This window comes from Scardinius erythrophthalmus (genome assembly GCF_964197995.2).
Source record: "Scardinius erythrophthalmus genome assembly, chromosome: 15".
NCBI lineage: Eukaryota > Metazoa > Chordata > Actinopteri > Cypriniformes > Leuciscidae > Scardinius > Scardinius erythrophthalmus.
The window spans coordinates 9723863-9795951 of record NC_138235.1 but is presented as its reverse complement, the minus strand read 5'-3'; the positions used below and the strand labels follow the sequence as shown (position 1 = coordinate 9795951).

Genomic DNA, 72089 nt, shown 5'->3' with positions numbered 1-72089 from the left:
TTACGGCAGTGATGTGTGCACCCGCAAAAATCCTCATCATAACTTTGTGCCCAATCATCAGCTCAATTTCAAATCCAGCACCATATCCCACCTCGTGTATCGATAGACCGGGAACACAGCCGCGCTTCAGTTGTGCACTACACCTCTATTGCTCCTTTTATCTCTGCCTTTTTCACCCTTGATTTGTTTTGTTTTGTTATTTTTATTTAACGCTTCCTGCTTACTCTCTCAGTTGGCACTTGTTTTGGTCATGTGATGTTGCGGTGCATTTCTTGTCACTCAGTAGCTCTACTTTATCAAGGACAAAAAAAAAAAAAAAAGGTGTTTAACCAGAGAAATCCATTCAGTATCAATGTTTGTTAACTTTAAAATAACCACGCAGCGTGAACTGTGAAAGTTTAGCAGAGACTTCACCCTGGAATTGAATTGAGTAAGTTGGAACTTCTCAAACTTGAACAAATGAAAAAAAAAAAAAAAAAAAAAATTACACTGGACGTAAATAGTATATATTTTGAATTGTGAAACTATAGATCTATGTAAGACTTTTCCAGTTGAATGGGGTTTAAGTTGTGAATTTGTATCAGAACTTCTAGTTGCTGTTAAGTCCCTATATTGAGTCCTCTGACAGGAAATGCCTTGTGGGTTTACCCCGAAGAAGTCAGCCTACGCTGTTCAAAGATGCTGCTGTTGAAAGTAAAACCAGGAGAGGGCACTCCTGGCTTCAACATGTTTTGCAAGAACCATGAATCTCTTCTTGGCAAAGTTAATGCACATACTGTATGATTATGTCTGTGTATATATTTTTTTTTCCTCTGTCCAGGTTTCTTTTACATTATTGTAACCTGTTAATATTTTAATTGATTTGAAATGGAGAATAATTTAATATTTTGCTACACTGACTGTCATCAGAAATGGTTTAAAGTTTGAGTTTTTTTTTTTTTTTTTTTTTTTTTTGTTGTTAATTCATTGTACATTAAATATATGATGGTGTGTACACATACCATGACAAACTTAAGTGTTACTACTGGGTGAATGTCACAAAGGATTGTATGGGTCATATTTCACCCCAAAATCCAAATAAGACATTATATTATGCTTCAAGGAAAATAAAATTATCATTATTGCACTGAAAAAATACAGCATTGAAAATCATCCTTTTTGGTCTAGAATGATTTTTCCTGAACTCAGTACAACAAATGCTACCGCATTCTTACAGTAGGACTTTACAAGTGTTGATTTCACTTATGGTTGAGAATTATGGTCATGGTTATGAGAATTAGAATTTATTTCAGAGTGTATTTTAGGGGCAATTGTACTTGATTGTTAAGAAAATAATGCCACAAAGAAATGGGCTAGCATAGGCTTCATTTTCTTTATGCAGAATATTATTTCTTGCAGTTTTTTATAATTATTTATTTTTTATTCTGGAGTAAAATATGACTTGGACATGTTTTTGTGAAATTCACCCTAATAAGAGATTTTTAGTCATTGTATTAGCACAATTTTCGAAAGTTGGCCTGATTTATATTATTCAATGAAGGTAACACTAATTAAATGATGTGTATATACATATGTACACACACTGGCTGACCAAAAAAAAAAAAAAAAAAAAGTTGCTGTTTGGATTTAAATAGGCAAATGCGTAAGAGTCTATGATTAAATCATTTTTGCAGTGATTATTATGTTATATGCTAATTGACGGAGTGTGTAGCTTTTCCTTTCTTAAACAGCCATGTAGGAATGTGGCCATATTCCAGGATGACAATGGCAAGATTCATCAGGCTCAAACTGTGTAAGAATGGTTGGGAGGGAGCATGAAGAATCATTTACACACATGAATCGGCTCCAGATCAGAGTCCAGATCTTAAACTCACTGAAAGTCTGTGCTGGAGGAAACCTTACAGAGTGCTGGACTCTTGCATTGACAATACAAGATCTTGACAAAAAAATGATGTTATAAATGTTGTGATATTATTCCATCAATATGGCCATGCTGTGTTTTCTACATGGTTGTTTAAGAAATGAAAAGCTACACACTCCATCAATTAGGGTTAGAAGAACTGTTGCCAAACATATAACATGCTAGAAACATAATAATCACTGCAATAATGATCCAATCATAAACTCTTAAAGGGATAGTTCACTTTGAAATTAATTTTTGATATGTTTTAGCTTACCTCAAGGGCATCCAAGATGTAGGTGTCTTTGTTTCCGCAGTAGTTTCAATTTTGATATTTTTAGGTCAAACCGTTCTTGTCTGTCAGTCATATAATGCAGGTCGATGGTCACTGTCTCAAAACACAAGCACAGAGTCCAAATTAAACAATTCCCCATCGTCCAAATGAAACAATTCCCCATCGTAAGTACACATTACGACAGATGTCGCCTTCGCTACTGCAGTTCATTGGAACGAAACCGTAGCCAAGCGACATCTATGTATATATCTATACCCGCCCGCGCCGTCAGATCATTTGGACGTGTGCTGTTTTCAAGAGATAACAACGATATAAATACTGTTCGTTTTCTCACACAAACCGCTCGTTTCGTGTCTTAGGCCATCAATGTGTACTTACGATGGGGAATTTTTTAATTTGGACGATGGGGAATTGTTTTAATTTGGACTTTGTGCATGCTCTTTGAGACAGTGACCATCGACCTGCATGAAATGACTGACAGACAAGAACGGTTTGACCTAAAAATATCCAAATTGAAACTACTGCGGAAACAAAGACACCTACATCTTGGATGCCCTTGAGCTAAGCTAAAACATACCAAAATTTATTTTCAAAGTGAACTATCCCTTTAAGCATTTGCCTATTTAAATCCAAACAGCGAATATTTTTTCTTTATTTTTTGGCAGGGCAGTGTATATATATTTGCTATATATATATATATGAAGAGTTCAGATGCAAAAGCCTCTAAGTGCCATCTGAAATTTTCTTCTAGAATGATCATTTTTATCAAGCTTGTATATTTAAGTTCAGTAATTTCACTTAAATGGCAATGAAAATTACCTATGAATGGCCATTTAAGTGAAATTACTGAACTTAAATATACAAGCTTGATAAAAATGATCATTCTAGAAGAAAATTTCAGATGGCACTTAGAGGCTTTTGCATCTGAACTCTTCATATATATATATATATATATATATATATATATATATATATATATATATATATATATATATATATTTTTTTTTTTTTCTTTTTTTTTTTTTTTCTTGTACAAACAGAACAAAGTCAGTATATCATTCTGGATACATATCTTTTAATTTCAGAGACCTTTCAGCCTGCTCTCCTTGCTGCCTTAGGTAACCTGAAGGCTGCACACAATGCAGGACTTGATGCTTAATGTCTGTACGCAGCATAAAGCGAGGGCAAAAAAAGAAAAGAAAAAAAACTCATCAGGGAAACAGAATCTAGCACAAGACATGAAGATGGCACGTTCTGACAAAGCAACTTCAGTATGTGTTTTTGATTTAGTGAAACGAGTGTTAGTGGATGCGGCTCATCCTCTAGCCTTTGTCTCCTGTTGAACGAAACTCTGCTTCCTCCTTAAAATCCTGCAGTTCAAAACAGCAGTCAAGAATTTTGTGATTGGATTTTCCACCCAAATGACAGCATGATTAACCAGTCAAACTGCAACGTGCCAAACACCCACAGGCTGTGTAGGTAAAACCGTACCTTTAACTGCTTATCTGCACAGTAACTGAGCCATTTGAAAGTGTTTTAACCTTTGGGGGATGGATGACACTTTCTCTCACACACGTCATCTTAACCTGGTAATCTGTTTGTGTGGTTATTTCACTGGAGATGAACTAATGGTGAATTGACCCTGACACACACACACACACAGAGAGAGACACGTACTCTTCTGCTCCTCGTGTTCCTGCTGTTCATCAAGCATTAGTCAGATCTCTCTCTGGCGTGGTGGGGCGAAGTGGCTGGGTGGGTCAGGGGGGTTGTCAGTAAAAGTATAATCCTATAATTATATAAATTAATTAAAGCGATGATTTTATAAAATAATTTCAAAAATAAAATTCTACAAAAAAGCACTGCCTTTGGTGTTTGGGTTTTGGATATAAACGAGCTTAAACGGGATTTTTCAGTAAATAAGTGGCTTCAGTGGAAAACTGTTAAACACAATTGTTTGCTACAACAACATTGAACCATATTGTACTGTGTGTACAATTGCTCAACAATTTACTCTGGCTTTTGTGTGAAGGACTGTTTAGGCTGTAATGTTTTAAAAGGGATGGTTCTTAGTAAAATCAGCCTAGGGTCGTTTGCACCTAGCCTGACGTCGTCATGCTCAGATTCTAGTCAGAATAGACCTTTCTCACAACTTCCGTATTTGTGACCGGAAATACGCAATCGTCATGGTAATCTACTTCCTCCGCAGTCAAGGCAACATAAACAAATGGTGCAAGCAACTAGCAAGAGCTATTGACACGCTAATGATGTGTCATTTTAGTTAACAGTTCAGTAACAGTTAGCCTCGCTCTCTACTTACCTTGATGTTTATGGACAAATTCCCTGTGGAAATTTTTAACCCTTTATTTCGTTTTTTCTTTTTGGTGACGGAATTCCTCCACGAGTCGTCACATCAGCAAATGTAATATTTGGCAAATCCGTTAATGAAGTTGTGTAGACTCTTTGATCCATTTTAGACTTGCCCGGGTTTATGTTTTTCTGGTGTGTTGACGCTTGACAGGAACTCCGCTTCCACAACGATTACGTATTTCCGGTTATTGTGAGAAAGATCTATGTGAGTCTGACACTGCTCTATCGGGCTGTGATTATGGGGGGTGTTTCAACCGAACCAGGAAATAAAATGCCTCTGCACTCAATTGGATAGACCTACAACCAATCAGAGCAACAGAGTAAGTGACGTATGTTCTACATTCATGTTTCCGATCGACAAATGCCTTGATCGCGGTCGATATCTTCTATAACAGACGCGATGGTGGGATCTACACATGATGTTATATAAACAAAGTTCGGGAGGAGCACGTTCAAATAATCAATCCAACCAACTTGTCATCAAACAATTACCATGTCTAATTAATTAGCTTGTCTTGTCAATTAGCTACCATGTCTACCCTGTCAGCATGAGAGGAAGCATATATTTATTCACTCTGTCAACTCTCCTAACATTCCTTGACAGTTTTCAGCATCCCTCCACTCACTCTCGGCTTGTCCGTCCACAGCCTGGAACACGGGGGGAGTACTCTGGGTTCGGGCCGAATACCGAGCCCGGATCCTCTCCTCGGACAGCACGCCAAATATGCATTTATTCTACCTGACTTATTTGTAAGTGTGAACTCGTGAAATCTCAATTCTCCAGTGGCAGTCATCTTTGTTGTAAACGAATTCAACCCAAGCGCTCTTTGGTGACGTGGATGATTACATTACTGTTGATCATCTGTCCATCATCGTATAAAGCCCGCCCCTGACAATCTGATTGGTCCGAACAACTTTTGTTCGGGCATAATAGCTCCTCAACGGATCAAGTCCAGACCGAACTTCCCGAGCTAAAGATTTTGTGGGCGGGACTAAGTTCGGCTGGCATCCAGGCTAGTTTGCACCATGACCTCGAGTCAAACACCCCCCAGAGGCCTTTTTTCCCTTGGTTGAACATTATTAAAGTTAGAGCTTATTTAGAGATATCAGCCGAATGGCTTAGTGCAGGCGCTAATGGATCCAAGGCTGTATCTCGTAAATTACCACACTAATAATGCCCAGAATGGTACCAAACTTCTACAGTAGTACAAATAGGTTCTGTACTCAAAACGAGGCATTGGAAAGTTTGTAAGTACATCAGGAGTTTATTTAAATAGCACTTGCCTGATGGCTCATGCTACCGCTAACCCGGACACCGACGTCACTTCAGTTTGGGAAAAGCACGTAAAAGTCCTGGCAGAAAGCGATGCATAAGGATGTAGTGTAACTAGGTTGATTTTACTCCGAACCACCCCTATAAAAGCCTCTTACAAAGACTAGTGAAACAAAGGCATTTATATTCAAATTTCAAATCTAAACAAAAATGTGCACATTTATAGCTGAAAGGGTCTTAGATTTATTACATAATTTATCGTCCTTGATGGGAAGTTTGGATCTTTGAATCTCGTTCAGCAAAATGAACAAATCTTTATTTTATTTTTTTGCAAGTCATTTTGTTCATTTTAGCAGAATATAATTGAAATGTTACACATTAATAGCCAAATTCAGCAACACATAAACTTACGCAAATTGTTGATCACATTTAGAATAAGAAGAAAACTATAATGAAACCAAGGCCAATTTATGAGAAACAGAAATTATTAGTTGCTTTGCTGAGACTTCAGGCTATGGAGTCTGTTTGTTTAGCTCACCTCCCGATTTGAGTCGTTCGTTCTTTTGTCACATCACATGAAGCTCTGCAGTCTGTACTGGAAACTGAAATGATTAGTTCACCACCCGAGACTTCAGGTCTGAGTCGTCCGTTCATTACGAGCTATGGAAAAGATAACTATCATGACAGAAATTCACAAATGTATAAATTGTTAGAAATTTGAGACCATAAATGCATCACGTAATTGTAAGAGTAAAAAACAACAACAAAAAACCACTTGTTTGTAAGGAAGGTTGGAAATGATTTAACTAATTTCTGTATCCAATATGGCTGTCATGTCACGTGACAAAAGAACGACTAACTCAGGAGGTAAACTAGTCATTTCTGTTTCCTGTAGAGAACCTATGGGATGTTGTGCATACGAGGTCAACACAAAATTAACAAATCACTGATGCTGTGTACGAAATCGCCCCCATAGACCCTCATTCACTATTCCCTACATTACTCCACTAATATACTGCCCTGAAAAGGCAAAAGACCCTAACTCGCTAGAGTGGGAAACTGAGAAAAATGACTTTAAAGTTTCTGTTTCGTCCAGACAAAAGTATTATAGGTAGGACTCCCAAAAATTGATAACTAGTTGATATACTGAAGAAATGTTTGGATGCAAAAAATCTTGAGCTAAAAATTGACCTTTGACCCTTGTTTGGCAGTTACTGTACGCTGCCTTTGTATCAATAAGGAGTTGTGCAAAGGCAAAAGGCAGTAACTGACATACAGTATAATCAATATGAAGTGTTAAGGGCCACCAAACTGCTCAAGATGCACAGTCAACGAACTCAACTTGGATTACTACTTTATTAATTCTGAGATAACATAGACAGAGTCGACTGAAAAAAAGTTGGAATTACTTTTACCATTCTGCAAGAAGGAAATCTGGCTCAAACACGTATGGATTGTTGTGGTTAGGCTACTGCACATGTCGTGCATTGCCATGGATTATATCGGATTGCATGGAAAGGTAGGATGCCTGTGTATTTACTGTGTATTGTACTTGACGACGTAGATGTGACATGAGCAACCTGTCTGTCTTCTAGTAGCTGTGCCAAGAGAAATCTGAATAATTCCCTTCCGAAACTTGCAGAGACCATGAATCCATAAATAATGGACACATGGAGTCTTTAAATGCCTCAGATGTAAAGTTATTCGCTGTCAAAGTAAAGTCAAGTCAAGTCATCTTCATTTATATAGCGCTTTTAACAATGTAGATTGTTTAAAAGCAGCTTTACAGAGATAAACGTATAATTTAAGGTAACAGAGATTGTTTTGGCTTTATAGCGGTTCTTTAGTAAAGTTATTTTCCAGCTAAAGTTAGTTTTGATTGATTCGCTTCCGTCGCAACGATCATTTGTTATTAAATTAGGGGCCGCTAAGACGACACCATTCTCTCTACACAGACTTTAAACACGAACCTGTGAGAAACGCTGATGGCGGTCACATGCACATTTAGAATTGGTTCTATAGTTATGTGCGTTTGAATATATGTGCACAGGTTTGGAATTCCCTACAAACCAAGCCTAAACAAAGTACTGGCGTTTCCTTATAATTTTTGATACAGAATTTTATTTTGTCACTTCGAGGTAGGAACGCGAAACGAATTTCCCAACAACGCTTTATCTGTAGAGTGGTAGTGGGATCCTCCATAGGGAGAGACTAGTTGGCACTTCAGCACTGCGTTGTCATCGGGTCCAGGCGAAGGTCCTTCATCAGATCTGGATCCGGCCTGGATCCGGCAGGCTGCGGGAAAACCTCTGGATAAACAAAGACACTAAAATTAGCGTAGATGCTATTCTTCTTATGATGTAACGAGTACATCAGGATTTATGGGAAGTTTTCCCGGTTCCAGCTGACCTAATCTATGCAGCATAACATTGAATTATAGAAGTCTATAATGTATTATGTGAATGCTAGGTCAAAGAGATGTGTCTTTAGTCTAGCTTTGAACTGACAGAGTGTGTCTGCTTCCCGGACAATGGTAGGAAGACTGTTCCAGAGTTTTGGTGCTAAATAGGAGAAGGATCTCCCGCCAGCAGTCGATTTTGATATTCTAGGCATTATTAACTGGCCGGAATTTTGAGATTGCAATAGACGTGACGGACTATAATGCGTTAAGAGCTCGCTCAAGTACTGCGGAGCTAAACCATTTAGTGCTTTGTAAGTGATCAGCAATATTTTAAAATTTATAAATTTATTTATAAAAGTATACATTTAAGTGTACTATAAATGTAACAGTAGTAAACTTTAAGTACACAACAAGGTTTCTCATTTGTAACGCATCTGTAATAGAAGTGAACTTATAAGCATACTAGTAGTTTACTGTTTTAATACAAGTTGTACATTTTTTAGTTTATGAAAGTACACACTGAAATGTTCTCTCAGTAAACTATAGTTTAGTTTACACTCCAAGTATACTTGTAAGTTTTCTTTAAGTGAACATAACATTATACTTATAGTTTACTATTTACGTATTATTTTTGCACTTGCAGTATATCCTATGTTCAAATTTAGATATTATTTTTTTATATATACTTGAAAAATACCTTTAAATGTACTTTAATTTTAAAAACATTTTATTAGCTTCATGCATCCTTTTTTATCAACACTTTAATGTCGGTAAGTTTCATAAAGAAAGGCAACATTTTAAACAAAAAAGATGAGAAAATCACATTTTTGTCAAAGACTACGCCTTGATCAGATTCAGAATGATGATCAAAACACAGATGGAGTATATCTGAACTGATAAGCTTCACAGTCGTTTTCTCTTCATGGGTTCGACATTTCATTTGGAAACATTAGCAGTTTTGATTTACAAGCTGTTTAATGTTTGATGATCACATTATTTTACATTTGAGTGAGCAATCTTCTATCACTTGTTTCAGCTTCTTCTTCTTCTCCTGTGTTTTGATCCGGAGATTCTGTACTAGAAGATGTTTCATAGCACCCCCTTCCGTATAAAAGTGAAAACATGGATAGCTGGAAAATTCAGTCAATGGTGGGGAAAGAGTAAAGTAGAATTGAAGTAAATTCCTATGTACTTTACCAGTGGACTAGCCTACACAAAAACAGAATTAGAAACAGTTAGAAACATATCTGTTTTATATCAATATGCAATATTTTTCCAACAATGTAAGTTTCATAAGACTGTATATGAAAAACTATGTAAAAACAAGTATATTTAACAGGCTACTCAATCAAAAAAAAGTTAACATAACTACAAGCCAAGTATACTTTGAATACTTAAAGGTAGGGTAGGTAGGATTTTTCTAAAAAAAGAGAAAAAAACATTCCAAATTTGTTTAAACTGTCTTTATATACCAATACATAATTAAAATGTCAGTGTCTGTAGACCTCTCACGACTGTTGTACGACAGCTAATTATTTCCATTCACTCCACCCCCTCCCTTCTGAGCTACTTCCAAAGCCACACCCCCAAAACACATGAACGCGCGAAACACATGAAACGCTCAGGCTTACCTGAGACGAGTGGACAGGAAGGAGAGCAGTGCATGCAGTGACATCATGTCAGAAACACATGTAATAAAATACCTAACTTTATCACTATAAATAGAAACAAATAAGATTTCTTTTAGTACTCACTATCAAGCTAGCATATCGATACTGGTAAAGTTTAAAATATACTTTGTTTGATTCGGTAACAAGCTATATTTATAGGTAACGAGCTATATTTATAAGGCAAAGCTAAAAACAGGATGCATTGATACACGTTTTTCCATTACCATCAGTTACACTGTGATGAAGGTGAATTTCGTGCAAGATGCATAACATATACGGTGTTTTGCATGTAAGAGTTTACATGATGAAAACATTGTTGACTCTGATGAGGACTATACTCCAGGGAGACAAGTACCGCTCGATTTTTATACTCTCTTTTTCAGAGCACTTACATTTTAATTATGTATTGGTATATAAAGACAGTTTAAACCAATTTGAAAAAAGGTTTTTTATAAAAATCCTACCTACCCTACCTTTAATTATACTTTTAAGTATATCTCGATCAAAAGATTGAGAATAAGTACAGGCCAAATATACTTGGACTTTTCTCTCAGTATAAGTCAAGTACACTTAAGTGTAATTTGAAGTATATTTCTGAGAAGTACATAAAGTATATTCCTGAGAAGTATATTGTGATGGCCCCTGTGTGATTGTTAATCATCTTTGTTCTGTTGAGGTGATTGCTGATTGGGTGCACCTGGAACCTGTGAGCCAGTGGAGATAAAGCTCCACTTGGTCTAACTACTCGAGAATTCCCTTCTCTGCAATCCAGACGTCAACCATGGCCTGATCACTCCAACTGCCATCTCTTGTTTTGGGTTTACTTATGTTATAGAGACTTACCATCTGCATTTAAATAGTTATGTTTGGTGACTCTTTTGTTAAATAAATCACTTTTGATTATTTATTCTGCCTCATTCCCTCTTTTGTCATGACCCTTGAGCCAGGTTGTGACAATATAAAATGTAGATGTAAATAACCCTCAGTTATTTTATTTAGTTTTGGGTATTAATATATAATTCTGATATTATCGTTGTTACGTGCCACATGCACGAACATCGAGAGCGACACCCGTTAAAATGGATGACGCCCGGAGTTCAATCTCCTGCTCCCGTAAACACAACGGCACACAGCCAAGATATCAAGAAAAGTGGTTTATTTGTTTACAAAGGGGTCTTTGCTGTTCTTTAAAAAAAGTATATCACTGAGAGGTTTTTCAGTCGGCCAAAATAACAAACAAAAAGGGAGTCTCTAACTAAGTTTTAAACCCTCTTACCTGGAATTAAAACTATAAATAAAATACATTGTTCTTACCTCCCTTACTGACCAGTAAACAGGAGAAAATAATGTTAAAGAAAAAGGGCCTCTTGTCTCTCTCAGGTTTTTTTTTACAAAGATAAGAGGAGTAAGCTAAATACAATTACCGGCCTATACCGCTACAACAGTTAAAGCTCCTCTATAGGAAAGTTCACATGAGCTGGGACGCAGCGCAGCTCTCACTGATGAACAGACAGCACGAATCTCACTCTAGATTTACAACTCGTTTTGGGCAGCAGTCGTACACACACGCTCTACCATGGAAGCAGGAGGGTGAACTCGACGAAGAGACGGTTCACACTGCTTTTATACACACGCTGACACGCTGAGTGGCTTCAGCCGCACCCACTTAGCAGCTGCACCTGTTGCACTCAAATGAGCGGGGAGAGAGAGAAGAACACAACAAGAAACATGCATACACTCACATGTGATACAACAATTATTAAACAACATTTACGTTCTGACACGTAACACTCCTCCCCTCCCCAAAAGATTAATGACTACAGCACATTGATCTCTTAGCTTATTCGATATGTTCAGCACCGTGCACTCTGGACAGCGCATCGGCGATCAGGTTCTCACTACCGCGTTTATGGACGATCTCCAAATTAAACTCCTGTATTGCGAGGGACCAACGCATTAAGCGCTGGTTAGCATTGTACATGCGGTTGAGAAAAACTAACGGATTATGGTCCGTATAAACTTTAATAGGGAACGTTGAGCCACCCAGATAAACCTCGAAATGTTTCAATGCCATCAATAACGCCAGAGCTTCCTTTTCAATAGTGCTATATTTGTACTGACAGTGATTAAACTTTTTCGAGAAATAACACACCAGTCTTTTGATGTTCACATCAGATGTCTGCAAAAGGACAGCTCCCGCGCCTACCATACTCGCGTCAACCTCAAGTTGAAAAGGGCGATTAAAGTCAGGGGCGGTCAGGACTGGAGCATTACATAACAGATCTTTTGTTCCCGAAAAAGCACGTTCACAAGTAGAGGTCCAGTTAAAACTTTGTGACGGTCGGAGAAGGTCTGTTAGGGGTGCAACAAGAGTGGCAAAATTTCGACAAAACCCCCGGTAATACCCAGCCATTCCGATGAACCGGCGTAATTCACGTTTTTTTGTGGGTGTAGGAAATTCAGTTATCGCTACAACTTTGGCATCTATAGGGCAGACTTGACCTTGACCTACACGTTTCCCCAGATAGGTGACATAGGCTTTGGCAAACTCGCATCTTGTCAGGTTCACGGTTAGTGATGCACCAGCTAGTCGAGAGAATACTTCACCTAAAGTTTCAACATGTTCTTCCCACGTGGAAGAATACACAACAATATCATCAAGATATGCAGTGCAGTTTTGTACATCACGTAATACTAACTGCATTAAGCGTTGGAACGTTGACGGGGCGTTCCGCATTCCGAACGGCATCACAGAATATTGACAGAAATAGTCAGGTGTCACAAACGCCGAAATTTCCGCAGCGCGTGGAGTAAGGGGTACCTGCCAGTAACCTTTTAAAAGGTCTAGCTTCGAAACGAACTTTGCAGGTCCGACTCTATCGATGCAATCATCGATTCTTGGTAACGGAAAACAGTCAGGTTTTGTAATGGAGTTAACTTTTCGAAAGTCAGTACAGAATCGAAATGATGAATCGGCTTTCGGCACCAACAGGCAGGGAGAACTCCACGCGCTCTGACTAGGTTCTGCTAAACCGTTACGTAACATGTACTCGACCTCAGTTTTTTATGATACCACGTTTAAGAGGGTTCACCCTGTACGGGTGTTGTTTAACCGGAGCCGCATCTCCAACGTCGATGTCATGGAACAACACATTAGTGCGAGATGGAACATCAGAGAAAATACTGGGAAAGTTGTTAATCAATTTTATAATACTTTCTCTCTGATAATCTGACAAGTGACCAAGAAAGGTTTGCAAATTGTTGAGCACATTAGAGTTTTGCAAGCTTTCTCCCAGCGCTGGAATATTTCCTACAACCTCATCTTCATTGTTCCAGAGAACAGGAGCCATCAACGACACGCTCCTAACGGACTCTTCAGGCTGATCTCTCGCATAATAAGGCTTTAGCATATTAATGTGACACATTGTGATTGTGAACGCGTCACCACACAGGCTGGAAATAGATGAGGAGAGACAGCCAGCGAGGCTGAATCTCTTGAGGGGCACTCGGACACTAACGGGAAAGGAAAAACATTTCCTCCTGCCAGATCATTTCCCAGGATGAAATTTACACCTTCAACTGGTAGTTTAGCACACACACCCACATTTACTAAACCGGTGACCAGCTCGGACTTCAGGAACAGAGAATGCACAGGGACTTTAATACACCCCAGTTCAAGTCCACGAACTAATATATCCGTCCCCGTATAAACGTATGCGTGGACAATGGCAGTACATTCTCGCGAATAAATGAGTGGGTGGCGCCCGTGTCTCGCAAGATGGAAATTGGTAGTGACGTAGTGTTTGGAGAAAAAGAAACTGACCCGCTCATCAGAAATGGTTTAAACAATTCCGTTTCAGGTGGAAACGCATCAGCTACTCCTATCTGCGGTTCAAGAACTAAATGAGCAACGCTTTTCGTCTTAGCAGCCACACTCTTCTGTTTCCATGCCTTACAGTCTGCAATTAAATGACTGGGATCAAGACAGAAGAAACATACACGTTTAGATTCGTCCTTAAACGTACTTCTCGTGGGTGCGCTCGCACGGGAATCAGACACTAGGGAACGCACCCTCGCGACATTTCTCTCCATAGGCCTATATGTTCTAGCGTTTTGATCGGGCGGGGCGTGGAAAAAACAGTACGGTGTGTTACACGTACTCATCAGCAAACACTGCAGCCTCGGACAAACTAGAAACCTTCTGTTCATTCAGGTGTAATACTAAACTTTCAGGGAGACAGCCTTTGAAATCTTCCAGTAACATTAATTCCTGGAGGCCCTCAAACGTTGTAACTTCAGACGCAGCACACCACTTCTCTAACACTGTTTTTTTTATCATGAGCAAACTCTACAAAGGTTTGTCTGGCCGTTTTAGTATGATTTCTGAACTTCTGCCTGTATGCTTCGGCACGAGCTCATATGCTCTAAGAACAGCAGTTTTTACCTTATCATAATCGAGAGAGTCTTCAATGGGCAAGGCAGAGCAAACCTCTTGTGCTTTGCCCACGAAGCTGCTTTGCAACATCACTGCCCACATATCCCTAGGCCAACTCAGCTTCCCAGCTACCCTCTCAAAAGCTGTAAAATAGGCATCTACTTCCGACTCTCTAAATTGAGGAACAAGCTTCATGTAACGGGTTGGATCAAACTGACCAATCCCGTGCGGTTCACCAACAGGAGGCGGTGCACGCTCGGCCTGCTTATTTAAACGCATTAACTCAAGTTCACGTATACACAGCATACGCGACTCGTTTTCTTCACGCTTAATTTGTAATTCTAATTCTTTTAACCTCACTGCGACTGCAGGATCAAACTCATGTGCAGGAGGTTCAACAGACTTCCCGGCTACGATACCAAGAGATATCATCTCGGACAAGATTACATTCTTGATATCAGCCTTTAATGCCGAAGACGAAATGAATATTTTAAAACTCTCTGCAATTTGCAGCAATTCCTTCTTATTAAAGTCATCCAACTGCTCTACAGACGGAGACTTAATAAAGGCTTCGACCTCACCTTCCATATTTCCTCCCACAACAAAAAAAAGTTTGATATCCGACTAGTTAAGAAAAAAAAATAACAGAGTTTTACTCACCGACTCTGGCGTTTCCCCCTTGTTTCGCGATCGAAGAATTATGATTTTTTTATAGACGAGCCCCCATTATGTTACGTGCCACATGCACGAACATCGAGAGCGACACCCGTTAAAATGGATGACGCCCGGAGTTCCGAATATGCAGTAAGTCAAAGTCTAAAGGTTGAATCATGCCCAGTGACACTTAGGCTCACTACCATGGTTGGAAGAGATTCGTTGATATCAAGTGAAAGAGTTTCCGGTCTTCGAGTCAGAGGTTTTAATTATACGGTAATTCTAGAACTCCCCCTGCATACACTAAGGAATGTATCCCTGTGGATCGTGCTCACATCCCTACCTGTGAGACTGCCAGGTGTTGGAAACATCTTGCTCCTCTGGCAGACAGAATTCCCCTGCTTCAAGACTGTGAGGTTGGTCTATTATTAGGATATAATTGTCCCAGAGCTTTAGCACCCAGAGAAGTGATTCTTGGAGCTGACAATGAGCCATATGCTGTTCGCACGGATCTCGGATGGAGCATAGTGGGCCCTTCCTTGACACATTATGAGTCACAAAGCGGTGTTAGCATGTGTCACAGAGTATCTATTAAGGAGATTCCTTCTGTTACGCCAGCTGACGTTATCAAAGTGCTGAAATCAGATTTCAAGGATACTAAAGAAAACTCAGGAGTGGTGTCTCAAGAGGACATTATGTTCTTGAATAAACTGGAAGAAAACATCAAAATGAACGAAGACAGCCATTTGGAAATGCCCCTTCCATTCAAGAAGAGACCCTATCTTCCAGATAATGAGCCTCTTGCTGTCATGAGACTTCAACATCTAAAGCGGAGATTAATTAAGGACCAGGAATACAGAGAGCATTATGTGAAGTTCATGGAAGACATAATAGAGAATGGTGATGCAGAGAGAGTCATTGATGAAGGAAAGAAAGGAGAAAAATGGTACATCCCTCATCACGGGGTGTATCACTCAAAGAAGCCAGGGAAATTACGCGTAGTCTTCGACTGCTCTGCCAGATACAAGGGGTCCAGCTTGAACGATCATCTACTTACAGGCCCTGACCTGATGAACAGCCTGACTGGCATTCTTTTGCGATTCAGACGGTATCCAGTGGCCTTGATGTGTGATATTGAGAGGATGTTTCACCAGTTTCATGCGAAGCAGATCGAGATTACTTACGATTTCTATGGTGGAAAAATGGAGATTTCGACTCACAGCCTCAAACATTCCGCATGAGAGTACATCTATTTGATGCCTCATCGTCCCCTGGATGCGCTAATTACGGACTGAAACATCTTGCAAGAGAAGGTGAACATCTGTACCCCCTAGGTTCACAATTCATTATGCGAGATTTCTACATGGATGATGGAGTCTCCAGTGTTGAATGTGTAGAGAAGACCATCCAGTCGGCACGAGAAGCTCACCAGGTTTGCGCACTAGGAGGTTTAAGATTGCTTAAATTTGTGTCCAACAACAAGGCAGTTTTGGAGAGCATACCACCCTCTGAGTGTGCTGTGGATGTTACAGCTATCGATCTGTCCCTCACTGACCAGCCTTTGGAAAGAGCCTTGGGCATTTATTGGCAACTGGAACATGATAACTTCAGATTCCGTGTCAACCTAAGGGACCAGCCAGCAACCCGTAAAGGCATACTGTCTATAGTGGCCTCATTGTTCGACCCCCTAGGGTTTCTTGCACCATTCTTGCTCAAAGGAAAGGCTGTTCTGCAAGAAATGTGCAGAAATGGCATGGGCTGGGATGATCCTTTACCTGATAGTTTGCGACCAAGGTGGGAGCATTGGAAGGCCGATCTTGAAAACCTAGAGAAGATCAAGGTGCCTTGTTGTATTGTTCCTGCTGGATTCCAGAGAATCGCAAAGAGAGAAATTCATCACTTCTCGGACGCCAGCACAAGAGGATATGGCCAGTGCTCATACCTTAGGCTCGAGAACGAACAAGGTGATGTCCATTGTGCTTTGCTCATGGCAAAATCTAGAGTAGCCCCACTTAAGGTCACAACAATCCCTCGGTTAGAGTTGACCGCTGCGGTTGTGTCAGTTGCAGTGAATGATATGTTAAAGGAAGAAATGAACCTTGCAGATGCAGAGGCATATTTCTGGACTGACTCTCAAGTGGTGTTAGGCTTTATAAACAACGAAGCTCGCCGCTTCCACACGTTCGTTGCAAATCGAGTTCAGATAATGCATCACAGTACAACTCCTCAACAGTGGCGATACATTCCCTCAGATGAAAATCCAGCTGACTATGCATCACGAGGTATGAGTGTCAATGATCTTGTCACTTCCAGCTGGTTCAGAGGACCGAATGTCTTGTGGGAAAGACAAATGGCTCCCCCTGTGGATGTTAACACACAACTTCCAATTGGAGACCCAGAGGTCAAGAAGGCTCAGTCACTGAACACGCAAACGGTACAGTATTCTTGCTTATCTAACCGTCTCACAAAGTTCTCCTCATGGTCCAAAGTCATCCAAGCAGTTGCACGTCTACTTCGTCGAGTCAGGAAGGACAAGTCTAGTGACCACAGTTCAGTGGCTGAACGTGAGGATGCTAAGTGCATTATCATCAAAGACTTACAGAGTCAGATGTATGCAGAAGAGATAGCCTTACTCTGTAAGGGCAAGCAACTCCCACGCAACAACAGGCAATGCAATCTAGACGCCTTTGTCGACTATGACGGATTGCTCAAGGTGGGAGGACGGCTTTGTAATTCTTCTGTCCCTAACTCAATTAAATATCCAGTAATAATTCCAAAGGAACACCATCTTACAAAACTTCTGATCACTGATTGTCATGAAAAAACGGAACATCAAGGAAAAGGCTTAACTATAAATGAGATCAGATCAAGAGGATTTTGGATAACAGGAGTAAACAGGACTGTAGCCTCCTTTGTACGTCGGTGTGTGAGATGTCGTAAGCTTCGCAGACCCACAGAAGAGCAAAAAATGGCCAACCTGCCCTCAGAGCGTATAGATCCATCCCCTCCATTCACTTACTGCGGAATGGATGTTTTTGGTTCATTCATCACCAGACAAGGCTGTAAATCATACAAGAGGTATGGACTTCTCTTTACCTGTTTCTGTTGCAGAGCCGTCCATGTTGAGATGCTGGATGACATGTCCACGGACGCCTTTATTAACGGCCTGCGTTGTTTCATCGCTATTAGAGGTGCAGTTTGTCAAATAAAGTGCGACCAAGGCAGTAATTTCATTGGAGCTAAGAATGAGTTTGCTAAGGCCATGAAAGAGATTGACACCAATCATCTGGTAGCGTTCTTAGCAGAAAAACAATGTGACTTTGTCTTCAACGCACCCCATTCAAGTCACACAGGAGGAGTTTGGGAGAGACAGATTAGAACTGTGAGAAGTGTTCTTCATGCCACTCTGTCCTTATCTTCTGGAAGACTTGATGATTCTTCCCTTCTGACCTTCTTCTATGAGGCTATGGCCATTGTAAATAGCCGACCGCTCACAGTAGACAATCTGAATGACCCTAAAAGTCTTGAGCCCTTTACCCCAAATCACCTGCTCACTTTGAAAACTACCCAAGCTTTACCACCCCCTGGCAAATTTGTTAGAGAAGACGTATATGCTCGCAAGAGATGGCGTCATGTCCAATACTTAGCGGAGCAATTTTGGGGCCGTTGGCAGAAGGAGTATGTGTCTAACATTGCAACCAGACAATGCTGGCTTACACCAAGAAGGAACATGCAAGTTGGAGATATAGTCTTAGAGAAGGCAGACGATCTGCCCAGGAATGAGTGGCGCTTGGCAGAAGTTGAGACTGTAGTTGGCAAGGATGGCTTGGTAAGAAGAGTGAAGATACGTTTTGGAGACAGAAAACTGGGGAAGGATGGTAGACGTCTGAACAAATCTTCAATAGTTGATCGCCCAGTGCAGAAGCTGGTCCTGCTGCTAGAGGCAGCCTGAACTTCCTGACATATCCTTTGATTTATACAGTTCATAGTAGAATGTTTCAGTTTTCTTTTACCTCTAGCCTTAAACATGGGTAATTTATTTTAAAAATCATTCATGCTTAAAATTTGAGATTTGTAGTGTAAGGACTGATTTTCCTGCTAAAACAAAACGCACCCTGCAATAAAGCCATAAAACGCACCCTGGACAGCAGATAGCAAAGACAGAGCACAGAACCTTGTCCTGCCCAAACTTTTCTCATTGTCCCTTTGTTTGACTTCAACTCATCCCCCCTCTCCTCCCTCAAGGCACTGAAAGTTCATGAAGAATGTCTATTTAACACATATGGTGTTTCTTGTGAATATGTTGTTTTTCCTTTTCATGTTTGGTATCATTTTAAGGGTCTCAGTGCGATTGGTAAAATGGTCTTAATTTCATTGCAGTCATTGGGTTAATGAAAAAGATTGAGAACTTAGGAGAATCATGTATCTCTCAGGCTGATATCTCTTCGTGATATCTCAAGAAACCAGGTGCTACCCCCCTGGGGTACATGGATTGGCCCAACCAACTCTAAACAACATTTGTATAACCCCTGTTGTTCTGGTCTGGTATTTAAGGCAAGGGAATAGAATACACTTTGGGGACTCTTTTACCAGGATCATCCCCCACAGTAATGTTTCAGTGCTTTCTGGTTGGAAAGCCCTGGCACATTACTGTGTCTTTGTCAGGAGAACATTGCTTACTTTTAGAGTCATCTTTGAGTAAATGATGTCATGTATTTTCTGAATTGGCTTTTAATCATTTACTTCTGTAATTGGCATGATACATTTTTACCTGACAAATAAATGTTACATCTTGATTTATTCTGAAGTATTCTGAAATCATTATTTTTAATATATTAAGGAGGCTGGTGCTACCGCAAATCTTAGTTAAGGTAGGTCAAACTTAAGGCGCATGTATGAACGGAGCAGTAGGCACGTCATCTGAAGACCTTGTGATTTCTGTCTATCACTGGTTCAGCAAGTTGTATGGAAGTGGCTAAATAAAACTACACTCTCTAGTTCGAGTGAGCAGTAGGCAACCGACTTTAGGGGTATTAGCAAACCCTACATCCTCTGACTGAAATCAGAATTAACTGGTTTGTGTCCGTGAGAAACACGATTTGGCCGACGTGATCTCTAAGCGGCATTCGGGTCCATAATGAATTAATAACTGAAAGTATGGGATACTCAGAGTAATCAAAGATCTAAATTAATTCATAATCAATATTTATGATTATTTTCTAATCAGAAATACGATCTAAATTTGATTATCATTTGAAATTGGAGTCAGATTACGCATAGAGCTAAAGTTGGATTCCGTCGTTGGGCCAATGGATGGTCCTTACAGTAGTCACTCATGATTTGGTGGGAGTGTAAATAACCCTCAGTTATTTTATTTAGTTTTGGGTATTAATATATTATTCTGATATTATCGTAATAACTATATTTATTAATATTAGTATAATATTCGTAATATTGTGTTTATTATATTTTGGAAGTTTCCTTTGCACTCTTAGTTATTTAACCTATAGAGACCTTTATTTTGAAAGGCGGCTTACCGGAAAGGCGAACAGATCGCTTGCGCACAGATGGCTGACAGACGGAGACACGGAACCATGCGGTCACGGATTCACGGATCTGAATTCTAGTTTTAAGGTCACCTTTAAGTGAATTTAGGCATCTAGTCGCGGTTTTATTTTATTTTATTTTATTTTATTTTATTTTTATTTTTGTGTCTGTAGTTTAGCACCTGGTTGGAAAGGAGTACAAGCTCTTACGGTGTTGTGAAGGTGTTCTGATGGCATTGTGAAGGCATTACGGACAATAAACCGACAACATCAGTGAGAGAGCGAATTTCTTTTACTCAACCGGACTGCTACAGTAGACTGAAAGTATACATTCTTATTTTTAGTTTAAAAGAAGTATACTAATTGAGCACTTGAATAAACTTCTTTTTCGTAAGGGTGAACACCTTAACTCAACTTCAGTGTGCCGAGACAAAGGCTAAGAAAGCCGTAACAACTGTTGTGGCGTTCTACTGTGTTTTCTCTTATGGTTTTGGAAGTTACAGTTGTCATAGCCCTTCATTTTCTCGTAACTCATTAAAACAATCAAATTGACTCACGATATTTATTCACATGATAAAGGAGATCTCAAATACCCCAAAAATGACATTAACTCATTTTCGACCAAACATGATGTTACGGCGCTTTGCCTTAATAGGGCAGTATAGTCCACTTGAAGGAGTAAATGAAAACGAGTGAGTGAATTCGGACACTGAGTGCACTGGAAGGGCTGCTGCTTTTGCATAGGGTGTGCTTTAATAACCATTTGAAACCTAGCAAACTTGCAGCTCCAGTAGTAATGATTTATCTTGAACTCTGTCATGGAAACTAGCATGTATATACCTTTTAGTAATCAAGTTAAGTCACCTTCATTTATATGTTTATTTTTTTAACAATATGGATTGTTTCAAAGCTATGGAAGCTTGTTTCCGCTACAAAATAAAAAAAATAAAAGATAATTACGACTTTTTATCTCACAATTGCGAGTTTACATCATTTCTCAGAATTGCGAGATATAAAGTCAGAATTGCGTGAAATAAAGTCAGAATTCTGAGATATAAAGTCAGAATTGCGTGATATAAAGTCAGAATTCTGAGATATAAAGTCAGAATTGCGAGATATAAAGTCGCAATTGCGTCTTATAAAGTCAGAATTATGACTTTTTTTCTCGCAATTGCGACTTTATATCACGCAATTCTGACTTTATATCTCAGAATTCTGACTTTATATCACGCAATTCTGACTTTATATCTCAGAATTCTGACTTTATATCACGCAATTCTGACTTTCTAACACATAATTGCGAGTTTATATCTCGCAATTCTGACATCTTTTCTCAGAATTGTGAGATATAAAGTCCAATTCTAAGGGGGGGAAAAAAGACGGACTTTTTTTTTTTTTTTTACCTCAGAATAGTTTATATCTCACAATTCTGACTTTATAACACGCAATTCTGACTTTATATCTCAGAATTCTGACTTTATAACACGCAATTGCGACTTTATATCATGCAATTCTGACTTTATATCTCCCAATTGCGTGATATAAAGTCAGAATTCTGAGATATAAAGTCAGAATGCTGAGATATAAAGTCAGAATTGCGTGATATAAAGTCGCAATTGCGAGAAAAAAAGTCAGAATTCTGACTTTATAACACGCAATTCTGACTTTATATCTCAGAATTCTGACTTTATAACACGCAATTGCGACTTTTAAACACGAGATGTAAACTCGCAATTGTGAGATAAAAAGTCGCAATTATCTTTTAAAATGTTTTATTCAGTGGCGGAAACAAGCTTCCATACAAAGCAGCTTTACAGTGATAATAGGAAATTACCGTAACAGATTGTTTAGGCTTTACAACAGCTCTAGGATAAAGTTATTGTCCAGCTAAAATTAGTTTTGATTGATTGATTCACTTCCGTTGCGAAGATCATTAGTTATTAACATTATTGGTTAACACGACACCGTTCTAACAGGAAAATCCTTAAAGGAGAACTCCGGTCAATTTTAACATTGAGCTCATTTTTTAAAAAAGGTAAATTTGGAGTGCTGTCAATACAGAGAACAACGACAAAAATCGGTGTTGCCTACACCGTGTTATCCTCTTTTTAAAATTTGCACCCTGTTGACTTCAATGGGGCAAGTTTTAAACCTGCTTTTAGCCTCTTAACATCCTTGATGTGTCATTACAAGTGCCCAGCCATGTGAGTGATTCCTTCAGAGTGATCAAGGGTGAATCTGACTGCAGTAGATGTGAAAGATATTAATAAAAATGATGTTATTTCAGCCAGCGCACATACCTGTATTTACATCCTGTTTTCGGTCGAAGTCCATAGTAATCGATTGTCGAGTTCACACGCATAGGTTTAGTCACCTATGATCACGCGCGTGAACTCGACAATCGATTACAATCGATTATCGACATCTTCTGGTCAGACGCACGACTCTCACGGTGCATTATGGGTATTCTCTATAGAGTACATCGGTTGTACACTTGTTATCGTAGTGCATAGTGTAATTGAATGAGTGCATTTGATAACTTCCACAATGGTTTCAGACACCTCTACAAATGGCTGTCCCCTCAAATAGTGTACTATTTAAGGGTATAGGGGGTGATTTCGCACACAGCCAGAGACAACTCGTTCCAGAGTCATATTAAAAATTCATTCAAAATGTTCATGATCGGCCCATCACTATCATATACACAACATTGTTTCTTAAACACTACTGAAATCCCTTTCATGCAGATGTACGACAATAGCTACGTTTCTATCTAAAGTTGCGAATTTAACTTTGTAAAATTTGAATATCGCAGAAAACATTTGCAAATAAAGCACTGAGCCGAAGAGAAGAAAATTGTCAGTTCCTGATAAACTGGTGTTAAATATCACTTAGAAAAGTGAAAGTTGCTGCAGTAGGAGAAAACACTTTATATAAACATTTTGTATAATGATTTCATATATAAATAGGGTTGGGTATCGTTTGCTTTTTTTTTTTTTTTTTTTGCCTAAACATTGCCTGAACCGATACTTTTTGCCTAAACGTTGCCTGCCGAAAAAAAAGATTCACACAAAGATGCTGGATGACATTAAAAACGTTTTTTTTTTTTTTTGAAAACAAAAATTCTTTAAATTTAAAAATATGTTAAAAGCTGGCCGTTGGCTAAACAGCTGATGCATATGGCACACTTAATTGGAAACACTTCAGGATTTTCTAAGTCGTCATCTGATTGATTGAATTCTACAGGATGTCCCGGAGGATATGCGTTATATACAGGATGTGTCACATTCTTTAATGGTCCACCGTCGTGTTTACAGCTGTGACAATGAACGCTTACCAGGATCAACTAAACGCGGGATTTTCAAAAGTATGTGAAGTTTGCGCCTCCAATGTTGCAGTAAACTTGCACAATGACCTTGAATAAATAATTTGTTAGATGCACGGGCTGCACGATTAATCGAAATGAAACCACACGCGATTTGGCTTGTCAGTGAAGCACGGCTTTGTGATCGGTTGTAACTGCTGCTCCATCTGAAAGCCAGAGGGCGCTCTTGAGCAGACACTTTCAAATATGCCCCAAAGAAGTAGATTGCGGGACGTCATTCCAGGAAATTTAAACGCTTTGATTGATTTATTAAATGTTGTCTTTTGTTGCACAAGAGATTCATAAATGATTGAGATGCGACAAAGTCAATCAAAAACCACAGCCAATCAGAACAGCATGTGGGCGGGCTCAGGCGGCACCAGATATTAATCTTGACGACACTCGCAAGGAAACGGGTAAGTACATAATCAAATTCACAAATGTTACAACATTTAAACATTATTAAAAATAGGCCTACACACTGAGTTACTAAATCAATCTTTGTCATAGAATACACTTTGATTTCAAGATCTGAGGTGAATTATCCATTGATGCTTTTAGTATGGCTACAAAGCTGGGAGCACTAAATGATATTCAGAATCACATTGCACGTGTTTAACATTAAATAAAGCACATAAACACATACCTGAGTTTATCATTGCCATACTTTGTGTTTTTGTTCCAGCCGCGATGCTCAGAAAAATAAAAAAAGTTTCTTAAGGCCCTTGCACACTGAGTCTGAAATTCGCATCCGAAATTTTCGCACGTTAAAAAATAAATACAACCTCACGTAATGTCAATTATGCTTGCACACTGCCTCCGAAACTTTCGTCTGAAATAAAAAAAATTCGGATCGGGTTCGATTTTCTGCATTTTTCGCATCCATTTTGAGAGGTTTTTTGACCATTCTGAGCCACCGTACAAGCGCACGACAAAATCCAGAATGGCGTTTGACAAGTTGATACACTTAGTATCAATTACTCAATTACTTACAGAGAGGCTTTAAAAGCTGCTAGATCTGCTTATTTTTCAACTCTATTAGAAGAAAATAAACATAATCCTAGGTATTTATTTGAAACGGTGGCTAAACTAACGGAAAATAAAGCTTCAAGCACCGAAGTTTCCAAGCAACACAGCAGTAATGACTTTATGAACTTCTTCACTTATAAGATTGATAATATCAGGGACAAAATTATAACTATGCAACCGTCTATTACAGTATCGCATCAGGCAGTGCATTGTAGTCTCCCTGAGGAAAAATTTGATTTGTTCGTTGTTATAGAAGAGGAAGAATTTACTAAACTCATTAAATCATCTAAATCTACAACATGTATGTTAGACCCTATACCGACTAAGCTACTGAAAGAGATGCTTCCAGAGGTCATAGATCCTCTTCTTAATATCATTAATTCGTCTTTGTCTCTAGGATACGTACCAAAAAACTTTAAGCTGGCTATGATTAAACCGCTTGTTAAAAAAACGCAACTTGATCCTTCAGAATTAGTCAATTACAGGCCGATCTCGAATCTACCTTTTCTGTCAAAGATATTAGAAAAGGCAGTATCCTCACAACTGTGTTCCTTTCTTGAAAGAAATGATATCTGCGAGGATTTCCAGTCAGGATTTAGACCGTACCATAGTACCGAAACAGCTCTCGTTAGAGTCACAAATGATTTGCTCTTATCATCCGATCGTGGTTGTATCTCTCTATTAGTGTTACTCGATCTTAGTGCTGCATTTGACACCATCGACCACAACGTTCTTTTAAATAGACTCGAACATTATGTTGGCATTACGGGAAATGCACTAGCATGGTTTAAATCATACTTATCTGACCGTTATCAATTTGTAGCAGTAAATGATGAGATGTCTCATCGATCACAAGTTCAGTATGGCGTACCACAAGGCTCAGTACTAGGACCGCTGCTGTTCACTCTGTACATGCTACCATTAGGAGATATCATTAGGAAACATGGCATTAGCTTTCACTGTTATGCCGATGATACTCAGCTCTATATTTCTTCAAAACCTAACGAAACTTATCAATTCACAAAATTAACGGAATGCATAGCGGATATAAAAAATTGGATGACTTGTAATTTCCTACTTCTAAATTCTGAAAAAACAGAGTTTCTAATTATTGGACAAAAAGCTTCCTCACGTAATAATCTAGAATACTGTCTAACACTTGATGGCTGCTCTGTTAAGTCTTCGTCGTCGGTTAGGAACCTGGGTGTGCTCTTTGATACCAATCTTTCATTTGAAAGTCACGTGTCTAGTATCTGTAAAACTGCATTTTTCCATCTTAAAAATATATCTAAATTACGTCATATGCTCTCATTGACAAATGCGGAACAATTGGTTCATGCGTTCATGACCTCAAGGCTAGATTATTGTAATGCTCTACTGGGTGGTTGTCCTGCACGCTTAATAAACAAACTACAGCTAGTTCAAAACGCAGCAGCTCAAGTTCTTACCAGAACCAGGAAGTATGACCATATTAGCCCAGTTCTGTCAAAACTGCATTGGCTCCCTATTAAACATCGCATCAATTTTAAAATATTGCTGATTACTTACAAAGCACTAAATGGTTTAGCTCTGCAGTACTTGAGCGAGCTCTTAACGCATTATAGTCCTTCACGTCTATTATGATCTCAAAATTCCGGCCAGTTGATAATACCTAGAATATCAAAATCGACTGCTGGCGGTAGATCCTTTTCCTATTTAGCACCAAAACTCTGGAACAGTCTTCCTACCATTGTCCGGGAAGCAGACACACTCTGTCAGTTCAAAGCCAGATTAAAGACACATCTCTTTGACCTAGCTTTCACATAATACATTATAGACTTCTATAATTTAATGTTAGGCTGCATATAGTAGGTCAGCCGGAACCGGGAACACTTCCCAAAAATCTTGATGTACTCGTTACATCATGAGAAGAATGGCATCTACGCTAATTTTAGTGTCTGTGTTTATCCCGAGGTTTTCCTGCAGCCTGCCGGATCCAGGCCGTATCCAGATCTGACGAAGGACCTTCGCCTGGACCGATGACAACGCAGTGCTGAAGTGCCAACTAGTCTCTCCCTATGGAGGATCCCACTACCACTATACAGATAAGGCGTTGTCGGGAAAATTCGTCTCACGGTCCTACCCCAAAGCAACAAATAAAATATAATTCCTTATCAAAATTTATAAGGAAAGACAAGTATTTTGTTTAGGCTTGGCTTGTAGGGAATTCCAAACCTGCGTATATTCAAACGCACATAACTATAGAACCCATTCTTAATGCGCATGTGAACGCCATCAGCGTTTCTCACAGGTTCGCGTTTAAAGTCTGTGTAGAGAGAATGGTGTCGTCTTAGCGGCCCCTAATTTAATAACAAATGATCATTGCGACAGAAGCAAATCAATCAAAACTAACTTTAGATGGAAATAACTTAACTCTGCTATAAAGCCAAAACAATCTCTGTTACCTTAAATTATACGCTTATCTCTGTAAAGCTGCTTTGAAACAATCTACATTGTTAAAAGCGCTATATAAATGAAGATGACTTGACTTGACTTGACTTCGTCTCGCAGCACAAAGCACTGTATGAAAAACAAAGTGCGGATTACAAAGACACTGAATATAAAGACAGATTGTGGCAGATGATTGCTGAACAGCTTGGGAAAGAGGATGGTAGGTACTGATTTCAAAACAAAGGGTGTACGAAAGTGTATACAGTATTGTGTTCAAGTTAGTTAAACAATAGCTCTTTTGCTAATGTCATTCATTCATTCTTAGTGAATAGTGATAACATAGTCCCAACCAGTGTTTATTAATTCAGTTGCTAGCATACTTGGACTTTTAATAGAATGCATGCAATGCTCTGGTCACCTAAATGACTGCAATAATGTATATAATAATATATTTATTATGTTATAATATATGATATTAGATATTATGAATAAATGACTGTAATACATATAACAATAATGTACCTTTTTTACATGATGTTAGTTGAAGCAGTGAAGAAAATGTGGCGAAACCTGCGGAACTTTATGTCCACTATAGGAAGAAGGACAGGGCAGAAGTGGACAGGGGGCCAGCAAAAAAAAAAAAAAAAAAGAAGTGGATCCATATGGATTCAATGTCCTTCTTGCAAAATTCTTTGGCAAGGAGAAGGTAATGTTAGCCTATCCTGAAATGCACCACAGAAAGATTGCAGAGTGCAGTGTAGCCTATCATTTCATAACTCAGATAGCCTACTTTCAACAGGTCAGATGGTAATATCCAGGTAGATGATGATGATTATGATGATGAGGATGAGGAGGAGGAGAATGGAATAGGGGAAGATGATAGAACGCAGACAGAGAAGGAGAGTGACAGTGTAGTGATGGAGACAGAGAGATTACGGGGCTAAAAGCAAGAAGATGCAGGCAGAGAGTGAGGACAACCTAGACAGGTACTGTCAATGGAGAGAAGCAAGAGATGAAAGGAGAGAGGAGGAGAGTGACAGCAGCGTCAGGGCTGGCAGGACCTGCAAACTGATGAGGTGTCCACCTTTCTCTCCAGCTTGGCCCCCTGCATGAGGAGACTCGCCCCAGAGAAATGGTCCTATCTAAAAATTAAAATGCAGGAATTGATTCATGATGTTTCCTTTGGAGGGCTTTTTACAACCATTTAAGAGTACCAGTTTTAAAGTAATTATTATTACTAATGCATTATTCCAGTTTAACTGGGGCTTAAGGGGTTCATCTAAAATTCCAGATTAAATTATTATTATTATTTGATATGCATAGGCCTATGCAGATATGTTCTTCTGGGCAGCCAGTTCTTTTGAATGCAGAATAAACAAGAAATGAGTCATTCAACTGTTTTTAGTTGTTTTTCTTTATATGTTTAATCTATAAATATTGTATAACAATACTACAATAATACACACATTAATACAACAAAAACTACAATAATACAAAAATGAATACATATTGTATGTAGCCTACAAAAAATAAATGTATAAACTATATACAGTATCATGTTGTACAGAGTATAATGTATTAATAACAATTTGTGGTTCAGTGTTGTATTGAATGTAATAATAACAATAAAATAATAGTTTTAGTAATAATATTAACTGATTGTATATATTTGGTTGTGTTTACAAGATATAACAGCTAACAACTGCACTGCATACACAAATCCAACTCAGCCATTATGCACGACTATACAGTGTGATTGACTGTGAGTCCACTGCACACACGGTCATACTGCCATGGTCCCTCGCCAGCAGGTGAGACCAAATATTTTTTGAATGTGTCTCTAATGTGGAGAGCCTCTTCAGGTGCGCGGTTGCCCCATGGCCTGTGAAACTCCTGTAGACAGGCGTTGCCAGCATCGTCAACATCAAAGCTGTCACCCTGGCTGGCTTGTCCCACTACTTCATGGCGCAGGTAGTTGCATAAGATGCAGGTTGCCTTGATGATGCTGTCTGACAGGTCAGGGTTCACCTCCATTGGCCTTTTGTAAACCCTGAATCTTGCCAAAAGGCCGAATGCATTTTCTGAGATGCGACGCGCTCTTGACAGGCGGAGATTGAAATTGCGCAAATATTGCTTCATGGGAAAGGCCTCGTCTGCCACGATAACATGGCTGACCTTCCCCAATTCAGGCGCAGATGGGAGCTCCACTGGGGGTGGAACATTCAGGGTCCGACGCTGGAGGGCCCATCCCAGCGCAGAATCTGCAAAAATGCCTCCATCGCTGGTCCCACCATAGCTCCCCACATCGATGGCCAGGAAACGGTAATCAGCATCTACTAATGCGAGGATGACAATGGAAAAGGTGCCTTTATAATAAAAAAAAAAGGGAACCTGTGTTTGCAGGGGCCACAATCTTGACATGATTGATCGAGAGCGCCAATACAATTAGGGAAGTTCCACCTCTCATTGAACCTCCTCGCCGTGTGTTTCCAGATGTCCTCTGTTGCAGTTGGCATGTAAGTGTGCTTGAGCTGCAGCCAGATTTGGTCACAGGTCTCCCGTACAGTCTTCCCTACAGTACTGATGCCCAACCTAAAACTGCTGGCGATGAATGAGTGAATGAGTCCCCAGTGCTCAGATACCTAAAATTATACATATATTATTATAGCACACAAAATAATGGTGTTGTGTTTTGTTGTAATTTGTCACGGGTGACAAGAGACAGGCGGAACCATTCTTCATGGAGGATGTTTCCCCGCCGGAGTAGTTCCTGTGTGACACCTGGCCAGTTCTGGTTGCCCATGAGCTATGTTCAGACGCGGGGATTAAATGAAGAAATGTGTATCAGGTGTGCGATGAGAGGGTGGCGGTCGGTGATTGGGACATGTAGCAGGAAGGTGGCTTATAAAAGGACACTTTGGGGTGAAGGAGAGTAGTAGTATGCTGCGGGAGAAATCAGTGTGTGAGAGAGAGAGAGAGAGAGAGAGCAAAGTTCTGAAGAAGCCGCAAAGTTCTGGTTCCATCTATCAGACGCGCAGACAGAGAGTTACCATCACTGCGCTCTCAGACACAGGGCAGGACACCCCGAGAGCGACCCCATGACACATTTAGTGGAAAAACACAAACTTAATCCAACAATTCAGTTCAGACACGCAAAAGTAAAAGAAATAGGGAACATAACGAAAGAAGAATACATACAAGACTGGCAGATAAAGGTCACACAAATAAATAAATTAAAATACTTCCACAAAATAAAGTCTGATTATAAATTGGCCCCATACCTGACCGATATCAGTAATTATGGTCAGAGAAAGCTCCTGACGAGGTATCGCATTAGTGACCACAGTCTGTGTGTGGAGACGGGCCGACACAAGCCGAGCTGGAGAGCCCGAGAGCTCAGACTGTGTCCACACTGCACTGATGGAGTCGTAGAGGACGAGCTGCACTTCCTCACCCAGTGCAGCAAATATAAACACATCAGAGACACTTATTTCACACTAATAGCTCAGATTTTACCCCAATTCCAACAAGCGAGCCTCATAGACAAACTGTCTTATATTCTGGGAGAGAAAGAAGAGTGTGTTCTCCTGGCAGCGCAGTATGTGTCTTCCTGCCATCATACGAGGGACAAGGGCTGAACCCTCTTTTACATTAAACTGCTCTCTGTACTTTTTTTTTTTTTTTTTTTTTTTTTTTTTCATTGTGATATATTTCTGCATAAAATTTTTATTTATTTTTTTATTTTTTATTATTATTGTTCACTTTTATGTATCAACATGTACGTATCTTTGTATATGTCTATTGCTTTGGCAATATTGTGCTATTTTACACAGTCATGCCAATAAAGCTCATTTGAATTGAAAATTGAATTGAGAGAGAGAGAGAGAGAGAGAGAGAGAGAGAGAGAGAGAGAGATAGAGATAGAGAGAGAGAGAGAGACTTTGACTTTTAAAACTCTTTTAATCTAACAACTAATTTAAACACATTCTTTACAATTCACCAACTAAACAATAACTCTCCAAACTCATCTCTTATCACAAGAGCACTTTTCACACTCCACCTCGCATCAAAAGAGTGCATGTTATTTGTTAATTTGCAGTATGCATGTTCCATAACAACCCGGCATTCTACAAGAGTTTTAAACATTCCAAGCAAATCAGCATCTTCTCCATCATTCTTACATGTATGGGATTTTAAAATAGACAGTTTTGCCTGTCCCACTAGAAAATTACCAAGTGTACATTGTACTTTCCATTCTTTCCTATACTTCACACCAAAAATGAACATATTTTTTGTAAACATAAAACCAAGCTTAGTAAATATTTTATCCAACAACTCAAACAAAGGAATTAATCTTGAACAATCACAAAAAAAATGAAAAACAGTATCAAGAATATTGCAAAAAGGGCATGCAGATAAAACCATCTCATTAAATTTTGATACAAAACTATTAGTTGCCACAGCACAATGGAGTACTCTCCACTGGAGGTCCCCAGACCTCTTAGGAATAGGGGGCTTATACAAACACCTCCATGATGGAGTTATTTCCGAAGAAATTGATAGATGTTCTCTCCATTTTGTATCAACACGTCTCTTCAATTGAGTAGAAAACAAGGATTTTACACACATACAATATAATATCTTTTTGTCAACATTATGAAACAATACATCTTCAAATCTTTTCAATAAAGTATCATTTAAATCTTCATCCAGATCAAACATTATGTTAACTCGAAGATCTGGAAAAGTCATAGGCCTTTCATCATTCTCAATAAAATTGTTTACATAAGTCAAGAAAGACTGAGGAAAAGATTTTTTAAGATCTCCAATTATCCCTTCAACACACCTTTCTGATCGAAGCCCAACTCTATTAGCTATAGATTTAGCCGTATACCATTGACCCTTTGAAAAATCAATTAAATCTTTTACAGTAGCTATTCCTGAGTTTAAAAACTTGTCAATTACTGAACTCAGAATGGAAAAATTCCTTTTAAAGAAAGGATTAAAAAACAATGGTTCTAAAACACCATAATGTTTATCATCATCTCTCAATTTTTTAAACATTTGCCAGGCCTTTAATACAGTTACATAAAAGTTAGAAGAACAAACACTTGGATTTGGATTTTGAATAGATTTTTCAATTAGGAATAACTGCTTAGTTAATCCAACACCCCCAACACTTTGTAAAACAGACAAACCTACTGCAATCCAGGGTATTTTATCTGAACAATATAATAGCCTTTGTAATGTTTGAAACCTCATTGTCCTAACTCTTGCCTCCAGATTTATAAGTCCTTGACCACCTTCTACAACTGGGAGATACAAAACTCCAGGAGGAAGCCAATGATAACCATCCCAAAAAAATTTAACAAAGACTTTTTGAATACTAGTCAATAACCCTTCAGGGGGATTCAACACTGTAAATCTGTGCCACAACATTGAGGCTGCCAGATTATTAACGATTAAACATCTCCCTCTAAAAGATAACCTCGGGAGAATCCATCTCCACTTCTGTAATTTACCCACTATTTTATCAAGTAATCCTTCCCAATTGTTTTTCATGTAAGTATCAGATCCTAAATATACCCCAAGAACTTTAAAACCATCTTTGATCCATTCACATTGTTGTGGAATTTGAGGAGGATCTATATCCCTCCACTCACCTAACAGAAGGGATGTACATTTATCCCAATTGATTCTAGCAGATGTAGCTTTTTGAAAAGTTTTCAAACTAGAAGTCAAAGCAGCCATATCATCAATGTTCCTTATGAAAACAGTTATATCATCAGCATAAGCTGTAAGTTTTACAGGTGGGATCTCTGGAAAACCAGGAATACAAAATCCATACAATCGTTTCCTCAAATGTGACAACAAAGGCTCAATAGCAATTGAATATAATAGTCCTGAAAGAGGGCATCCTTGTCGTATACCTCTTGTTACTGCAAAAGGTCTGGTTAAACAACCATTAATCTTAAGCATACTAGATGTTTCACTATAAAGCAGTTTAATACAAGAGACAAATTGTGGTCCAAAGCCAAAGGCCTTCAGGGTCTTTAGTAAATAAAAGTGATCCACTCTGTCAAAAGCTTTTTCTTGATCTAAAGATAAGAGTCCAATATCAATTTGATGTTTTTTTGCAACTGCAATAATGTCTCTTAGCAAAAACAAGTTGTCGAAAATTGTCCGCTCAGGGATACAGTATGACTGATCTTCATGAATAATTGTTGTCATACATTTCTTCAACTTATTAGTTATGGCTTTTGACAGTATCTTAAAATCAGTGCACAACAACGACACAGGGCGCCAATTCTTCAAAAGTCCAAGATCTCCTTTCTTAGGGATTAATGTCAACACTGCCCTCTGACAGCTTAGGGGTAAAACACCTTGATTAAAGGACTCCAAAAAAACCCCATACAAATCATGTCCAATCACATTCCAAAAGCTTTTAAAAAACTCAGCAGAGAGACCATCCACACCAGAAGATTTGCCACTGTTCAGCTCTTGCACAGCACTTGAAAGCTCATCAAAAGTCAAGAATTCTTCCAATTCCATCTTTTCTTCTTTAGGCAACTGTGGAAGATCTAGAAGAAGTTCTTCAACTGCCACTTCATCACAAAATTCGGACTGATAAAGTTTTTCATAAAAAGAAATAGCAGAAACTATAATTTCTCGTTGATTGGTTATTTCATTTCCATTAGGAAGTTTCAGTTTGTGAAAAAATTTCTGCTCTTTAGATTTTTTCTCCAGTCCGAAAAAAAAGGCAGTTGGGGCATCCATTTCATTGCACTTCGCATATCTTGTTCTGACAAGTGTCTCCTTCTCCTGCTCTTCCAATAAATCCTTCAAAAGACCTTTGTTCTCTTTAATGATTTCCCCTCCTCCCTGATTGCGGAGGCTTTGTTGAAGAATTTCTTGCTCTATCATTTTCATCTTCACTTTCAAGTTCTCAGTATTATTTGCTGTGTATTGTTGACAAAAAACCTTTATCTGGACTTTTCCCAGATCCCACCATTGACTTAGAGATGAATAACTACCTCTCTCTTCTCTCCAAGACTTCCACAAAAGACCAAAAGAGTGCACAAAGATGTGATCTTGAAGTAATGTATTATTAAAGTGCCACTGTGACTTATAGGATTTAGGTGACAAGACAGACATAGACATAGAAATATAATGATGATCTGATATAGATGTAGGGGAGATACGATTACTAAAAAATCTTCCTTTATTGCATTCCTCAATATAAAAACGATCCAATCTGGCAGCAGAAACCTTATTTGAATTAATTTTCAGCCAAGTATATTGTTTAACTTGAGGATAAACATCCCTCCACAAATCTACAAGACTATGTCTATTAATTAAAGATTTAAGAACATCTGTTGAACCAAAATGAGGTTCTTTATGATTCCTATCCAATTTATAATCTACCGTACAATTAAAATCACCACCTATAACAACAATCTTATCATCTGAACACTTCAACAATTCTTCAGAAAGTTTCAGAAAAAAATCACAGCGCTCACTTCCTATATTAGGAGCATAGATATTATAAAAAGAAAAACTATTATTGCCTATTATTATATCAGCTCTAAGAAGGCGTCCTGGTATTATTTCTAAGAAAACTGGATTATCTTTAACACGCTTTGAGAATAAAAACGCAACACCAGCACTCACGTTCGTACCATGACTAAGACTAATATTGCCCTCCCATTCATTTATCCAATCTATCTCATTACAGGCATCAGTATGAGTCTCTTGCAACAAAATTACATCTGCTTTTTTAAGTTGTAAATACTTAAATAAAGTCACTCTCTTTCGTACATCCCTACATCCATTTATATTTAAGGATCCGATATTAAAGGATACCATCAGGATGAAAAAAGAGAAAATGAATAAATGCCAATATAGATGTAATTTCATATACATAATAGACTACCTCTTTAAGGACTTTTCTTTACTCTTTTTCTGACAGCACTTACAAACTTTTTTAAACGATAACGCTTAGGCTGATCTAGTTCCTCAAGTGTTGCTTTCTTCATAGCCATAGCAGAGGAATCAATAAAAAGCTTCAAATCAGGAAAATACGTTTCAATCTTTGGTTTTCTCTGGTTTTTTGTAGCATTCAAGAATTCATCCAGCTGTTCCAAACTATAATACCGGACCCTCTTTAATCGCCCAACAGTGCTTTCCTGAGAATTGAATTCATCCAATTCATCAGTGATTAAGTCTGAACACTCACTATCCAGATCACTGTCAACATCCTGTGATATTGGTTCAGCATCATTTTGGGACATATCCCTATTTGATGCCTGCACCTCATCCAAGACATCCCTCACTTTAGACCCATCTTGTTCTCCAGATTGTTCTGCCTCCTCCACAATCTCTACAGGGTCATTCGTTTCTCTCTGTCTAGCATCAGGAATGATCGCATCCATTTCTATAATCTCAACATTACCACCCTGAGGCAACTGTTCTCTCATTTCAGTAGACGCGTCAATTTCCGCATTCAAATCAACTGCAGCAGCGCTTTCTGTAGTCGGTTTGACCAATTCATTATTCCCCAAAACAATTGAATCTTGCACTGAACCATTCTTTGTGCTTTGAGCCTCTTTAACCACAGGACAACCTGTTTTAATATGGCCATATTTTCCGCAAACAAAGCATTTCATAGTCTCAGTAGTGATAAAGATTGTATAGTCCTTACCAAACACTGTCAATTTAACAGACACATCAAGCATTTCAAACTCAGCGCTTAATATCATCAGAGCCTGACGTCTGAAAGACATGACATGTTTCAACTCCGGATTTTTCAGTCCTAGAGGAATCATTCTAATCTGTCCAACCAATTTTCCATAACGAGCTAAAATAGACTCGAGCGCTTTATCAGAAATAAACGGAGGTACGTTTGACAACATCACTCTTTTAGAAAGACTAGACAAAGGTAAAATTGGAACAAATACGTCCTGAACAGTCAAACCACACTCCACCAATTGACTAACCATTTCGATTTCTTTCAGAAAAACGACAATTGCTTTATTCATTCTTGAAGCGGACATTATGTTTTGTGCACCTATTTCTTGACCAATAGCGACCAAAACACTCTCAATAGACACTGACTCATCTGACGGCATGCACTTACACGCGTGCCGCGCAGACAAACAGGAAAAACCATCGGAATTTGAGCCCATCTTTATCAGATAAACTGACAAAAATGGCCACTATAACACCTTCTCCTCTAACTTACAGCAATATTTCAAAGTAAATAAATAAATAATAAACTCAGAAAGGAAAAGTTAGACTCACTCAACAACTCCACACACTCCTTGCTCACGCGCTCCCCACAATCACGCCGCACATGCGCACAGAGAGAGAGAGAGAGAGAGAGAGAGAGGGGAGGAAGTGCGGCAGAAACGGATTTTCGCAGGCTGTGGATTGGAGATAAAATCTTCTCTGCAATAGAGGATTCATGGGGGACGAAGAACGGGGGTGCACCTGTATTTTTGGAACAAGTTAAGTACCACGTTTACCTTCTATACTGCTCCTTGAAGCTTGTTGTTCCCACATGGATATGATGATTGGATGATCGCTGGTTGGAAGTTAAACACTGTGAAGTTCTAAATTCTCAACGCCAGTGGGCTTGTTGTTGTCCATCTCTCAAGCTGTCTCTAAATCACAATCTCCTCGAAGCTGAATATTCTGTTTTTGCCTTGCACCCGTTTGATGATTGTTTGCCTCCAATCAACGTTATGATGTTTTAACTTCTCGACGCCAGTATATTTGTTGTTGTCTATCGTCCACGCTGTTTTGAGTCATAATCTCTCTGAAGTGGAACATCCTGTTTCTGCCTGTATGCACCAGAACGATGATTGTTTGCTTGGAACTAACCTCCTGATGTTTTGATCTCTCGAACCAGTCATGTTTGCTGTTGTTCACTCTTCATGTCGTCTCTGAGTTGGAAGGTATCGAGGAAGAGGATACCGCCCTTGCATCCAGTGCTGTCTGTTGACAACTGTATCCCCGGCTGCCCTCGAGTCATCTTTACATCAAAGACGAGGAACCCGGTCGGAGCCACGAGCAAAGGCCCTAGTTCACTGTGAGTGTGTGGATTGCAGTGCTTATGGTGGATATTTGCACGTGTGAAATTCTTTGAAGTGTATTGCTGAATACACGAGTGTGGGGAGTAAAAGTCCCGCCGGTGTTCGTGCCTTCGACCTGCTGTACCGCCTACCTTGGGGGGCATCGGGTTTTACTAACCACTGTTTGAGTGTATTATACAGAGCTGTGAGTTATTCTTCCCTTGCTGTCCTGGCCTGCCTGGAAGAAGAGTCATTACCTGCACCATTGTCTGGTCTGGAGCTGATTCGTTAACGACGCGAGTAATTTCTCCCCTGTTATCCGGTCCTGCCTTGAAGAGGAGCCGTTACCTGTATACTCACCTTTGTCCGGCCTGGAGTTGATTCGTTAACGACGTGAGGCATTTCTCCCCTGTTATCCGGTCCTGCCTTGAAGAGGAGCCGTTACCTGCATACTTACCATTATCTGGCCTGGAGCCATTCTGTTGAAAACGTGAGTTGTTTCGCCCTTGCTTTCCTGGCCTGCCTGGAAGAAGAGTCATTACCTGCATTCTCACCATTGTCTGGCCTGGAGCTGATTTGTTAACGACGTGAGCCATTTCTCCCCTGCTATCCGGCCCTGCCCTGAAGAGGAGCCGATACCTGTATACTCACCTTTGTCCGGCCTGGAGTTGATTCGTTAACGACGTGAGCCATTTCTCCCCTGCTATCCGGTCCTGCCTTGAAGAGGAGCCATATCTGCATACTTACCATTATCTGGCCTGGAGCCAGTCTGTTGAAACCGTGAGCTATTTCTCCCCTGCTATCCGGTCCTGCCTTGAAGAGGAGCCATATCTGCATACTTACCATTATCTGGCCTGGAGCCATTCTGTTGAAAACATGAGTCGTTTCTTCCCTCCTTTCTTGGCCTGGAGCCAATCTGTTGAAAACGTGAGCCATTTCTTCTCTGCCATCCGGTCCTGTCCTGAATAGGAGCCGTTACCTGTATTCTCACCATTGTCTGGGTTGGAGCTGATTAGTTAACAATGTGAGACTATAATGCGTTAAGAGCTCGCTCAAGTACTGCGGAGCTAAACCATTCAGTGCTTTGTAAGTGATCAGCAATATTTTAAAATTTATGCGATGTTTAATAGGGAGCCAATGCAGTTTTGACAGAACCGGGCTAATATGGTCATACTTCCTGGTTCTGGTAAGAACTCGAGCTGCTGCGTTTTGAACCAGCTGTAGTTTGTTTATTAAGCATGCAGGGCAACCACCCAGTAGGGCATTACAATAATCTAGCCTTGAGGTCATGAACGCATGAACTAATTGTTCCGCATTTGTCAATGAGAGCATATGGCGTAATTTAGATATATTTTTAAGATGGAAAAATGCAGTTTTACAGATACTAGACACGTGACTTTCAAATGAAAGATTGGTATCAAAGAGCACACCCAGGTTCCTAACCAACGACGAAGACTTAACAGAGCAGCCATCAAGTGTTAGACAGTATTCTAGGTTATTACATGAGGAAGTTTTTTGTCCAATAATTAGAACTCTGTTTTTTCAGAATTTAGAAGTAGGAAATTACGAGTCATCCAATTTTTTATATCCGCTATGCATTCCGTTAATTTTGTGAATTTATAAGTTTCGTTAGGTAAAACTCCTCGTAAAGACAAACTTAGTACCTTCTATCTGCTTGTCTTGTCTTTGGTGTGCTCTGTTAACTCCTCGAGGTGGTGCAGCTCACAGGGGCGGTGCGTGAGGTCCCGGTTGTCCGCCCCGGCCTGTGACATATTGTATGCTTGTTTCAATAATGTGTGTGTGTGTGTGTAGGGCCGGGGTGGACTGGCCATCGGGCATACCGGGCACTTTTGCGGTGGGCCGACGTGCTTTTTGGGCCGATACATCTCATACTCATACATCATTTTTATTATTATTATTTTTTCTTTTTTTTTTTAACGGCCCATAAAATGTGTACATCGGTGGCCCATTCGTTTTGTTTTGCTTAATTGGCGGCGCTGGGTTTGTGCCGGTGTAATGCATTGGTCAAAAAAAGTCAGCGTTAGTTTTTTTTTTTTCTGACAGACCAGCCCATGAAACATGTAGATCAGCGGCCCATTGGTTCTTTTCTTGATTGACACTGGGCTGGCCCATTCACAACTTTAAACGAGTGAGCGAGCGTGCAGCAGTGTCAGTGTGTATCTGTCAAAATAGTCAGCGAGATGGAGAAGAAACGCAAGGAGTGTGCAGAGAAATAGCGTGAAAAAATAGAAACAGACCCTTAAAGCAGACGCTGTAAACTAAGTCGTTTGATCGGTTACACTCACAGTGTGGATGAATCACGTTTGTGTCGAAGACTTATCGATTGAAGATAACATATTCAATGCGGAATCTCTTACGAAGCAAACACAAACACTCGATTTTGATCCATTAATGCATCTCGCACTTACTGTGTGTGATCATCTCACTGTTTGAAGCGCCTGTCATAGGAAATCAACGTGTGCTGTCATGAATAATTAAGCAAAGAGTCTTCTCAGGGGTAAGGACTCACAGTCTCATGAATAATTATTAGACACCGATGAGTCATCGCCGTACTATAGTACGAGAAAACGTCACATCCTCTGACGTTGACACGAAGATTAATTTAAACCTGGAAGTTGAAAATAGTGCAAAAAGGTTTAAAATGAACTAGCTTTCCCCTACAGTCAAAACTAACGGATGGTAACATTGACTTCTATGATATTCAACACACGTAGATCTCTTCAAATCTCAAAAAAATTGGTTTAGGTTTTCTTGACCCTTTAAGTGGTTAAGATGCGTTTTAGTCATTTGGATCACAAGTAGACGAGGGAGACACGTTCCTGTTTATACCTGGTGTTTTAATCTGTCTCTTTTGTCCACTTTCAACCACTTCTGTCCTGATTTCTTTAAGAAGTGGGTCTATGGGTGGGTAAATATATGGGGCTTTTCAGATCTTTAGATCTAATGGATGAAATAAGCACATGCAATTTACATATGAACGTGACCTGAGACAACAGAAAAACTTACAGAGATCGCCAGCTTTTGTTTCTGCTCTGACAGACACAAGACACTGAACACTGTGAGTGTGTGTTAGAAATCAGGAATGATTAGTTTTCCATGTTAAAAAACATCTCAGGTTATGCATGTAAAGAATGTTTATTTGACAGCAAATGTCCATTTGTATTAACAATAAATTATCCCTGAGCTCAGCTGGCCCTTCCTACAGGCGGTAGGTATTCTGGGACTTTATATATGTAAAGTCTTTGTTCTCCATTGACGAAAAGCAGTCGGACCGGCAACACAGCATACTGTACAGCTTTTTAAAAATATCTTGATGGTTCTGCAGATTATCTTATCAGATTTCCCTGTGGTCTGATGTTTGTTTGGAGTGATTGAATCATGCTCGGAAGAATGTCAGGACCTTAACTACATTAGTTAGCATGAACTAATAATGAACTGCATTAATACTTTATTCAAATCTTAACATTAGTAAATGCACTGTGAACTAACATGAACAAACAATGAACAGCTGCATTTTTATTAACTAACGTTAACAAAGATGAACAATTACAGTAACAAATGTATTGCTCATGGTTAGTTCATATTAGTTAATACATTAACTAAAGTTAACTAATGAACTAATGATTTAGTATTAACATACCAGACTAACATAAGTGAAAACTATAAGACTTCTCAGACTGAGATATAACTTAATATTACTTAGTGTAACAAAAAAAACAAAAAGCAACAGCAATAACATCTAAATACATATATAAAGAATGTAGGGGTTAAACAAAATCATACCAGTTAAACAAATCAAGTAAGTTCCCATGATGTTTAAGGCATCACTGTATAGTGCTAGCTCTTTTTTTGAAAGATATTAATCTGGGGTGCAGTTTACAAAACTTTACATTTGTGAATAAAATATTTTAACATAAGAAATAGACCAATTTTAGAAAGAGTCTTAATTTTTGTCCTCAAAATGTACTCCAAATTTCACCATATCCCAAGTAATACAAAAAAAAACATTTTAACATACTAATCATTGGTAAAGGAACACATCTAATGACTTTCATATAATATTTTTTTTCTCACAACTAAAGTTTAATTGGGCTGAGAAATCACTATAACTCCAAAAAACTTTGTATCTATCATGTGCAGCACTGACCAAATACCTCTTGTCTATATAACATATCTGGTTATAACTGTAACCTTTGATCCCTGAGAACAGGGAACAAGACACTGCGTTAAATGACGTCTAAGGGGAACGCCTCAGGCGTGACAGGTGTCTGAAATCACTATCAAATCACGGCAATCACATTGACCGGCGACAAGGAACTCGCACTGCGTCAAATGACGCTAAGCGGAACGATATAACCATGTCGTCATGCTAAGGGGAGTGCATGCCCATAGGCAGTGACAACTGTCAGAGCTTAGCAAAAATTCAAATGAAATGCCAGAGCCACTCACCCTCAGGTCACACTGGACTGTCAGTGACAGCATTCCCTACGGTCATAGTCCAAGCTATATGCTTCACAGGAAAAACCTCCATAAACTCTGTTTAATGAAAAGGCCTACCTGGGCCTGCTCAAGGGCCTAGGACCACAACTTCAAATTAGAAGGGGTCCCTTCTAGGGAATGTGGCTTGGGAACCCAAAGGAGCCCCAGCCAATCACTATTCAGGGGAATATACTCACCCGGAATGTCACCAGGAAGGTCTGACCTGGCGTCACTTACATTGGACACTACAGTCTGGCCAGCTTCCTGTCTGTCCGAAGACAGAGCCTCTGGACTACTTGCCTTTAGGTAAGGCATCCAACCCGAGGAACTGCGAAGCTGACAGTGAACCACTCGGCCCAGATCTCAGAGATGGGTTATCCCGGAGAGCATGACTCAGCATAGTGCTTACAACCCTTGCTAGCGAGGGGAGATTCTCTGCTCAATCCACGGATCTACCCAGCAATTGTGTTTCAAAACACTGAGGAGGCCTGAAAAGGCCTAAGGGCTGATCTAACTGGGAGGCCCCACGAGAGGCCTACGACCATCTGACCAGACTCAGGAGGCCGAGTATTCATAGTGATGTTCAGTGAGGGGAGCACATGGCCTGCCTGGTAAGCAAAACCAGGCTGTAGGCTAAAGGAGGTTCCGGGAGGGACCTCCAATAGCAGAAAAATTACAATTTTAGTCGTGCTAGGGCGCAAGCTCGCCTTCAGAAGCTGCCTGCCAAGGCCACTAGCTGCCAGAACCCAGTATCGTTGGGAAACCACTTACAGGGAGGCCTGGTGAGGTCTACTACCTGATAACAAAAAGGCTGGTTACCTAGTGCCCGTATTTGGGAACTCGCCTTCAGGGAGGTCTGGTGAGGCCTAATACCTGATAGTCAGCATATGTGGGAACTTGCCTTCAGGGAGGCATGGAGAGGCCTACTACCTGATAGCCAGCATATGTGGGTACTTGCCTTCAGGGAGGCCTGGAGAGGCATACTACATGATAGCAAGCTAAAAAAACTGGTTGCTATGAACCCTGATTCCGGGTGTCAGTCCCAGGGCAGCCTGCTAAGGCCAGCCAGTCCTGGGGCTCAGTCTTGGAGCGGCCTGTTAAAGCCGGTCGCCTTGTTTGAAAGAAACTGACTGCCATGGACCAGTACGGTTGGGGACTGAGCTACATGGCAGCCTGATAAGGCCAACCACCTGACAGTGGTCAATCCTATCTGGCTGATCATAATCGGGGCTCGCCTCCAGAGAGGCCCACTGAAGCCAGTTGTTTTATTGGTCAGTGAAATAACAGTCAGGCCCCCATGTTGGGGCTCAGGGTCAGGGAGGCCTGCTAAGGTCAGCGCCTGACCAAACACTGCTGTATACCCATCACTCGAGACTCACTTAGAGGATTAAGAGGCCTACTAGGCCTGAAGCAAGTCGGTGCTGTCAGCCATATTCATCTGGGGACTCGCTATCATGGAGGCCTGGCCATGCCTACTAGCTGATAGTAAGTCTATTCTGCTACAAATACACACCGTTAGGAACCATACTACACCAACACAATATTGGGGCCACCCACAGGAGGCCTAATAAGGCTAGCTACCTGGTCGCAGCTATAATGTATGTCCCACAACGTATGACTCCATAATTTAGGTTCATTTAGACTTACCACCATTTGCTCTGTACAGTGTTCATTTCACACCATTTCGGGCATGATCCTTGGTCTTTGGTACTGGTTTACACACTACCATGATATTTGTTGTCTCAGGAGCAATTCCCTGTAATATATTGATGATAAATTATTAATTGACAAAAGTCATTAGAAAATTCTAGTCCAACATCATTAAAGGTAATGAATGTTAACGTATTACATGTGTCCTAGGCCGGTGCCAGGTCAGTGAGCTGGTGCTTGACAGTGGCAATGGTACTGTCTTGAAGTCCATGGTACAGTAGTGAGCACTTTGAAACAATAATGCCACAATGTGGTTGCACAGTGCTTTCCCAGCAGATCAAGTACATGACATGCATTTCTGTACCACAGGAACCTCTTTAGCATGAAATGTAACCTGATAATAGAAACATGAAAATAAGTCTTTGCTGCACAACAATTGTACATTTCATTGGAGTAATTGAACAAACTTAATGATTAAAGCAAGTCTATGAACTTTGAACACCAACTTTATTTTAGCTTATCACACAGAATATTTCTCAGCCTTTATTGTCCCCAAACAACCCTCTTCTGTTTTTAAATGTTGGTGCCACATTCTCATTGACATCAGGCTGAGAAACACACTGAACCACAATGGGACTTTGTGGGATACTGCAAAGTGTCTGCAACTGCAGCAGAACATGAACATCAGAAAAACTTGAAGGTGATGAGCCTCCTCATTTTTCCCCATGGACCTGTGACAGAGCCCTCTCACTGTCACGTCATCGACAACTACATTCGAAACTATTCCAGTGCAATGTTTTGGTGAAAGGGCACAACATTAACCATGAATGCATTACTGACTTTTATCTAACAATACACAATCTATAGCTAACATCAGTAATAAACATGATTACAAAAAGTGTTTGCAGGTCTTTATTACAGTAAATTAATCAAGAATATGGACTTTCACTGCAGAAGAGAAAGCCAACAACTACCGTTATCTTAACTCCTCCACTAACGTAAGGTGGGTGGGACAATACTAAATGCTTGCCTTCATACGCAAACAGGTACTGCTCAATGAAGAATTTGTATCCTCTGTCAAGTTTGGAACGTGTCGTAAGTGAAAATTTGTCTGCAAGTCACTGTACATCATCTAGATGTAGGGCGAACGCGGGGCACAACCTAACGCGGGGATAGTTGTAACACGCTTGTTTTAAATACTTCCACACATGCTTGGATGACGAAACTTTGTGTATTTACTAGTTGCCATATAAACACTATATAGAAAAAAAATCAGCCAAAATTATTTTTTTTGAAAGATATCCATAGACATTTCTTAAATAGCAAAAGTTTTTGAGAAGTAAATTTCTTACTTAAGTTAATTTTTCATCTCTATTTTTTGTTTATTTAAAATAAGACAAATCTGATATTATTTTAATCTCCAAGATGTTATTTAACAGTTGAGATAGCTCTTTAATGCTTCGCTAACTAGCAGAAGACACTAGCAGGGTTTAAATCCCAGTTGTGCAGGTGGGGCATGTTGTCACACTGCGTTACAATGTGCCCCTATTAGAAATATGCTATTATATTCTATACTTTTATTAATTTTATTGAGAAAATGTGAGAAAAAGGTAAATAAAGACTGAGAGTCAATGTTCAGAAATTACTAATTATGTATTTGTTTTGAACTATGTTGTATAGCTGTGCTTTCATGTGTTCGTAGTCAAAACTCAAAAATGAGTTTATATTTAATTATTAAAAATTGCCATTATTTTATATGAAAAAGTTTTTTTAATTGTATTTTATTTAGAAAATATATTTTTTTAATTTATTTATTTATTTATTTATTTTTATTAAATCAGATAACATTTTAAGCTGTCATATGTTATGTTACAATGTGCCCCACACATGTTACAATGTACCCCACCTATGGTGCATGTTGTCACATTTCACTTCCATTCTTTCGGGGTATAAAAAAAAAAATATATATATATATATATACTGTATTAATAAAACAAAAACACATAATTGTACTAGACATGTGGGAAATTAATGTGGGAAAAAATAAATACTTGGAACCTTAAGTAGATTTACACAAACTGAGAAAGTCAAAAAGCATTACTTTGTGCCCCGCTCTCCCCTATTTCTGGCAGGTGTTGAAGGGACTGGGTAAACTCCATAACGTTCCACTATGCTGGCAGAAGTATACACTGCTTTGAGTCAGAACCCAAGTTGCGTGACGTCATGTGAGAAGGGCCTATTCTAAAACATCACTTTAAACTAGTCAAGTCAAGTCAAGTCAACCTTTATTTATATAGCACATTTAAAAACAACAGAGGTTGACCCAAAGTGCTTTACAGATTAAGAAATAAAATGAAGAGATTTTATTTTAGCAATTTGTCTCAGCTGGTAAAAACTACTTTTTACAACAGCACTGATCTGCTTATTGAAAAGTAAAGATGAGTCCAAAATAACTCCAAGGTTCCTCACATGGTCTTTAACGTTAGATGCTAACGGGCCTAGTTCGACGGCTAGGCCAGGTAGGCGGGATAAGGAAGAGCCAAGAACCAAGACTTCCGTTTTGCTCTCATTTAATTGTAAAAAGTTATTAGCCAGCCAATGTTTGATATCCTTAAAACAATTCAAGGCATTGTCAGAGTTGCAATTTTTGTCTATACTCACAGGGAAATAGAATTGAGAATCATCGGCGTAGCAGTGATATGATACACTATATTTCTGAAAGATCGAACTCAGGGGAAGCATGTACAATGAGAATAACAAGGGTCCCAAGATTGACCCCTGAGGGACACCACATACTAGCGGAGACGAGGCAGAAGAAAATTGGGCCAAGTTCACAGAAAAAGTCCTTTCTTTTAAATAGGAAGAAAACCACTGCAGGGTTTTCCCCTGGATGCCCACCATATATTCTAGACGTTTTAACAGAATATCATGGTCAATTGTATCAAACGCCGCACTGAGATCTAACAAAACTAGGACAACAGGTGATCCTGAATCAATAGAGAGTAAGATATCATTTGTGACCTTCAGTAGTGCAGATTCAGTGCTGTGCAAACATCTGAAACCAGACTGAAATGTATCCAAAATGTTAAATGTATTTAAATAGGAGTTGAGCTGGGAATAAAGAGCTCTCTCCAAGATTTTAGACATGAGAGGCAGTTTGGAAATAGGTCTGTAGTTATCATGTATTGCCGGATCCAGTTTTTTCAACAGGGGATGTATAATTGCATGTTTGAAACTGCTAGGAACAACACCACTTGCTAGAGAGCTGTTGACTATCGCGGTTACATTGACACTGAGAGTCATAAAAACCTCTTTGAAAAGACGTGGGGTAAGGGAATCCAGCTTATAACTTGAACACTTCAGCTTGGATACTATATCCGCTATTTGCTCTGATGTAACTGGTTTAACTCCTGGATACTGGAGTAGTTTGTGTTTGATCAATCTGAACAGGTACGATTTCTCGTTTAATTAACTTAATTTTGTGAATAAAGGACTGTAAAAATAATTCACAATTCTCTGGTGTGGCATCTAGAGCAGTATTTTCCTTTGGATTTAAGACTGAATTTATTGTCTTGAACAAAACTTTTGGTCTATTTGCATTTTCAGTGATCACTGTAGAAAAATAATTGGCTTTTGCATCCTTTACAGCTCTCTGATAATTTGTTAAACAATCCTTTAGGATACCATAAGAGACTTGAAGCTTGTCTCGTTTCCATTTTCGCTCAGCTTTTCTGCACTCTTGCCTGAGAGCGCGAGTTACATCATTTAACCAAGGCTGAGAAACAATCTTAGCCCTCCTAAGCTTAAGTGGAGCGACATTGTCAAGTGTGAATGTACAAGACGCATTAAAAGCTTCGACCAAGGATTCTGTGTCAAGCCCAGTTGATACATCATTTGAACAATGCATTAAATAAAATTCTGAAAAAAGATTGGCAGTAGACGAGTGAATGGACCTAGATTTACATAGAGGTTGAGCATATGTAGGGCGGGAGCACGTGGACACAGACTCAAATATTATTGAATAATGGTCAGAGATGCCAGTGTCAATAATCTCTAAGTTTAACACAGAGAAACCATACGATAATACCAGATCTAAAGTGTGACCCTTATTATGAGTAGGACAAAATTTTGTGACTCAGTAAGCAAAATGAATTAATTTACCAGAGGTTTCGATGGGCAACATACATGAATGTTAAAATCCCCAAGGATGAGGAGTCTGTCGCCACGAGACACAAGTCCAGCGAGGAAGTCCGAAAATTGTTGCATAAAGTCCTTGTTAAATTTTGGAGGTCTGTAGACGAGTGCGCAGAAAAGAGGACCCATGAAATCGATTTTTAAAGGACAAGTTAGGTATTTTACACTTAAAGCCCTGTTTACAGATCGTTTCTGATGAAATAGAACGGTTGAGATAAAAATGTGGACACATGCTGCTGTCCCGAGAAAAGCATCTTTTGCAGCGATTTTTTTGTGAGCATATCATTGAACACCCCTGACCACTCGGTGAGTTTCACGTCTTTGTAAACGAAAGTTTAATGCGTTTTATGAAGGATTGTTCCAGTGCCCATAGGCTGCCATTGTGTAGGTGGGGGGGAAAGCGAAATAAACCTAAAATTCTCGGGACAGCAGCATGTGTCCACATTTTAATCTTAACCGTTCTATTTCATCAGAAACGATCTGTAAACAGGGCTTTAATTGTAAAATACCGAACTTGTCCTTTAACAGCTGTGCCTCAAAACTGGAATATGAATCCATAGGCAGCCTTTTACATTTAAAAGAGTTTTTAAAAATAGTAGCAACACCACCACCACGTCCTGTGGTCCGTGGAGAGTTCAGAAAGTTGCAGCCCGGCGGGGTCAATTCACTGAAAGCCATTTGTTCACCGTGATTTATCCACGTCTCAGTGATGAATAAAAAGTCCAGAGATTGTGAAATAAAAAAGTTATTGAGAATAAAAGACTTTATAGTATTAATGAGAGCCATTTTAATGTTGACGCTCTCCGTGTTGTTCTGGGGAAGAGATGTCCGCTTCAGTGCGCAGAGGCCGCCACCCCGCTTCAGATTACTTTCGGCAGTTTGTGAGCGCCGGTATGAAGACCAGATGACTGGTATTTCGTTGTTATCAGGGTAGTCAGACTGTGATTTGTAAAGGTATCGGCGCTTTGATCCTCGATGAACATAACAGCGGCGTGCGATTCCAAGTGCAGCGCAATGATTGTACACTCCGTCTGGCAGACGATACGAGGCGTTCAAGCTCCATAACTCCAAAGAAGAGTAGAATAGGACCATATCAGGCAAGTAAGGAGTTCTCTGTTGAGATTGACGAGGACAGATGGCAAAATTCCAAAAAAACAGAAGAAGCAACAGGAGACAAATCATTCTCAATGCATCTTTCAGAGAGGTTCGGATTTAAATTCCACACGCTCTCGTCCCCCGTTGATGTTAACAAGGAAACATGCAGCCTAGATCCAAAAAAAAAAAAAAAAAAATTCTGTGGAAAAGATTTAGTTCCCTTTCGTCAGCAGGGAACTCCGACGCCTCGTCGGGGGAGTTTCCCTGACGAATTGGGATCACGCTAGGGAGACCAATTGCCTTCGAGTGAATTAAAACGAGCCAATGAACATTGGCATGCAATATTTGCATTCCGCAGCCCGCCTACCAGCGCGGGTATATAGCCCGGAAGCAAACATTGCATCATCGCTTTTTGCTTCGGAGCCGACCGGTTGTGTCCTCCGGAATGAGCTTAAGATTGTATCTTTCTTACGCTCTACGAGTCTGCTGTTTCAGGAGGGGATCTCTCTGTATTGGTGAGACGGCACTTCAGCGACCACGCGATTCCTGTCTGCCGGCTGCGTCTACACTGTTAATTCAAAAGCTGTTTTCACAGCTGGTAAACGGTTGAGAGCGCACAGCGGGCTTGCAGTTTCCCTGCTGTGTCGCCGCGTTGGATCCCTGTGTGCTTCAGCACAATAAAGAGAGTACTTTCTTCCTGAAAGAGCAACACGAGTGAAGATCGCGTCCTTTTCAGGATGACGTTTCACTCGTGTGTTTCTGGATGCGATCGTTTCCTGTCCTCATTGACGGCCACGACCGCTGTTTCACATGCCTAATCGGTGTGTTGAAGCTGCGTTCGTGGGTGCTTCATGTTCTCTCATGAGTGCATGACCACGTCGGCACGTTGTTCGTCTCCCCTTTTTAAAGGATCGAGCCGTTCAGCGTGCCGGGTGCCGTCGAGCGTTGGCGACAGCGCGGGTTGTCACGGCAACTCAGCGCGCGTCATTCGGCGCTCTAGATGCGCGGGCGAGACTCGTGTGCCTCTACGAGGTTGAGTCCCATTTGCTTGTTCCCAAATTTAGTTCCTTTTCTAAAAAGAGGACTACTTTGGTTAATGAGCATTTGGTGGTCTGAGGGTTACAGTGCGGAATGTCTCGCCAGGTGAAAGACCCTCACGAGCTTCCTACTCCTCTAGCGCATCGCAAATATGCTGAGACTGTGTTCGTGGGTGGTTTATGTTTTCTTATGAGAGCATGACCACGTCGGCACGTTGTTCGCCTTGCCTGCAGGCTTGAGCTCTCAGCGTGCCGTGTGTCATCGAGGCGATGGCCACGTTCACTGTCTTGCATGCCTGGTTGACGGCCACGATCACTGTTTCACATGCCTAATCAGTGTGTTGAGACTGTGTTCATGGGTGGTTCATGTTCTCTCATGAGTACATGTCCACGTCGGCACGTTGTTCGTCTCGTCTTTCTCGTAAAGACTTCAGCCGCTCAGCGTGCCGTGTGCCGTCGAGGCTTTCGAATGGGGTTCTGGTCCTTCTCATGAGGGACCGAGCATTTCATTCGGGGCTCCAGGGAGGACAGATGTCGATTGCTACATCGGAGAGAGGGCTGTTATACTCTGAAAATGATGCTGAGTTCCTACTATAATGGTGTGTTCTCATGCTGAAGGTTCAGACTTGACAGCCACACTTTCCTGGGCTATTCTAAAGTGCCTGGATGTGTGTGAAAAATTTTGGCAGTACGGAAGCTTTTTGGTGCCAATATGGCAAGCCAAACATGCCTAAATCTGCAAAAGTTTTTCCTCTCTCACTACCCCTGCAATTTCACTGCACGTGGGTAGTTCTGACTCGGGGTGGAGCTGCGCTTAGTGACTGACCGTGATTAGTCACAACGCTGGCCCTCGGTCAGACGATGTCCACACTAGTGGTCCAGGAGCGCCTCAAAACCAGCCCGCTCAGAGTTGTTTCCCTCTAGCAAAAGGAAGCGACCAGAGTATGTGACGTTCTGCTCTTCCGGAGTGCGTGTCATCACCACTCCTTCCCCCGGGGGAGGGCCGGGTGGAGAATTTTGTTCTGTTCCGCCGCTGGTCATCCAGTCAGCGGTACCCAGTTTGAGCAGTCCACTTCCTCTAAGTCGCTCACGGGCCCCAGCGCTCAGATGGCAGTGAGGGCTTCGGCCTTGTCACTCTCGTCTCTCGCTGGGTGAGGCGGAAACCAGGACTCGATGCCCCCGGGCCTCGCTACTCGTTTCCCCTCATGGTCGAGTCTGGCAGTAAAATAAGACCAGTCTCCTCCGTCCGAGAGGGCAGAATGGCAGTGCGCGCCACCCCTGAGCTGCGCCGCTCTCATTCCCCTCTCCTCAGCTCTCAGATAGCAGTGGCGCCACCCCGGTCACGTCACTCCTGTCTGCCGCTGGGCGGGAAGGTACGGAGACCAGCAGCTGCCCTTGGGCCTCGCTCCTCGTCTCCTCCCCTTCTCTCGCCAGGCGACAGCCCGCAGCAGAACACTCTAGGGTCTTCTCTGCCGTCTGTCCCCGGGTGGAAGCAGGTAGGTGTTGTCCAAGCACACACCCAGGCCCCGCTCTCGGCCGCTACAATGCCACCGGAGCCGTGTCCCTGCCTTCCGCCTCGCTGCCCCTCCGCGGGTACGCCGGCGGTGCGGATGGGCTCGTTGCGGCAGTTTCTCGGAGCCTGGCTAGCGCTCCCGAGGCCGTCGCACTGGCTAATCCACACCATCCGGCTCAGCTATGCAATTCAGTTTGCACACCGGCCTCCCAAGTTCAAGGGCATCCACTTCACCCGTGTGCGTCCAGTGGATGCTCCTATCTTGCGGAAAGAGATCGACGCCCTGCTGGCGAAGGACGCGATCGAGCCGGTCCCTCCAGCCGATATGAGGTCAGGGTTTTACAGCCCTTACTTCATTGTACCCAAGAAAGGCGGTGGGTTACGGCCAATCCTGGATCTGCGAGTATTGAATCGGGCCCTGCTCAAGCTCCCGTTCAAGATGCTCACGCAGAAACGCATTTTCGAATGCATCCGTCCCCGGGATTGGTTTGCAGTGATCGACCTGAAGGACGCGTACTTTCATGTCTCGATGCTTCCCCGACACAGACCATTCCTTCGGTTTGCTTTCGAGGGTCGAGCATATCAGTACAAGGTCCTACCCTTCGGGCTGGCCCTGTCGCCCCGTGTCTTTCCGAAAGTCGCGGAGGCGGCCATTGTTCCCATGAGAGAACAAGGCGTTCGCATTCTCAACTACCTCGACGACTGGCTCATTCTGGCACACTCGCGAGAGATGTTGTGCGATCACAAGGTGGTCTGCGCTCCCGACGTATGTCGCGACTCGCCTCCCACCTCCTCCTATGGAGTCAGAAGCATCTGAGGTCGCTTCGTGCCGTTCATGTCCCAGGGGAATTCAATTGTGTGGCCGACAAGCTTTCATGTCAGCCTCCCCTTCCGGGAGAATGGCGACTCCATCCCCAGGTGGTCCAGCTGATCTGGCGAATCTTCGGAGCCGCAGAGGTAGACCTGTTTGCCTCTCCGGACACGACCCATTGCCAGTGGTATTACTCCCTGACCGAAGGAACTCTCGGTACGGATGCCCTGGCACACAGCTGGCCCCGGGACTTACGCAAATATGCGTTCCCCCCAGTGAGCCTTCTTGCACAGACACTGTGCAAGGTCAGGGAGGACGAGGAGCAGGTCCTTTTGGTAGCCCCGTATTGGCCAACCCGGACTTGGTTCCCCGAACTCATGCTCCTCGCGACAGCCCCTCCTTGGCCGATTCCTCTGAGGAACGACCTTCTTTCTCAGAGACGGGGCACTCTATGGCATCCGCGTCCAGACCTCTGGAAACTCCATGTCTGGTCCCTGGACGGGACGCGGAGGTTCTAGATGGCCTGCCACAGGCAGTGGTAGATACCATCTCTTCAGCTAGAGCCCCCTCTACGAGGCGCCTCTACTCTCTGAAGTGGAACCTGTTCGTCGGCTGGTGTTCTTCCCACGGGGAGAACCCACGAACTTGCCCGGTCAGAGTCGTGCTCTCCTTCCTACAAGAGGGGTTGGAGCAAAGGCTGTCTCCCTCCACTCTCAAAGTGTGTGTTGCCGCAATAGCCCCACATCACGATGTAGTTGACGGTAAGTCCGTGGGGAAGCACGACCTGGTCATCAGATTCCTCAAGGGTGCTAGGAGGCTAAATCCACCTCGCGATTTGCACCCTGTACCCTCTTGGGACTTAACTTTAGTGCTTAGAGCGCTCCAAAGTCCTCCTTTTGAGCCTTTGACGACAGTTGAGCTTAATATCCTGTCCATTAAGACAGCGCTCCTGTTAGCATTGGGCTCCCTCAAGAGGGTAGGGGATCTGCAGGCTTTTTCGGTCGACAAATCGTGCCTAGAGTTCGGGCCTGGCCTTTCTCATGTTATATCAAGACCCCGGCTCGGATATGTGCCCAAGGTTCCTACCACTCCCTTTGGACCAGGTAGTGAACCTGCAAGCGCTGCCCCAGGAGGAGGCAGACCCAGCCCTAGCTTTTCTCTGTCCCGTCCGGGCCCTCCGGGTTTATATAGACAGAACGCAAAGCTTCAGGACCTCAGATCAGCTCCTTGTTTGTTATGGAGGCCAGCAGAAGGGGAAGGCTGTCTCCAAGCAGAGGTTAGCCCACAGGCTAGTGGATGCTATCACCAGGGCTTATGAGTCCCAGGGTGAGCCCTGCCCACCCAGGTTGCGGGCTCACTCCACTAGGAGTGTTGCCGCTTCCTGGGCTCTGGCACAAGGCACCTCGCTAACAGACATTTGTAGAGCTGCGGGCTGGGCGACACCGAACACGTTCACTAGGTTTTATAGTCTACGTGTGGAACCTGTTTCCTCCCGAGTACTTGCTATGGCCAGTAATTAGAGGGAATAGGTGTGTCGGCTTGCGACGCCATTCCGTGAGCGGATACGTGCGTCTTTTTGCTCCGTTGGTTACCCAACAAACGGCTAACCTCGTGAGTTCCTCCATCACCCCCTCCGGTGCCAGGCGTTGCGGACCACCGGCACCAGGTCTACTACCTTCAGTAAGGAGTTGCTAGTAGTCCCTGCGGTGACCCATGATTGCCACGTGCAGTTCAGCCGTGTCTTCCCCTTGACAGACTCATTCTGTCGTCCCTGTTGAGTACGCTCCTCACTCCTCCGGACTGGGACTACCTTCAAGGACTGCCATATGTTTCACTACCCTACGTGGTTAGTACATGTGTGTATTTGAGGGCCTTCCTCTAGGCTGCCTCAGCTTCCGCAGCGTTCCCCCCCATTATTATTTTCCTTAGGGACGGGCATGCTTACCCAGTGTTAACCAATTTCCACTGATTGGGTCTTGCGGAACAGCAGTGTGATTCCCTAGCTAGCTCCCGCAAAATTTCTGGAAACTGCTGCAGGGCTGTAGCTTAGCTGGGCGCTGGAAGGGGCCAGCACCATGGCGTTTTGGTAGGGATCCCAATTCGTCAGGGGAACTCCCCCGACGAGGCGTCGGAGTTCCCTGCTGACGAAAGGGAACGTCTCGGTTACGTATGGTAACCCTCGTTCCCTGAGTCCAGGGAACGGAGACGCCTCGTCCCGTCGCCATGTTGCTGTACCTTCGCGGAGGGCTGGACACTGTTCGGCTCCTCAGCGAAAAGCGATGATGCAATGTTTGCTTCCGGGCTTTATACCCGCGCTGGTAGGCGGGCTGCGGAATGCAAATATTGCATGCCAATGTTCATTGGCTCGTTTTAATTCACTCGAAGGCAATTGGTCTCCCTAGCGTGATCCCAATTCGTCAGGGGAACTCCCCCGACGAGGCGTCTCCGTTCCCTGGACTCAGGGAACGAGGGTTACCATACGTAACCGAGACGGTTTAACTTGAGAACCCGAAAGAGCAGCGGCAGACAAACACGCCAGCGTGCACTCGTAACGGAAGCGGAAGCTGAAAAAGTAACAAAAACTAGTAACAAAGGAACGTTGAGTCGCTTCATTGAAGCTTGTTGTATTACGTAGAGTACATTATAATGGTATTAAGAAAGATCGGCTAAACAAGTGTATTACCTGCATCTGATATAGCATTTGTTGTTCAGGTCAATTTAACATTATATAAAAAAAATCAGTTATGAAATGTTCGTCTTTGTCCTTCCCATGACAGCGCTAAAACAACTTCCTTGTTCTGACGGTTCTGACTCACTTGTAATGACCGTCTTTGCCGCCATAATGTAACTTTCACTGAAATCCATATCACAATCCTTTCTCAATACCAAATACAGCAGTGGTTCTCAATTCCAGTCCTCTGGACCTGTTGCTCTGCACATTTTATATGTCTCTCTTATCTGACACACTCAGTTCAGTTCATGGAGTCTCTCCTAATGAGCTGATGATCTGGTTCAGGTGTGCTAAATAAGGGAGACATACAAAATGTGCAGAGCAGCGGGTCCCGAGGACTGGAATTGAGAACCACTGAAATACAGCACATTATTATATAATATAGTATTTATTGAACAACAATATTTAAATGAACAACAATAGCCATGTGGCGAGCCGGACGAGCTGAGGCCGTAAGAGAACGGCGTGAGACCAGTGGCGTGATTAGCCTACTAATGAGTGACACTGTGAGAAGCACCGGTCCTGTATCTCTCACGGAGGAATGGAAGTATAAAAGGAGAAGCGACGACAGTCATTGAGAAAGGTGAAATTTTAAGCTTTCAAGTAGTAAAGAAAAGGTTTTGGTCCCACTTTATGTGGCTTTAAGAACTATGTACTTGCATTGAAAAATAAGTATAATGTACTCATTGTGTTCATTTTGCATTGTATTGCATTGTATAGAAAAAAAAACTTTTTCTGCTATTGAGGTGTGATACGGGTAAGGTTAGGGACAGATGTGGTGGTATGGGTGGTTTAAGGGTGGATTAAGGTGTTTGGGAAGGATCAACAGTGTAATTACAAATGTAATTACATACATTTATTACAGCTGTAATTATATGCAGGTATTTTCAAAATATAAGTACAATGCATGTACACAATTAAATTATTATTAAATTATTAAATTATTAATTTCAAAGTAAGTGCATAGTACTTAAAGCCACTTAATATAAAGTGGGACCTCTTTTTACTAGAAAATCAAGATTTTTACAGATACCTTCAGGTTCGAAGTTATTATGATCAAAAAATAAAAGTAAAATTCAATGATAATTTGAACCCACTGATAGACTTGCTTATCAGGTATTAGATATAAGGTAGTTCTCTTACGAAAGGTCTCTCGTACTGCGTAATATCTTACACTAGGGGAAAACCTCTTTTCCGTGAGATATTGAAGCCAAAAATTATCCTTAATTTTGAATTAATGTAAAACACGTTGCGGCAGCATGCAGACACAGGCGAGACAGCTCGCGCCCATTGGCTGCCCTGCAGCAACCGCAGCAGAGGCCCCTCGTGACGTCAGATCCAATGAGGGCGCTTCGGGGCCACTGCGTCACGTCCCGCCGAAACGGGCGTGGCTTGGGCCTATAAATATGGCTCGACAGGCTGTAGAATCTGATTTTTCATCTCTTCAGCGAAGATCTCGCATCGCTGGATCCTGTGAGGAAGAAGCTGCGCCGTCAGAAAAAGCCTTCTGTGGGACGAGCCTTTGCATCTGAAGCCGCTGGTCGACAACTCGCCGCCTTCAGTCGCCGTTCCTGCTACGCTATCCGGCGTATTATATCCTTTTCTCTGCTAGTGTGTGTTCGCCGCTGCGACCAGTGTTGGGAAGGATACTTTCAAAATGTATTCCATTACAGAATACAGAATACATGCACAAAAATGTAATTTGTAACATATTCCGTTATGTTACTCAATCTGAGTAATGTATTCTGAACACTTGGATTACTTCCACAGTGAATTGCATTTTTATAAGTGTCGGCCATCAAATCCTGCTTAATAAACAGGCCTATTCTTGTGGGGTGGGGGTGCGCTGATGCGGTGGTGACGCGTATGCCAATAAAGCACCTAAAAGCTGTCACAAATAACCGGCAAAAGTAATAATTATCAATATGTCAATTGTTTATTAATAAACAAGTGTTTTCTTTGTCAGTGTCGGCTACAAAGATGAAGCTGATGATGCTGACTCGCGATCTTTGCAGTAGCCTAGTGAACGTGCCAGAGAGACATGCACATTTCATACGGATTACATATGCAGAGAGCAGTTATTTTGTGTTGAATTATTCTGTTTAAAAGTAGACATGTCTGTGAGGGAAGTAGAGCCTACTACCTTTTATGCTGAGCGCCCGTTTCACACATACTCCGTGTGCAGTGCGTATGCGCTGTGTGTTGCGGTGCGGTGCAGGAGCAGCATGCGCTATAGTGCTTTCACATACGATGCGTTTGCAGTGCGTAACTGATCCGCGGCTGTACCACAAACAGATACACAATATTTGTATTTCAAATCCAGAAGTTATCAGCAATTTGTTTTATATAAAAGTTTTGTCACCGGTGCAATTCTCTCTGTAGCCTACACATATACACCCTTTAAAGAGGCTATATGCAACTTTTCCCCAAAATAAACGTAACAATAGGCTTTTTATTTGACCATTTATGACTCAAACATCTCCTGATGAGCATACTGACACCTTTTCAGCTCACAGTGGGTGCACCTATAAGCCTGTATCCTATTTTTCCTATTTTCTGTCGGGTCGGATTTTTCGCGTGCTGTCTGCGGATGTGACGTCAAGCGCGTTCATGTTAAACGTTTCAGATCACTCTGCCACCACTGCTAGTCAGCAAACAAACTTAGTTTCTCAAACAATATATGTATTTGACTGTTCTTACCTCTGTAAACATAATGTTGACTTTGCAGCGGATGACTTGTGAAGTGTGCACGTACGAGAGCGAGCAGAAAGGAAGAGCAGTTCCGTTTTTTGGCCACAGATGTCAGTCGCGAGTTTAAATTTCAGAAAATCGCATGTAGCCTCTTTCATAGACGTATTCAATTTAAAAAATTTAAACAATGTATTAATCAATGCATTACTTCTATATAGATTATATATTAAGTTGTTCAAGCAAGTGGTAACATAATAACATGTAGGCTATTAAAATCGCAAACATTTTAAATTAAAACTTAAAAATCGACAAAAACAGCCGACTCTCATGCCTTTTCTTTTGCATTTAAATTTTAATAGCCTACAATAAATCTTGCATGCCACAAATAGCCTAACTTGTCAACCTCCACAAATCCTCCAAAAATGAGTGTTGTTCATTATTTCACCTTGTTTAGGTAAAATGTAGTTTTCATTGCTTTATCCCAGTCTTAAAGTAAAAAAGATGACTGTGAAAAAAAACAGTATTTAATTAAATACATTTATTATGGTACTGCATTTTATTTAATTAAATGCATTTATGGTGAAATTACTACATTTTTCAACTCAATATATGTTCATTTTGACCACGAAACATGCGCTGTCACTTTAATTCAGCGTTTGCAGCACAGCAGAAATAGACTCGGTGCGGAAACGATCTCTGCACTGCTGTATACGCACTGCAGCTGGAACGGATAAAGTGTGAAAGCACTAACCTGTAAACATGGGTAGGCCTACAAAAAAAAAAAAAAAAAACGCACCGCATAAGCACTGCAAACAGAGTATGTGTGAAATGGGCGTTCGTGTCCTGATTATCTGTTGTCTGCTATACTTACTTCTTATTAAATCCAGGTAATTGGTTGAAGAAACATTGATTAAAATTAAGATACAATTAATACAAAACGAAATTCAAGAAAGGCTTTGTGCTTTCTGTTTGAGGTTTCTGTAATGCACACAGTAAACACCATCACACATGACCTGCACACAGTAAGGCCCAAATGTCTCTGATCAAAAACAAACAAAATACTGAGTCAACCTGTGACATTTCCTCCCCACTTTTCTAGTGGTCGTCCCGACACTATATGTGCCCGTACCTGGTTGGGGGCTGCCCCCTGGTGGATCTTTGTGACCGCCTTACTGCCCCACTTGTTGGACTCACAGGGAGGCTTGGCAGACAGGGGACGGTTTCAGGCGGTATTATATGCTCCGATTCACCCATCAGTTCTTCGGTCAACAGGCTTGGGGTCTGTGCCGTTGGGTCTACTCCACTAGCTGCAGTCAGCAGATCTCTCTCTGGGTTCGGTATGACTGAAGTGGTGGTGGGCATATGGCCAGTGAGCTGTTGCTGATGGATGAGTGGAGTGACCATGGTCAGATACCAGGACATGGCCTTTGGTCGGCTTGTAGACGGTTCCTCTTCTGAGGGCTCCTCTCTTGGCATGTTAACGGGGCAACAGCGCAGGTTATTGCGGTAAATGGTCTTAGAGGGGCCTTCATGACCTTCTGGATGAATTACATAGACCGGTCGATCGGCTCAATGTCGGGCTACCAACACCCAAACATCCGGACCCCAACACGATGCCAGCTTGCCTTTTGCACGCCTGCGGAAATTCCTTGGGAGGATTCGTTCCCCTGGCAGAAGCGTATCCACTTTGGCCCGTCTGTCATACCTTTGCTGGTCCTTTTGTTGCTGCCTCTAGCCATTTGCCTTCACCACATTGTAGGCTTGTGTCAGAGTTTGTCACGGAACAGTGAACGAGAGATGAGGATTCAAATGCAGAGGAGATATATTTAACACTAACAGACAAGTACAAACTCAAGAAACAGATAGCCAGCGGGAAGGAAACACCAGGAACAGGTAACTCGGACAAGAACCAGCACAAGACTACAAACACAAGCAGGCTAAATAGGGGAACAAACAAAGGAGGGTAACGAGACAGACAGGTGGGACAAATTAACCAATAATCAAATAACAAGATGGGAGGGGCTAGACAATAGACACAAGCTCATGGCCCAAAATAACAAAACACCCATGTGCAGCACAAGACAGGACAGGCATGTGACATTACCCCCTCCCTACGGAGCGGCTACCAGACGCTCCATAAGACCAGGGCGGGATGGGAGGGACAGACCAGGGCAGGACAGGGCGGGACGGGAGGGACAGACCGGGGCGGGACGGGAGGGACAGACCGGGACGGGAAAAGGGGAATGGACCGTTCAGAAGGCCAGGGAGGCACACAAAGTTCAGGAGTCCAGGGCGGAGCAGACAGTCCATCGGGCGGCCAGGGCGGAGACGACAGTCCATCGGGCGGCCAGGGCGGAGACGACAGTCCATCGGGCGGCCAGGGCGGAGACTTTCCATCGGGCGGCCAGGGCGGAGACTTTCCCTCGGGCGGGCAGGGCAGTGAAGACCCCTCGGGCGGCCAGGGGGGTGAAGACCCCTCGGGCGGCCAGGGCGGTGAAGACCCCTCGGGCGGCCAGGGTGGTGAAGACCCCTCGGGCGGCCAGGGCGGTGAAGACCCCTCGGGCGCACACGGCGGTGAAGACCCCTCGGGCGGCCACGGCGGTGAAGACCCCTCGGACGGCCACGGCGCAGGAACTGGAACAGACACCACCGGAACTGGCACCACCGGAACTGGCACTGGAACTGGCACCACCGACTCAGGCACTGGAACTGGCACTGGAACTGGCACCACCAACTCAGGCACTGGAACTAACACCACCGACTCAGGCACTGGAACTGGCACCACCGATTCAGGCACTGGAACTGGCACCACCGGTACTGGCACTGGCATCACCGGAACTGGCACTGGAACTGGCACCACCGGCTCAGGCACTGGAACCACCGGCTCAGGAACAGACACCACCGACTCAGGCTCAGGAACAGACACCATCGGCTCAGGCTCAGAACAAACACCACCGGCTCAGGCTCAGGAACAGACACCACCGGCTCAGGCTCAGGAACAGACACCACCGGCTCAGGCTCAGGAACAGACACCACCGGCTCAGGCTCAGGAACAGACACCACCGGCTCAGGCTCAGGAACAGACACCACCGGCTCAGGAACAGACACAGGCTCGACGGCGGCCATCTTGTCAGAGGACACAGGCTCGGCAGGTGTGACGTGAACAGGCTCGGCGGCGGCCTTCTTGTCCGAAGACACAGGCTCGGCAGGCGTGACGTGAACAGGCTCGGCGGCGGCCATCTTGTCCGAAGACACAGGCTCGGCAGGCGTGACGTGAACAGGCTCGGCGGCGGCCATCTTGTCCGAAGACACAGGCTCGGCAGGCGTGACGTGAACAGGCTCGGCGGCGGCCATCTTGTCCGAAGACACAGGCTCGGCAGGCGTGACGTGAACAGGCTCGGCGGTGGCCATCTTGTCCGAAGACCCAGGCTCGGCTGGCGTGACGTGAACAGGCTCGGCGGCGGTGGCCATTTTGTCCGAAGACATAGGCTCGTGAACAGTCTCTGGCTGGGCAGACGTGACGTGAACAGACTCTGGCTGGGCAGACGTGACGTGAACAGTCTCTGGCTGGGCAGACGTGATCTGAACAGGTTCGGCGGCGGCCATCTTGTCCGAAGACACAGGCTCGGCAGACCCACTGTGTCTCCTCCACGCATGCAATACCGTTACTGCATAGAAGAGATGCACGGCCCTCCTGGCCATGGCAGGACTGATGATAGGGAATTCTGGGACCACCGGAACTGGGACCACTGGACTCGGGACCACCGGAACTGGGAACACCGGAACTGGGACCACCGGACTCGGGACCACCGGACTCGGGACCACCGGACTCGGGACCACCGGAACTGGGACCACCAGACTCGGGACCACCGGAACTGGGACCACCGGAACTGGGACCACCGGACTCAGGACCACCGGACTTGGGACCACCGGAACAGGAATGGAGGAAGTCTTCCTTCTCCTCCTCCATTTTGGGGTCACCGGAACTGGGACCACCGGAACTGGAACCACCGGACTCGGGACCACCGGAACTGGGACCACCGGACTCGGGACCACCGGAACAGTCACGGAGGGGTTCTTCCTTCCTCTCCTCCGTTTCAGAACCAGCGATGAAGGCTTGCCTTTCTGCTGAGCGCCATCTGCCATTATCCTCTCCTCCTCCATAGTCCTTTGAGCACACCTGGCGAAATATTCAAACAAGGAAATTGAAGACCCCTTATCTTCACCAGAAAAAAATTCACTCCGCTGAATCCACATATTTGGCTGGTTCGTTCTGTCACGGAACAGTGAACGAGAGACGAGGATTCAAATGCAGAGGAGATTTATTTAACACTAACAGACAAGTACAAACTCAAGAAACAGATAGCCAGCGGGAAGGAAACACCAGGAACAGGTAACTCGGACAATGAACCAGCACAAGACTACAAACACAAGGAGGCTAAATAGGGGAACAAACAAAGGAGGGTAACGAGACAGACAGGTGGGACAAATTAACCAATAATCAGATAACAAGATGGGAGGGGCTAGACAATAGACACAAGCACATGGCCCAAAATGACAAAACACCCATGTGCAGCACAAGACAGGACAGGCATGTGACAGAGTTCTGTAGTGTTGCTTCACCCAATCTGACAAAGAATATCTTGGTGGGAGGGGATGAGGTTACGACCCAGTCCACTGGGAGGCGTGCATGTTGACTGAAGACGATGAAATGAGTGGTCATACCATGGAACCATGGGTGGTGTTATTATAAGCCTGTAGTAATGCAGGGAGACTCTGTGGCCAGTGGTTCTGATCAGCTTCTGAAAGAGAACTAAGGAGAGATAGCAAAGTTTTATTAACCTGTTAAGCTGCAACCCCACTTTTGAAAAATCCCCAGAAATGACATACCCAAACTGAAAAAGATACAGTTCAAGAACCCTTTGTACTAAAAGCACAAGTATGATCTCATTTGAAAGCTGACACCTGGCAGTTTATTGTAAATGTAGAATTAATTATTGTCATAATGAAAAAAAAATGTTATAAATAGCTTCAAAGTTTTGTAAAGTTATTAGAAATTAATTTTTATGAAACATCCTCATAAAAATAAAATTGAAGTTGGCACTGTAGCAATCTAGAAATGCACTGCAGCTAAAGCCACATGTCTGACCATGTTATATGTAAAATCTGGAGATGATAAGTCTAAAACTCTGTATTTAGTTGAATGTTTTTCAAGATCATGTCATGACCTGTTTTAGAGTCTAATCAAAATATGCAACTGATGTTTGTCATCATCTATTCAGTCTTTTGTCTCTATTGTTTTGTGCTGCAAACGAGCCCCATTCAGTCTCAGTCTCCCAATGCACACATTCACACCTCTCCAGCCTGGTTATGGCTCTAAATATGCATTTCTTTTGTCTGCATTATAGTTACTAACAACTGGCTATTCACATGCTATTCATAGGGTTTCAATCCCTGATTTCTTGTATCAAAGTTCTCACTTCAAATGCCCTTCTTGAATAAATAAACATTTCAGTAAGCATTCCTATTTAGAAAAAAATCATAAAAGAATAACTGCTAACTTAGGTGGCAGGTGCACCTATAGGGTTAGCTAGCATGTTAGCTTAGCACACCATCAATACACGACCATTTATGAGATTAAAACCATGTTTGTGCTCCAAACTTACTTTTTAACACAAGTCGAGTGTTTTAAATAATCTTCTGTGATCTAATTTGGCTTCAGATAAAAAAAAAATCAGACAGAAAATATATTATTTTCAGGGTTCTCAAGTTTTATCAAAATCTTGGAGTGAGATCACATGCGGTTGGGGGAGGAGCCCTAATGGAGCCCCGCCCCCATATGTCCCCGCCCCACAATTTTACCCATTGTTCATAATTAACCAGCACAAATTGAAATTATAACAATTGGTAAATCTGATAAATGACAGAGCAATTAATCACATCAAATATACTCTTTAATGTTATATTTCAAAATTACAATTAAGTTACAAAAATTACAAAAATATAACAAATTGCTCCAAACAGTTTGGAAAAACAAATATTTTTGCATTTTGAATGTGTCTAGTCGAAATGGTATAATGATTTATTGTGTGGTGGGACATTGAGAACAAATTACATATTAATTAGAGTATTATTAAGGTATGTGTGTGTGTGTTTGTGTGTGTGTGTGTGTGTGTGTGTGTGTGTGTGTGTGTGTGTGTACACAAGAGTACACACTCCAGCTTATGAAATGTGTTTTGTGTTGCAAGTGTTTGAAAAATACAAATGCAATGGCAATCAATGATTAATGTAATGTTATGTTTTGACAGGATATAAAATATTACCCAGAGCACTCTGCTTTAATACGTATGTAGCCTTAATGTAACTAGAAATACTATTACAGTTTTTCTCGATTGCTTAAACACTATAACCAGGCTTTTGAACTGAAATTTCAAAACCATAACGCCATTTATCAAAAAGCACACCCATTTCACTAAACTATAAACACTATTCCCTGTTTTGACACATGAGTCAGATTTGTTGAACTGTCACTGCAAAACTCTACACACAAATCCCTTCATTTCTCATTGCTTAGACCATGTTGTCATTTAGAAAGCACTAGCATTCAAAATTGTTCACTCAAGTCAACACAGCTTCAGCTCAGTTAGCACACAATTACCCAAGTGGAAACACTAAGAGTCAAAATTTAACACACATCAAGCAGATCCTTCAAAAGATATATAAAAGGGCCCAAATCAGTTTATTGCGTTTTGGAACAATGGATCCAGAAAGACATGAAGGAAGAGGGATAAGAATGAGGAGGAGGAAGGGCAAGGACAAGAAGACAAGCAGTCTCAGATGAAATTCAAGCCACTCTAGTTGCCCATGTCTTTGTCAATGGTATGACTATGAGGGAGGCTCGGCTACGAGTAAGGCCAAATTTGAGTCGCTTTACCGTCGCCTCGAGAACCTTCAGGGAGGTGTGGTGGCAAACAGAATTCTATCACTGAATAAGAGACAAACATTTCCAATAGTCTTTGATGAGGTTTATTTTCTTGCAAGAAAAGGCCAGCAGTCATACAGTCAGACAGAGTGGCTGCAGAGTGTGACAGTGAAGGGAGGGCATCCTTTCTCCTTTATAGCCTTGACTCCCAGAATGTTATATTTCTAGGCAAATGATGGTATTTCAACCATATGTGGAACATTCTTAGACGTGTCAATCATATTGTATCCTTGAGTGGAGGCCCTCCTGTTACATACCAACACTCTTTACCATTCCAATACAATTCGATTTCCATATTAGAATAAGGTTTGTGTGTGCTCTTTTACTGTCATATGTTGGTCACACACATCTTACTGTAAGTAAATATAAAAAAAAATTAGAAGAGAGAGTAAAAAAAAAAAGAAGAGTAAAACAGGAAAAAAAAAAAGTTTTTGTGTGTGTGTGTGTGTTTTCTGTGTATGAATACAAATGTGCCAATGTATCCACTGGTTGTGTCTTTTGTGTTCATCGTGTGAAAAGGTTTTGATGGGGGAACCACAAGCAACATAACTTACCAGTTTTGGAAATGTTGTTTTGAATTTATTGCACCAGTGTCTTAGACTATGTTGTAGTGTGTGTGATTTTGAGGGCTTGTGTGTCCTGTTTGAGGGCAAAGTTTGGTTTTTCAGCAAGAGAGAATGGTTTTGAGTGTAGAGCTTCATTTTGACCTGAAAATAGGATGTTTGGGGAATTGGGTGAGACGTTATGGATTTGTGTTTATAGTTTTGAGAATACGAGGCATAGTTTCAAGAAATGTGTTTAAGCAATCGAGAAAAACTGTAATACAGTATAATGTATAATATAATATAATTTAAAATAAAATAAATACATCTAAATTTATTTAAAATAAAATTAAGAAATACATCTTCTTCATTCCTTCCCATACCCACTAACATTTCCCTTAGTTTCAGATAACGTAAGCTAGCCAAACTGATCCAAAGCTTCTGGCCTGGTTGCAAAGTAGTTGTAGAGTTTTTGACTGCATCATTAATAATGTAAACGATGGGCTATACAGTATATTAAATGTTCTAGCCTAAAAATGTTAGACGAGCTTTCTTCCAACTTACATTCTCCATCATCACGACGTGTGTTTGCGCGATGTTGTTGGTTACCTAGTAACGAACGTACGGTGGCCGAGAATGTTCCGTCAACTTCCGTGTGTTCGCGCATCTATGTTGCCTATTAACGAACGCAATCTGGCCGAGATACGTGCTGGCGGCAGTAAACTTCACTTTGTGTGCCCGCGCCTCATATACAACGTTATATATAAAGCTTGTAGGACAACTCGGTTGGCATTGCCTTTTCAGCGTGAGAAATACACAGTGTGGCGTGTGAGCGTGTGAACTGGTTAAATTGCGTGTGTCTCACGTCCAATGCGTGAGACTTGAGAACCCTGTTATTTTATAGTATTCTGCACAATGATAAAGTCTATATCGATTGGCATTACATTATAAATATAATCTATTATTATGAAAATACCTGGCATGGCTTGAAGAACACAGGCAAATCAAATATTATTGCAATCATGTTTATTGTCTTCAAAACATCTATATCTGCATGTTACAGCGATCTGTGTTAGCTGTATGTGTATCAGTGACGTCTTGGAATGTCACATGATTATGGCTCTTCTTCATGTTCAATATATGGACTATTATTGTGCATATAGCACCCTCAGGCTGCTGGTAAACACAATAGATCAGAGTATGAAAGTGCTCATAATGATTACATCGACGCATTTGGGTATAAAATCATTAAATATTATTCCTGTCTATAGAAATATGATGTAAATCTATGAGAATCTATCAATATTTCTCCAAATCTGCACATTTTTGAGCTAAAGCCCTGAGGCACGTTGTTTTGTGAATCGCTGTCATGACGACAGCACAGGAGTTTTTTTATGAATGAAAGCGGCTGACGGTCATAATTCATATTAAAGGTATCGACGCATTTTTCCATTTCATAACTCCTGACACAAATTAGGACATAACTGTCACTATAAGTTTCTCAGAATACAATAGTGGTCAAATACTGAAACTTGAGTCTTATATCTTTTTTAATGATGTATAGTTTGTCAAGGTATAACATTAAATCTAACTTTGAACTAAATAAATAAAAAAAACGCTTCAGTGCGCAGACGCACTGGTGAAGCTTAACAGGTTAAACCTCCCGCATGCACCGTTACCTTGAGGATGGTAAGGGGTGGTTCGGGACTGTTTGCTATGAAGGTAAAACAGTAGCAAAACACGAGAGCTTGCTAATTTGAATGTGAGAACTTGTAAAATTAATATTTGTATTTGTAAGTTGAAATTTATACTTGCAGCTTTGATGTGAAAAGCTGCATCTATTGATTTGCACACACAGACAATACTCAGAACACCTGTGTTTTGAATTCGAAGTTGCAGATTAATAGTTACAAATGTGTAAAGTGTCATTTACATAAACAAAATGACAGGCACAATTGTGTACTACACATTTATCTTTTTGCTTTAGTTCAGTTTCGTTGTACAACCACAAGTCGGCACTCACAACCTCTCATATCTGGCAGTACAACTTCAAATCCTAGCGCTTTGACTTTTGCTACTCTTTTTGCGATATTCCTGTAGCAAAACTCACTCGTGCACTTGTAAATGCAGACTTGAGAGAGCAGAGTCGGGGGCGGGGCTGGGGTCGGAATGAAGTCATTTTATTGGTCGATGCCTCACCAATGAACAACGTAAGCCACAATGCAAACATTTGTATGCATATGTATCAGCTATTTTTTAAAACGCTTGGAAAATATTTTTAGGAAATATCATTAGTTTTACTGGTTTTTATATAGCAGTAAAAGCGCAGCAATGTCGTTTAATTGGTTGGAGCCATATGGGACGTTTTGTGAGCGATGACGTCACTACACAGAGCAGCTCGCGCCGTTTTGGTGGTGGTGGTCGATGGATTGCGATGGCGGCATCAAACAATCCGAGAGTAAGTTTTTATTTTTTATATATTTTTTTATAACCGTTCTAAAGAATAAAATACTTATTACATTTTCCTTGAGTGACATTCTGTATATTAGGCTACTAATGAATACCACTTTGGTGGTATAAGTAGGTTTAAGGGTGGGTTAGTGTGTAAGGGATGGGTCAACAGTGGTAATTACAGAAATTAAGAGTTTGCAAAAAGTATTTAAGAACAGGGTGCCAACAATTATGGCCAGCGTGTTTTGGAGAAAAACATTTATTTTGTAATGTGATTTACCCCCCACTTTCAATTATTTTACTTCAATGAAAGGTTCGATTTTTGTGAATTTTTTGAATGAAAGATCAAAAGGATAAACAATGCAGATTTATTTTTTTACAGCCATTTTTGATCATATTTATCAGGGGTGCCATCAATTTTGACCATGACTGTAAATACCTGACAGGCGTGCTTTTGGCAGCCAATAAGAAGGCAAACACACGCAAATGGTTTAAACAAGAAAGACCAACATTAGATGACTAGATAGATGTGACCATCCTGGTTTGATGGAATGATGGAAAAGATCACTTTTTTGTCAATTTGAAGAAAGATGTTTTTCTGGAAAAATGGAGGAAATGGGTTGAATATGTATCAGAAGGAAGGTCAGATTTTGCTGCTATACATAAATAGATGAAGATGAATATATAATGTAGGCCTATAGGTTAATAATGTATGTTTGCACGTGTGTGTAATAATAATTCTCATAAATCATTTGAGATTATAATAAGTCATTTGAGGTTATTAAGGATGGAATTTAACTAGGACACATGTTCTTTCCAAGGATGTTTCCCTTTTCTTTTCTTTTCTTTTCTTTTCTTTTCTTTTCTTTTCTTTTCTTTTCTTTTCTTTTCTTTTTTTTTTTAAAGGGGAAAACATTTTTATACTTTGAAACAATTTAACAAATCTCGAGTACAATTTATATTTAAAACACATTAGGTAATTGTACATATTTGTAAAGAAACTTTGTGATTGCATTGAGCACTGTATGTAAACTGAAATATACTATATGGTTGTACTCAATTAAAATAAACATAAAATAACAAAAAAATGACTGAACAGAGCTTGCTGATCGCTGTGGAACCCTTGGTCACGGCCTACAAAAACATGTGCATTAATCTGTCCCTGAAGGGACTCCACAATAACTCATATAGTGTCTCATTTTGAAGGCCACATACTGTACGTCATCAAGGCTCTCGTTTCAGAAAAAAAAATACATTACATTCCAAGTTAAAAAAACAAAGTAATTATGCTAATTATGGTGCACAAGGATTATGTACATTTTTAGAATGGTTGCTTTTTTGAAAACTGATGACATCTATGGCCGACAAATGCAACCTCCCGAGGCTGCAGCCTTCAAAATGAGACATGGTCTTCAATTAAATTTTTATATTCTAATATGTCAAGCACCAGACAAATATTGTTGTATTAATCTACCTTGAGTCTCAATAATTATTTGTCTCACCCTTAGTCTATGAGAAATCACAATTGTTTGTCAGTATTGAGAAGTGTAATAGGCCGTAGGTCATCTAAAATTATTTTATCCTTTGCAGGCTTTGGAATCAAAATAACAAGACCCTGCTTCATGGTACAATAAGTAATTACTCTTTTTTTTCTAAGATTAATCAAAAGGTATTAAAAAGATTAACTTTTTAAAAATAATAATTAAAAAGTTGTTGAATATTCTCAAAGTTCATATTTTAAAAATTCGCATTTACTGCCACTGGGCATACATTTGTTACCAATATCAGTTATAATCCTCTTTATATGTATGTGCCATAGTCTTCCTGATTTAATAGCTCTGCATTAAATTTCCAATATCCTTTAGTTCTATGAGAGTCGCCCTTTGATTTTAAACTTAAATCAATTAAAAAATTATCATTTAATTGAGCACTAGAGACAGTACTGTCAAGGAAGCGCAGGACACAGACAGGTAATGCACAATAGACTTTATTAAGAGCACGTAGTGGATAAGGCAGATGATAAACTGGAAGTAGTAGTGTAGGATTCGTGAAGTTCACTGATGGTCTTATCTGTATTGCGTGGTGGATGATGAATCAGTGAGCCAGGAACCAGACAGACGAGACGGGGAACCAGATTGACGAGACGAGACACAGGATGAGACCAGGACCAGACGGGAACAGGAACGAGGATCGTAGATAGCTGAGCAGGTAAGTAGATAAGTAGAGTCGGGTATCTCGGTGAGGTATTGACTAGACCGGACAGTGAACTGAAGTGAGCGTGGCTCTTAAGAGTGCTGGAGATGATGGTGATGAGTGAGTACAGGTGATGAGGGCAGGTGATGACAATTAGAAATCCGGGGATAGTGAGCGAGTGGGTGGAGTGAATGTGTCTGGAACTGGTGCTGTTGAGGGTGTGTCCGTGACAAGTACATTTATATCCATACGTATAAACAGCCTCATTGGCAAGCCATTAATCATTTCTTGATCTAACATTGGGTTTAATCCAAGAAAACTATCTACTCTCAGGAAACACAGACTTGCAGGAATAGTGAGTAACAACAAACAAGTTTATTTTAAAACAGGTGAAGGTCAAGGTGAGTATTTGCAGCTAAACAACAACCAGGAGGGTGAAGATGAGGAGGGAGCAGTCCAATGAAGGTACGTTGCACCAAAGGCATACACACACACCAGATAGTCGCTGATAACTTGAATAAAGGATATATTTCCCTCTTACATCGGGAGACAGAAGAAGGAATCAGGCAGGATTGGAGACAAAGGGAACCACGCAGAGTTAATTATCTCAGGTAAGATCAGATGCAGTGGTAGTCCTAGGAGCATTTCTCTGTCGTAAACGTGCATTTCCTGGTTGTTTCCGTGGAATGTAACTGTTGTTGTTTGACAGTAGCCTATTGCGAAAAGCTGCAAAAATAGTCCTGTGCAGAAAAATCTCCAACAATTCACCATTTTGCAGTGTCTACATAACATTAACACCAAACAGAAACAAAAACAAAGATGTATTAATCGCGCAATCACAATTAAAAACACAAAATATGCAGCAGCACAGTTGTCCAGGTCGCCTACAGAGCAGCGCCACCAGGTCACGTGTTTCAATAAGGTCTCTGCGGGCTCTGGAGTGGGAGGATGGGCTAGAGCGGGCTCAGGGGCTGCAGCCAACAGTGGACTGTTTTTTTTACTGTTGTCAACAGACTTTTTTTCGGGGTGGGTGAGTTCCAAGTCAATACCTCTTTCTCTTCTGAGATTGCCAGAGAGATTGACAGTGTCCATCGCAAAGCAGTGTTCTTCCATCTGACCTTTAAAAAAGTGATTTCCCCAAAAATACGTTTTCCAACTTGAAAATATCAATGCTGGGTATAATGCACAGAAAATTACAACCAGGGCTTGACATGAACTTTTTTGCTCACTAGCCAATGTAGCTAGTGGTTTTCCAAAGTTACTAGCCACACAGCATTTTTCCTAGCCACATTTTTGTTGTTGTGAAATTACCTGATAAAAGTTGATTATGGCGTGCTAAAATTTACTTGAACTAGATTTACAACCCTTTTAAATGTAAAACCACTGTACACACCCAAATCAAGACTACATAAATGTATAACAATACGGGTCATTATCATTAGCTCTGATAAAGTTGTGTGTAAAGCTTTTTTTTTTAAATAAAACCATGTATTATATGTATTATATGTCACCACATAGCTCCACCGGCATCCAACGCAGTGTTGCCAACTATTTTCACAAGAAAGTAGCTAACGCCTTCCCTAAAAGTCGCTAGATGAAGTCATACGTCAATTAGCATATTCATGACATAATATATATATATTTTTTTGTCTGACAAGAACGAATAGCTATGATATGGTGAATGACTACATTTTTTATAGGCCTATGTGAATTGAGAGAGTTCGGGAACCAGATGAACTAAAGCTCTGTGATAGTGAGTATTACAAGTATTAAGCACAGGAAAAGAAAGTAAATTAAAATGGTTAAACCGTTTTTTTTAAATATATAACAAAAGAAAAGCAGATAAGTTATAAGTCCGTGGAAAAACACTACTCATTCACATCTGTCAGCAGCCGTGCGCTCAACAGATGAACGTGCTGCTGCTCCTCTCAGCCATTCACTGAACAAGGTAGACGCAGCTAGAGAGAGTGACGGTGGGGAGAAAGCAAGACCTCGTGCTCACAGGACAGTACTGGCAACATTTGAAGGTTACTGAGGTTTGTCCAAAAAGACAAACTAGATTTGTCGCTAGTCGCTTAAAAAAAAAAAAAATGTCGCTAAACGGGTCTGAAAAGTCGTTGAAAATAGCGACAAAGCTAAGTTGGCAACACTGATCCAACGACATAACTCCAGCAGGGCAGCTAGCTGTCTCTTGATTTCTGTGTTGTCGGTCACTAGCGCGCAAGGCAACACTGTGTGCATGTAATACTCATGGGAGTT

General features: G+C 41.3%; 1 protein-coding gene across 3 annotated transcripts in view; it reads left to right on the top strand.

Annotated features, from left to right (window-relative positions):
- The window catches only part of spata2 (spermatogenesis associated 2), a 4957-nt gene extending 4054 nt beyond the window's left edge, over positions 1 to 903 (top strand). For all 3 annotated transcript variants that reach the window (XM_081385741.1, XM_081385739.1, XM_081385740.1), the window contains one exon: positions 1 to 903. This exon is cut by the window's left edge and continues 1205 nt beyond it. In XM_081385741.1, coding sequence (XP_081241867.1) covers positions 1 to 106 — 106 coding nt within the window. In that variant the 3' untranslated portion in view covers positions 107 to 903.
- Positions 904 to 72089: the final 71186 nt, after the last annotated feature.